The sequence below is a fragment of the Callospermophilus lateralis genome, chromosome 1 (genome assembly GCF_048772815.1).
Source record: "Callospermophilus lateralis isolate mCalLat2 chromosome 1, mCalLat2.hap1, whole genome shotgun sequence".
NCBI lineage: Eukaryota > Metazoa > Chordata > Mammalia > Rodentia > Sciuridae > Callospermophilus > Callospermophilus lateralis.
In genome coordinates, this window is record NC_135305.1 from 40,311,311 (window position 1) to 40,383,399 (window position 72,089).

Below are 72,089 nucleotides of genomic sequence, written 5' to 3' on the forward strand. Positions count from 1 at the left end.
TTTGTAAATAAATTATCACTCATCAATACATGTTAGAACTTCCAAAATTATATTGCTACAGTCTTTCTCCACTGTCTTTGTTGTTGTAACTATATTATTTTGTCCTTTTAATTTCATTTCATGAAATTTTAAGGAGAAAAATCAACAATTATTTTGACTCCATGATGTTTATCCAGTTAAAGAGAAAACTCTTAAAAGTTATTCAGGGTGAAGCACAGATTACCTTCTCAGAATCCAGAAAATGATCGAATGTCTTCAAAGTTCTGAGGAAAAACAACTACTCGTATCAAATGCAAAGCTCAGAAAAAAAAAATCACCAAAGAGACATTTTCAAATTTACAAAGACTAAAGAAATTTTTACTAAAAGATCCTCACTAAAAGGATGATACTTTGATGTACTTCCACTGGAAAAACAGGAAACCAAAAGAGATGGCATGAGATCCCAGAAACAAAAGCAGGCAACAAGCTGGATGTACTAACTGTTAATTTAGTGATTGATTTAACCACAACTGTATTTGTGTCAAGATGATTTTTAAATTCACAATAGTTAAATTGTGGAGCCAACATAGATGCCCTTCAGTAGACGAATGGATAAAAAAAAAAAAATGTGGCATATATACACCATGGAATTTTACTCAGCAATAAGAGACAATAAAATCATGGCATTTGCAAGTAAATGGATGGCATTGGAGAAGATAATGCTAAGTGAAGTTAGACAATCTCCAAAAGCCAAATGCCGAGTGTTTTCTCTGATATAAGGAGGCTGACTCCTAGTGGGGTGGGGAGGGAGAGCATGAGAGGAACAGATGAATTTTAGATAGGGAAGAGGGGTGGGAGGGAAAAGGAGGAGGCAGGGGATTAGCAAGGATGGTGGAATGTGATAGACATCATTATCCAAAGCACATGTATGAAGTTGGGTGTCAACATACTTTATATACAGAGATATGAAAAATTTGGGTATATATGTGTAATAAGAATTGTAATGCATTTTGTTGTCATTTAAAAAATCAATTTAAAAAATAAAAATAAACATATAATATAGAAAAATTAATAGACATGCTTTACAAATCTACCATTCCATCAGCCCTTTGAGAACTTGAGTGGCTCCCTTTGTGGAGAATTCTTTAATTGGGAAGAAGTAGAAAAAGCTCCTCCTCATACTCCTTCTCTTCCAGTTTCCAGGAAAAAAAAAAAAAAAAAAAAAATGGGTTGCCTTTAGAATCGAATCCACACCAAGCCAATCTCTGTCTCCTTGTAGTTTAGAACTAAGACCCAGGAAAATCTAAACTTCTAAAAACCAGTTAACTTTTGGGTGCGTGTAATCAGTATGTAAGTCCACTGTTGGATAATTCTATTTTATGTATCACATGTCTCAAAGAGTAAGTGGAGAGAGGAAATTCACTGACAAAAGCAGAAAAGTTAAATGGATGCAGAAAGTAGAAGAAAATAAAAATAAAAAATGTGAGGACATGAAAACCAGGAGAGGTTCCATTTCTGACAGCTTTTCATTTCCTGACTCCTGTTCCTTGTGATGCCTGTTTTTACTTCCAGCCTTGGAGTCCTTTATTTCCTATTATATGTTCCATATTTGGCTTAAACTACTTTCAGAAATTGTGTTTCTTTCCAGCCAAAGAGCTTTGAGTGACAGATACAGTTTGACTATTTTCAAATTGCCTTTGGCCTCAATAATAAAAATTGGTGATGCTTAACTTTATAAAATATCATAGGCTCTTACACCTCCATGATAGAACAGCTTTGTAGATACATAAAATTGAAGCCAGTGGTATTTTTGGAATATACAAAGAGAAGATTTAGAAAGAGCAGTTTTCAAAAATCATTTCTCTGTGCTGGTGGGGAAAAGGTTAGCTGAAGCCAGTAGAGGTGTGTTAGAGTCTGTAAACAAGTCTGGATGGCACCTGGCATTTTGCCAGAGGGAGTGGTTTGTGAAGTAATGCCATCAAGCCATTAAGTGTGGAGATTCCTTATTGGTTGACTGCTGTATCTATTTTATGTTAATTAAGATAAGCTGTGTGGAATGTATAAATACCTCTGTTGTCCTACAATAAAAGGCTCCCACTCCTGCTGTACCTGCTGTATCAATCTACACAAGTTGTTCGTCACCCCCCCCACACCCGTTATTTTGCTGCAGCCGGACTGCGGCAGAGGTATGGCTAAAGCTTTTATGGCAATTATGCTGGTCCTTTGCCAACCTATCAGCATGAACATATTCTGCAAGTCTCAATAATCAAAGTAGTTCTTTGAATGAGCTTTCAACACACCTATCCCTTAAGCATATGTGAAGGAAAAGATCCATTGTCATTCATAGCTTCCCACAGGATACCTACAGGAAGTAAAGCCCAAAGTTAAGGTTATTACAAAAGCCAAAACGGATGGAGTGACAGTGGTTCTGCCTTAAGATATGTTTGACTCTTACTAGATATCTGGATCATTTTTTTACATCTTCATTTATCTTGCTATTCTAATAGTGACGTCTTAGCTCATTATGGTTAAATCTCAATAATAGAATCTAGTTATTTCTCCACAAGGTTCCTCTTCCTGATGATGAGCAAAACATATAGACATAATACAACTTTTAGCAACAGAAACCACTGTAATTTGGTTAACACTCAGTGGCCTCCACAACTTTCACAAAAGTTTCCTCTTCTTATTCCTGACTATCCTGAATGAAGGAATTTATATACTCCTGAGTCCTCTCAATAGGCTAGAGTATCTGGTCATACCATATTAATTATCTGTCGTTAGTATGTAAATGACTTTTTTCTAATACATTTTGAGGAGCATATTCTTCAAAAAATATTCCTACTTTTTAAACACTGCTCTCTACATTATTCCTTCTGCAAAATATTGTTCTACTTTACCTGGACTGATCAGGAGTCAGTGGTTTAATTATATTCTGTAACCCTAAAGAAAATAATTCTGTCTGTAGATTATAAATGACATTTGAATTGGAAAACATGTTTGTTTGTTTGTTCATATGACACACAGCTCTTTATATCTACTAGCTAGATTGTTTTCTTGAATTTTTAGGGTGACATCAAAATTTGTCATTCAAACAATATTACTTTTGAATTTAAAGGGGTGCTATTAGTGACACTCATCATAATAAACACTATGCCAATAACATCAAGATGTATCCTCATCCTAGTTATCATATTTGTAAAAGTTAGTTATAATTTTGAAGGAGTTTATTTTTATTTCCTTGATTCCTAAAATTCTAATAATGAAAAGAAAGATGGATCCCCTCTGAAAAGTATCAAGGAAAGTGCTACCAGAACTGGAAGACATCATGCTAAGCAAAATAAGTCCTGAAAAGATAAGTACCACATGTTTTCTCTCATATATGGAAAATAAATAAGTAATATCCATAAGAAAAAGTTAAAAAAATGTAAAAATAGAAAAGAAAAAATTAGTAAAGTGCTTTCAAGATCAAACTGTCCTTCCTTTAGGCCATTTAAGTTCCTGAACGTTACCTGTTACTGAACTGGTCACAAGTTGTTGCAATTATTGGTTTGTGGTCTCAAAGGAATCTACCGTGTGTTTTGTTTTTTTTTTTTTTTTTTATTGAGATACTTTGAATAAAAAAGAATTGAAAGGAATAGAATATTTTAGAAAACTTCCATCTTTAGGAACATTGATAATGAGGATTATCTGTACATCGTGAGTCATCTGTGATATACCTATAGCATCACTTGCATGTTGATGTAGAATGTTGCACTTCATAAGAAAACTCCATGCACCTGGATTGAAGGAGCAACATGATGCAATGGTCAAGAAACTCAGAAGAAAGGCTGTTGGGGTCAGAATCTAGACTCTGCCAAGTACTTGTAGCTCCTTGACCTTGGAAAATTAATCTCTTTTTTTCATCTGTTTCCATCTACAAAATGAAAAATAATAATACTTCTCTCATGAAATTCTTTTTTAAAATTTTTAAATTTGTTCTAATTAATTATACATGACAGTCAAATTCATTTTGACACATTGTACACAAATGGAGCACAACTTCTCATTCCTCTGGCTATATGATGCAGAGTCTTTAAAATAAGTGTTATTTTATATAATGAGCCTAAACAGGATTCAGTTTAAATACTCAAGAACCAATGATTGAGAACTGTAGTTGTGGCTTAGTGGTAGTGTGTTTGCCTGGCACACAGAGGCACTGGGTCCAATCTTCAGCACCACATAAAAATAAATAAATAAAATAAAAGAATTGTGTCCACCATCTACAACTATAAAAAAGAAATAAAATGTTGTGAGGAGTTGACACTTGAAAAAAAAAAGCCAATGACTGTTTCACTGCACTGTTACTATTATTATCATTTTCATTAGTCATCATTATTAATATTAAAGATTGAGCTTCACATGCACAGATCAGTGAAGGCATATATGTAGTTGCTATACTCAAAGATTCAAACTATAGCCTCATGACACCTTGCTTATTCATGTAATAACAAAATAACTATTGCACTTTAATTAAACAATAATTGAGGGATGGCAACAGGACCAGGTAGCTCAAATAATTCACTTGGGAATTGGTCTAAATTATAATCTAAAGACCTAATCCAATATAGTAAAGATTATAAAGTAAATGAGAAAATTTATATTTCATCTTTACTTCCCACTTTCCAAATTTCAAAGAGTAGAAATGCATTTATAATATTTCCACTTATTCCTGAAGGCAGAAAACAATCTTTTTTTTTTTTTTTAAAAAAAGAGAGGTGAGAGAGAGACAGACAGAGAGAATTATTTTTTTAATATTTATTTTTTAGTTTTTGGCGGACACAACATCTTTGTTTTTGCATGTAGTGCTGAGGATCGAACCCGGGCTGCACGCATGCCAGGCCAGCGCGCTACCTCTTAAGCCACATCCCCAGCCCCTGAGAACAATCTTTTCTTGAATCTTGGTTCCCTACTGTAGGTATGACTCAGAATAATTTCACTTGGAAAGAGAAAAAAAAATTATATGCATCATGAAAAAAGACAATTGGATCTCCCAGAGATGGATTTATTAATTGGGAATTCACTTAATATGTAAAAACAAAAGAGGTCTTAAGATTGTATAAAATAATTTAATGGTTTGATGTTTTCATAAATGTTCCTTGCTAAAAAATTTTTTATAAACTCTAACATAAAAGCCTCCTACATCAAATTACTAAAAGTAGATTATGGGTTATTTAAGTGTTTACTGAGAATTTGTAGCATTTTATAATGACACTTAAGTACTATCTGCTGTTTGATATTATGGTTTATAGAGTGTGTCTTTAGGAAATTTTAAATTGTTTCCATTCAGAATCAAGTCAACCAACGCATGAAGTTAATGAATTCTACAATATAGCAGACATATATCTGGCTTTTGTTTAAGTCTTAAGAGACTAATTGTTGATGATCTTAAATTGTGATAAGACATGCTTCTACATTTACAGGCTATGTGCTGCTTTCCTTTAGACTCAGCCTCTAAAAGAGGCAGAGTTTTGTCTTATTTTATTTCTCTATATGAAAGGGAAAAGATCCTTGTCAAGGAATGAATAAATCACCACATATTACATATATCACTACACACAGTATTCGTAGGCTACTACATGACTGTAATTTATTGGGAATGATAATATTGTGTTTGTATTTTCTCAAACGTTAATCAGGCAAATTCTTTCTTTTTAAAAAACCCACTGTTTTTTTCCCCCTAGTTCTATTTGCTTACCCTAAATGTTGACATGCAGAACAGGTGTGAAACTGAGAGATCAGCCATTTGCAAAGGGCATGGGAGCATTTGAGAAGATTGAATTTCTTACACTTTATACCTTGTGATGTTTGTTGGTTTTTAAGCTACTGAGCTACTTCATCTGAAAACATGCCTTGCTCTTTTCATTTTCACCGTAGCCATTGAATTAAGATATGTATTATTTTTATTTCAATAGATAATAGATATATTATTTTCCAAAAAAAACACGAGAGTGAAGGGAATGTTTCTTGTACTAGGAAGAATTCATAAATATGGAAAGTCAATTTAATTATTAAGAGAAATAAAAAGGATTGTTTCTCTCCTTCCTACATCCCAAATCTAGTGTACCTCTGTCTTGCTTCTCCACATTCTCTTTGCCTTTTCAGCCTTGTCTTCAGAAGTTTCCTAAGCATCCCAGCTTTGATTTGATTAAATTCACTCATTTTTAAATGAGACCTCAGAGTACCCTGTTTACATTGCAGCAACAGGAAAGAAGGGAATTATCACTATAATTCAAGAATAAAAGAAAGGAGGTATGACTACACTTCAGTTTTATACACAAGTATTCACTGAGGATTGATACAAACTTCTCCTCAGAGAGTGGTCAGAAGAAAGAGAAGAACTGTGTTCTTGTCTGGAATAAGCAGATGGTTCAGTCAGGATGATTAGGTCTCAGGGCATGCAAGAAGAGGGTTAATGTCATAAGCCATATGGAAACACAGCCCAAAAACTGAAATAGGAAGATACTTAAAAAGAATGGACACTTGAACTGTACATAGAAAAGTGTGAAAAAATGATAGGAAAAGTGAAATAGAGACAACTGAAGGTGTTCTCTAGGCAAAGAGGTACATATTTAATGTCACAAAGAAACAGATAGGTATAGCATATTTTGTGAAACAATGTACTTTGCCAGACTAATAGAGTATTTGAGGCAGGGGACAGTGGGAAATAAGGTTGGATAGTTTGGGTTTACTGATAAGAAGAAAGATTTACCAATTTCAGACAAGGCTAGTAATTTAATCAGGCATTGTAATTTACTGCAAAATCAGATTTTGAAGGTATTACCCAAATAATGATATATCTGTAATTCACTATTGACTTACCACACTGCCACCTTATCTTCTTGAATACAAAGAATGGGATATAACAGGAAAAGACTTGGGGGATTTTTTTATTAAATTTCAAACAAAGTATTGCTTTATCTTTGAAAAATGAATATAATATGCATGAATTTAACAAATAGAGAAATGATACAAAGTAAAAATCCTGTACTTTTTAAAGAGTTGTTTGTTTAATAAGGTTTTAACACACTACAATTAAAGACATTTCTTACAAAACATGCACAAAGTCAGGTTGAAAAACCTTATGAAAATTTAATTTGCAGTTTAAAGTGGTTTGGATAAAGTGATAGAAACATTGGATTAATGACCAAATCTATTTTTAAGAAGGAAAAGACAATTATAGTGCCAAGATTTTTTATTGCAATTTTTCCCCAAAACATAAAAAAATAAAATGAGCTTAATCAAATAAATAAAAGAAATAGTTTCAACTGTTCTCTTCAGGTAGGTGCACAACTGTGGAAGTGTCTAGAGAATATGAGCTGTCATAGTTCTTTTATACCTTGTTGCAGAATCAAAGTCTATCCTATTGCTCAGTTTCATAGGAACTGGTTAAGATGGGATTCAACAAATAAAAGATCCTTATTGCGTACTTCAGTTTACATATTCACTCAGTGAAAATTTGAAAGCAAAGTCAGATATTATAACAAATCGGTAAAAGGTACTGCTTACATCTTTACTAGTTTTGTTATTTCATTTTTATAATTTTGTTTGCTTTTTGAGTTTATCAATATGCAAAAGGGTACCTAATAGAGAAGGCAACATAATATTTATGGCTTGGAAAATATTATGAGCAAAGTACCATGAATGCTATTCAGGGGGAAAATAAAACATTTATTTTCCCCAAATTTGGTCTGGATACTTTTAAGTTTACCTTGTAAACCAGAAACAAAAAAGTTCTGTTTCTTTTGAAAACAGTGATAAATATATAGATACACATATTCCTTGAAATAATTCACTATGAAATTTTTGGAGCTCATCAGGAAGGCAAGGCTAGGTTTAACCCAATGTTCTTTAATATTTTAGGGTAAATGTCATTTTGTTGATCCATTTTCTCTTAGTTGAGACATACATTGTGGTATTGATGGCTTATACAAATGTGCTTCTTTTTAAATAAGTGTTTGTTTGCTTGACATATCAATTAATTTTCAGAATTTTGTTTCTAAAAGTCTGAATCCCATCAGGATGAAAGGTGACAGTTTCTTATTGGATATATAAAGGAGACATACAAGGTTCCTCTGGGCTGACTCTTCTGCCACACCCTCATTTGGCTCTTTATCATTACTTTATGAGACATTGTGCCAGCAGCTATGCTTACAAGATGATGACCCTTCCCATGATGATTCACAGCCAAATATTTTTTAGCCAGGGTCTGCCAGTTATTCCTGAGACCCACCTTTCTTGTTCAACATAGTGCAATGACTAAAACAGCTTGCAAAATTCTACCTCTCCATCTAGCAATCAATAGTTTCCCAAGTTCTGATGACTATATTTCAAGTTCTTTGTTAGTAATGTTTGGAAAGTCAATTCAATCATCAATTATTTCTCTATGGCATGCAAAGAATTACACAACTATTTTTAATCCTTTGAAACTTCTTATTGTTTGATTACAAACATATGAGAAGATTTGGTAAGTAATGTTATGAAAAGTCAAATAAAAGAGGTTATGTTATTCTTTGAAGGGAATAATTTCAACTCAGGCACCTGTGTTCATAAAGTAATGTAGTATTCTTTGCATTAATGAGATGCCATATTGACTAAAACTCTTTAAAAAGTAGAATTCAAACACCAAGCCAGTAAGAACTGGAGAAATGCTAAACTTAACTCCATTGTAATTTGGACCTGTCAACATAATATCAGGACAGCAGTTTGGGAGATAATTTCCAGGTACATTTATAGTATTCCCCTTGTAGTAAGTGAAAATATGCTTTATCAAACAATCAAATATTTGCCCTAAGTTCTACTTCAGGATGTTTATATTTGCTCAACTTAAAGTCAAGCATTTATTTTCAATGGGACTTGAGAGTCGCATGCATTAGGAAATTGGGAAATAGTTGTGTACCTAATAAAAATTAAGAAAATCATTTACTACCAGGTAAAGTCAGTTTTAAGTGTTTCATTCTTGTCTTCTCAAAAATACATATATGATAATGGGCTGATATATGCAGATTTTAATCACTGAATTTACCATTACAAGTGAATAGACTATCTCTTTTCCTCTGAAGATCAACATTATGTGCTGTATCAACATGTTCCTATGAAAAAGGAATCATCTCCATAGGCTCCTTTTGTGTGACTTGCTTTCATCTCTGCAGCCAAGTTAAAAGGATCATACTACATAATTAAAACTAGGAGTAGCTATGGATAGTACTTAAGGAAAAGCTCCACCATAGAACAGAACACAGGGTTTTGTAGATTATAGTCCTTCAACAAATAGTTGTTGAAATAGATTGTATATAAATCCTTGCATTATCCCTAACTAAAATGACTAGTTCTCCTATTTACTTCTTTTGCCATAGGTAACTACAACAGACAAAGTCACTGCTATACTTGACTTTCATTTCTTCTTCAGTAGATTTCTACACTTAACTATTTACCTACTTAAAATTTTGAATTATCTTCTTAAAACTGCCTAATCACATCATGAATATCACCAGAGACTGTTCTCTAAATGCACCTTTGGGAATTATTCATTGTTTTACCATGAGAAAAGATAAAAGATTTTAAAAAATTGTTTGAAGGCAAAAGTAGTAACACATAGAATACATAGTTCATTTGGATATCTTTTTTATTATTATCATTTAATGCCTTATGTTTTATAGGTACAAAGTCATTCTGAAACAATGCTTGTGGAACTTTTAATTTAAATTTTCCACTCTGAATAATAGTTGACATTGAAATTGTTCATCTATGTTACAGTCTCTCTTTATAAGAGAAAAACATCACTTAAAGACATGCCATCCACAAAATTTTTCAGAATTGAGAAATAATTTTCCAATTGTTTCAGTCTTGGTCAAATTTGGCTTATGAACACCCTGACTTCATAGGCATAAAAAGGTATAAGGTGTGTGTATGAAGTCTAAATCACGTGAATATAATGTGTGTGCTTTTTCAATTTAAGTTTACATATTTCAATATGCATGGTTTTTTTCTTATAATTATGAAATGAAATTTGAAATATTTGATCTATCAATATGTACTGATAAATGATACAGCAGTAAATGCAAATTTCGTGGTCAAGTTTAAAGGACCAAAAGAAAAAAATCTTCTTTCATTGTTCATGTTTTATCTATTTTTAAAAGCCATAGGGGGAAAAGTGCTCTCAGGGAAAAAAAAAAAAAATGAAGCTTTACTGCAAAAGAAATGAATGCAAGAAATAGCACTTTAAGTAGTGAAGAGACGTGAAGCATTGCGACTTCATAGCCTGCTAAGGAGCAACAGCTGTACCTAATTTCAACTTGACGTGCTTCAGATCTCATATTCATATAGGTATTTAATGATCCAAACATAATGGTCCTATATAGAATAATTACTGATATGAAGGAGCAAACTTCATACGCATTCCTTTTTAAATGATCCTTCAAGAGAAAAACTGCACTGGCTCTTTGAACAATGAATAGTCTCTTTCACCAATTCAAATGTTTGGGGCTAAATAGCTTATCTTTTAAGAGAGAATAATAATAAGTGCCAAGGTTACTTCTTTTTGACAGACTCTTTTTGTCTTCCCTCTTCCCAGTACAGCCAGTACAATGATAAAAGGTAGAATGCCAAGCCTATCATTAAGTCATACTGATAGATGGTTACAAGAAATATCAGAAACAAAAGGAAATAAGATATTTTAGAGCTGGTGTATTTTGAGAGTAGAGACTCATTGCTTTGAGCTTGACTTTCCTGGACAGAGAGACTAGCAGAAGCAGAGCTATCAGATTCTTTGTTACTAGAAGAGCATAGCGACTGTCCAGAGTTTACTAATCCTTCATTTTCATGCCTTTCCTCTTCTGTGTTCTCCAGAGGCTCACTGATTAAAATCATTGGCCCCAGAGATTTTCCCATCCTGCATTCTCCTGGTTGAAAATTCTGGCCTATACATCTTTCTTTTCTACCATCTGATATTATTATTTCTGAACTTTTGGAAAATTCTTTGGCTTTAGGCACAGCACCATCCTGGGTTTCACTGGTTGGATTACAATTATATTCTGATTTGGTAGGAATAGAATGGGGAGTCATGGTCACCGTTGTACTCTCTACAGCAATTGCCTGTTCACAAGATGGCACTGACACTTTAGTTTGGTGGCTGGAAACATTCTGAGAAGCTCTGCTAGTGTCTGAGTTAAAAGCAGAATAAACCAGAGCATCTAAATTTGTTTTCTTTGATAATCCTTGGACCTGTCCAAGATCTCTATTTTCTGGGACTTTTTTTTTGTCTGTTGACAATATTCCAAACTGTAAATTCAGTTTTGACATTGCTTTTTGATTGCCTGTAATGGCCTGTGAAGATTCTTCAACCGATGTGTTATTTCCAGTGCCACATTTCTCCCTGTCGTGTGCCTTCCTGGGATTGTACATAGATGTGGTTTCCTCCTTCCCCATTTCATCTACACGTACGTTACAAATATCTAAACGTGACTCCTTTTCAAAGTCGTTGTCATCGATTACACCTGCTGTATCTGGTTGACAAAGGGTATAATGTGAATCATCATCTCTCCCTTCATGTGGATCAAACGCTGTTTCTTTTACCTCGATGGGCCTGTCACTTCGTGCTGTCTCTTGAGGTAGCTTAGCAATTATTGCTTTCTCTCTAGCAGACATGCTTTCTGGAGTACTTTCTGATGTTGTCTTAATTATATAAGCTGTTCCTGCTTCTGCTTTCTCAGTAATACCATGATCAGCTAGAGAAGACAGTTCGTAACGCTCTGTTTCTTGGCAGGTAAACAATTCTTCCCTAGGAGTAGCTTTCAAACTCCTAATGTTATCTCTTTTTCTGCACATGTCTTCACAATCTGCTTGTTCTTTGATCTGCTCAGCTATATTTGTCTCACTCTCTCTTGCTTTTTCCTGACTTTCCAGAACATTCCAATATTGTTTAGGCTGTTTATTCGTATTCTGATCTTCAGGATTAATCCAACCTGATTTTTCGTCTTCAATTTGGAAAAGATAATCATCCCTTAAACCATTTCCATTTCTTGGTGAGCAAGCTTGACTGGCTATCCCTTCTAAAGGAGTGCCTTCATCTCTTGCTAGACTTGTGAATATACCGTCTTCACAATTTGGATTTTTCCTTGATGAGGGAAAAGTGTCTGCTGTGATTGTCTGGGCCAGAACTGTAGTATCTTTGCCTAGCACAGGAACAAGGTCTCTGTTCCTAGCTTCCAACCCTTCTACACTTATTTCAGGGTGGCCCATCTTTCCTTCTTGGTCATGTAAGATTGACTGAAATTTTTTGCTTTGTTTTTCATGAACACCTAAGTGTATTTTTTGTTTCTTCTCATCCATACAGTTGCTATAACCTTCTTTGGAAGATACATTTTCTGTTGATTCTTCCAGATGTGTGGATGTATCTGAATAGAAATCTCTTCTTGAATATTCCCAATCTGTTATTTCAATTTTCTTAACTCCTCCTTCATGATTCTTATTAAGGTTTTCTGCCAATAGTTTATCTGAGGAGGGACAGAATATTTGTATTCTGCCACTCACATGGGCTGGATTGGCATTATCATCTAGAACTTCTTTGCTGCCAGTATGTAATTGCACTAATTCATCACTACTGATTTCTCCCAGTGATAACTTGATTTTTCCCAAATCTGAAGCAATTTCCTCTGAAGCTGGATGACTATCCTCATTTCCAAAGGAATATTTTATATTGTGGTAAAAATCTCCCTTTAAGGAACTTTCTGCTGATGAACTTGGAGACAAAGGCCTTTTGAACAAGTCAGTGCATATTTCACCATGAACTTGCTTCTTCTCTAACCCCTCAGCTTTATTTGGGAAATCAACTGGATCTGTTGAAAATGTGTTCTTTTCGTCGCTTGAAGTGGCACTTCCAGTTCTTAGTAAGCGTTGATTTATCTTATGGGATGAAAACAACAAAAATAATGACCGTCTGACTAAATACATTTTATTAATCTGGTTAGTAATTATCTGATAGATTTCCTAGATGCACCTCATTTGCAAAATTTATACCAACTCTGGAAGCCTGATGTTTTGGGGAGATCCTTGTAGGCTATGACTTGGGAATGAGATTAGTAAGAAAAGGGGACCAAATTAATCATTCTCCTTCCCAGCCTCCGAATATCACATTGTATTATTCACTATTCTTGCTTGTCATTGCATTTTCTCCTCACTTAGGATATACACATTGATAGCTCCATGCTAATCAATTAGAGAGCAGCTTCCTGGGTGCCCCTTGCTGCATTTACACTTGCTGTAGGTGCCCCCATTACAGTTTCTCTTATTAATATGTTTTCTGCAAAGCCTCTGCAAACTATTAATAGCAAAACGTCACTCAAAGAAAAGTGAGGGAGTTAATGTCTCTGAAAATTCTGTTTTAATGACCCTCTGCCAACTGGTACTCAAATGTATTTGAGCTCTTCAGTGATGCCAACTGTCAGGATTTAACAGTGAGATGCCTGTGTTTTTTTTTCCTCCTCATAACTGACATTTGCATGATCTCAATAATTATATGCAAATCTTACGTTTTCCCCTTCTTCTCACATAAGGCTCATGTTACTTGTCAACTGCACAGCTGTCTTGTAAGCCAATGCCTGTGGGTTCCACAGATTTGGTTGTATTTCCATCTATTATAGAGCTTCATTGTTTTATGCATTAACGTTAGCATGGAGCAAATTAGCATCTAAATTACTGCTCCCTGTTCATTTATTGGACGTACAATCTCAGTAACTTCTAAACAAACTTTTATATTTGAGTCTGCTCATTGTAATGAGGTGTATTGGTGAAGTATGTGATTTTTCAGGGTACTTTCATTATATTCTGTAGTTTGAAAAAAAATTGGTGATGTTAACTTTCAGCTGGTGAGAATTCTCAGAATGGGTGACAACTTTGTAGTTTCTTAAAGTTGGAGCAAAGTAAATTGCATACTTTAGTGATGCAGTTGCCATATCACTATAGAAAAGGTGGAATATGTGGGGGAAAAGATAAGCTCTATTTCTTTTCTGTTTCAGCACTGACACTCGAAGAGGCAAATGTCATTTTAATCTTAGATGATTATGAATCCATGTATCCCAATGATATGAGCTCCAACCAAATACAATAAGGGATAAATTGTATTATGTGACTCATTTACTTCTATTTCTTCCTTTATAATAAAAGTGCTATCTAAACCATCCCCCCAAAAAATCCCCAATAGATTGAATGCTCACCAAGTGTGAAATTTATAACAAATTTAATACAAAATTGTACAGCATTGAATTTGTTTCCTGTTTAAAAATTATGGCACAGGCTATTTTCTTCTCACTTGGTAATTTAATACTTTACAATGATATAGAACTTTGAGATTCTCACAAGGATGGAACTAAGTAAAATGTGAAATGAAATGCTGTTAAATGCAAGGATTATAGACTTGTAGAGTTGGACAGGACATTAACAATCATCTCGTCCAGCCTTCTCATTTTACAGATGAGTTTGTGCTAAGTGTACACGTTGTCACAAAGATTAGAAATGCACATCAGGATAGTGCTACCTCTCCTACAATTCCTGTAAACTATTACTCAGAGCCTCTGGTACAGAGATAAGAAATGAATGTCATTAATTTACCACTGCAGAGACCAGAAGCAACATACTGAAATCAAAGTGCCTTGTTGATCAAGCTAGAGATGTAAGGAAAGAATAGACAGTGCTTTCACGTTTGCAAATTATATTAGTCGAAGCTATTGAAAAGCAGGCATTGCAGCATCTTTGAAGCATAAATGGATTCATCTTCTCTAATACCGTGGCAACCAGAACACTTACCATCAACTCTAATTCTTTTTCATTATGTTCATCATGTTCCCTGTTTACGTCTTTTACATTCTGATTACTGGTTTCCAAGTCTTCCTTGTCCTCATGAGAACAAACGATTCTTGGAATATAAGTATCTGTAAAGTTGATACAATGGCACCTTTATAAGATTGTTTCAATTGTAGGCTTTCAAAAAAGAGAAAAATTCTGTTTAAAAAATAAATAAGAATATTACCTGTAATCTTTGAATTATCAAAGTTATTCTCTTCTGATGTTACTGATGATTCTTCTTTACTGTTAAAATTAAAACAAATTGTTATACATTTGTCCTGGGACTACATCTTCTAAATATTTTTATACAGGGTGAAATTCAAATTAAGAGCAAGCCAAATAAACATTACAAAGCATATTCACATTTTCTTTTATTACTTTGTATATTTTTAAATAAAATTGATATTTTAGAGTAATGCAATAGCAAATACTGACTTTGTAAAAATGTTTAATAATTCCCATAATGCCATGTTTCCAATCAAGATTACATTGCTCACATTAAAATTTATATAACCATAGTGAAAATGCATATAAATGTAAATTATTTTATCATTCATGAATTTAATAAGCACAAGTGAGAACATTTCTCTCTTGGTTTAAATAATGAAGTCTTATGCACTGGTAGTCCAGCTGTGGTCATGAAATTACTTTCTAAGATATCAACTATTGATTTTGTATTTTATATTATCTATTTTTTTCAACTGAATTGATATAACATTTACTCTCACTCCAGAAAAGAAGGAAAAAATTTAAAAACTAACTTAAAAACTGAAAGGCAGCTAAATTTATACTCCATTAAAAGTTTTCATATGTGTATTGCCACTGGCCATTTTATAACCAAGACTTGCAGATTGCTCAAATGCAAGCAGATATTTTCTTTCCTTAAAATGATTCAGATTACATTCCCTTTTTCTACTATATTTTGTATACTGATTCAACAGATTAGTACTTTTTTTAGATGTTCATTTGTTTATATTTGTGAGGTCATTAGGATTTGGTTTTTCTATAACATGCAGAAGAAAAAATATTGTTAGTGAAAAATGCCCATTTGCACTGTGAAGTCCTAAGTCAATGTATCAGCACTATTTGGCCAAATGTCCATATTTTCTGGTATAGTCTTAGCTGAAATTTCTTCTAGTGACTTTTCCTAATGACTTTTCTGCAACAAAAGAAAGCTGGAAAGTTAGTGATGGCTGATAAATTTGCCTAATAGAGTCTAGTCTTCATTGCATGGATAATTTTAAACCAAATCCCAGGACGACTGTTTTTTTTTTCCAACAAAAACATGAGAAAATTGCAAATTTTTCCACTCTATTATTAAGAAGATAATTCAAATTTGTATATATTTATTTTCTAATTGATTTTATTTTTTAAATACATGACAGCAGAATGCATTACAATTCTTACAACACATAGAGCACAATTTTTCATATCTCTGTATAAAAGTATGTTCATGCCAATCATGTCTTCATACATGTACTTTGGATAATGATGTCCATCATATTCTACCATCATTGCTAACTCCCTGCCCCCTCCCTTCCCCTCCTACCCCTCTGCCCTATCTAGAGTTCATCTATTCCTCCTATGCTCTCCCTCCAAACCCACTATGAATCAGTTACCTTATATCAGAGAAAACATTAGGCGAGAGCAATAGTAATAAAAACAACATGGTATTGGCACCAAAACAGACTGGTAAACCAATGGTACAGAATAGAGGACACAGAGCCAAACCCACAAAATTACAATTATTTTATATTAGACAAAGGTGCAAAGAACAAGCATTGGAGAAAAGACAGCCTCTTCAACAAATGATGCTGGGAAAACTGGAAATCCATATGCAACAAAATGAAATTAAACCCCTATCTCTCACCATGCACAAAACTAAATCAAAGGACATAGGAATTAAACCAGAGACTCTGTGTCTAATAGGAAAAAAAATAGGCCCTAATCTTCATCATGTGGGATTAGGTTTTATTAAGGAAGACTCCTATAGTGCAAGAATTACAACCAAGAATCAATAAATGGGATGAACTCAAACTAAAAAGTTTCTTTTCAGCAAAAGAAACAATCTGTGAGGTAAATAGAGAGCCTACATCTTGGGAGGAAATTTTTACCCCTCACACACCAGATAGAGCACAAATCTTTAGAGTATATAAAGAACTCAAAAAAACTAAGAACCAAAAAGATAAATAAATAAATAACCCAATCAATAAATGGGCCAAGGACCTGAACAGACAATTCTCAGAAGAGGACATACAATTAATCAGCAAATATCTGAACAAATGCTCATCATCTCTAGCAATTAGAGAAATGCAAAACAAAACTACTCTAAGATATCATCTAACTCCAGTCAGAATGGCAGCTATTATGAAGACAAATAACAATAAGTGTTGGTAAGGATGTGGGGAAAAAGGTATATTAATACACTGCTGGTGGGACTGCAAATTGGTGCAGCCAATATGGAAAGCAGTATGGAGATTCCTTTGAAAACTGGAAATGAAACCACCATTTGACCCAGCTGTCCCTCTCTTCAGCCTATACCCAAAAAAACAGCATAGTACAGGGACACATCCACATCAGTGTTTGTATCAGCACAATTCACAATAGCTAAACTGTGGAACCTACCTAGATGCCCTTCAGTAGATGAATGGATTTTTTAAAATGCAGCATATATACACAATAGAATATTACTCAGCAATAAAAGAGAATAAAATCATGGCATTTGCAGGTAAATGGATGGAGTTGGAGAAGATAATGCTAAGTGAAGTTAGCCAATCTCAAATTTGTATATATTTATAATGTTTATTTTTAGCTTTACTAAAAACATTTAATATCTTTTGTGGCAATGTAAATGAAAACGATGTTTATGTAAAAAATAATTTCATAAGAAAATACAGTTTTCATAATTGATACTGAATTGAACTATAAATTTATATTGCTTAATGAAGCATATAACTATGAAATGATTTCTTTTTATGGAATCCAACAACAAACTGACCTACCTTTCCTTCTCCAAGTACATAATGTATATGTGTTCAAAATATTTAGAGACCATGAAGTGGCATTTAATTGTTCCTGTTTCCTCTTTATTCCCATAACAATACAGAAAATCTCATTTGTAGAGGGAAAAATCATATCTAATGAATGATTTTGCTTTTATCTAGCCAAAATACTATCATTTATACATACACACACACACACACACACACACACACATATATATATGTTCAATTGTTTTAATATTTTCTTTTTTTTAGTTGTTGATAGACCTTTGTTTTATTTATTTATATGTAGCACTGAGAATTGAATCCAGTGCCTCACACATGCCAGGCAAGTGCACTACCACTGAGCCCCAACCCCAGTCCCCAGCCCCAGTCCCTAATTCATTCTTTAAAATAATTTTTTTAAAGTAATGGAGTCAAAAGGAAAGGATTCTGCCTTTTAAACCCATTTTGAGGACAAATGATTAGGGATCCAACTGTACTTTATTATGGTAGTGTCTTAGAAAAACATGCAAATACAGATATATAGGGAAAAGTTTGCATTCAGAGGTAAACATAAGGAAGAAAAGTAAAAACAAATGAAATTTATATATTATATGAAATACATGTAGGCAAAAAGTAATAGAAAGTGTACAAAATTCTCAAAGGGAAAAGAATAAAATTATATTAAGATATATTAAAGTAGATCTAGAAAAATTAAGTAACATACCATATTCATAGATAGGAAAATCATATTAGGAAAGTATTAGTTCTCTCCCATATTAATCTAAGAATTCAATCCTAATCACAATTTAAAAACTTTATAGCATAATTTGGAAGTATGAGTCCAAAGGGAAAAAAAGGACTAATGATAGCTGGAATATTTCTGAAAGATAGAAAAATAGGAGAAGGAACTTCCCTTAGCTGATTTCAGAGTTCCTACAAAGATTTAGCTACTGAGACAGTATGTACTGGTTAAGGGGAAGACAGACTGATCAACAAAACAGTACTGAGAGCTCAGTAACATAAAAGGACATTATCTAAAACCTTGGTATATGGCAAATGTAGCATGTCAAACAAAATTCTTTATATTTCTTTAAATTCTTTAAATAAAGAATTAGTCAGTTTAGGGAGACAGGGGAAATGACTTCCCTTATGGAAAAAGATGAAACTGGCACAATGCATCTTGAAAATTTAACTCCATATGGATTAAGACCATAAATGTCAAAAATCTTAAAATTCTTAGAAATATATGTGAATATCTTAGACCTCAGTGTAGGAAATATTTTCATACATAAGAAAAAAGAAAAAGTAGTCCACAAAAATCAGTTAGTGTAACTCTATGAAAATTTAAATATTGTGTCTTAAAAGCCTTTATAAAAACACAAATTCCAAACTAGGAGAAAATGTTTACATTACACAAAGTTAACACAAATACGAATTAAGAGTATACACAGAGAGAACTCCAAATCAATAAGAAAGCACAAACAATTCATTTGGAAGTGAGAGGGCAGACATTTCACAAAACAGAAAGGACATGATCAATCAACATAAAGAGATGATGGGCACTGCTAGAGAACAGAGAAATAAAAATCAAGATAAAAAGGTGATAGCTTTTTATATGCATTTAATTGTCAAAAATTTTTAAAAAATACCAAAAGTGGAAGATGATTTGGAGACACAGGCTTCTTGCACACTGCTGGTGGTAGAATAAATAGTGAAACCTACTTTGGAAAACATTTTGACAGGTGCCTTTCTCTAAAATTTAACATTTATATAATCCATAACTACTGCACTTACTCCTAGGCAACATGTGAGTGAAAATATTTTTCAAACTGGCTTTCTAGACTAAATTAGATGATGCCTATAAATAAAATTCTACTCTAAAATTCAAAATGTCAGTCATATGATCTAGCATATCAGAGTTTCATTCAAAACCTTAAGTAAATCTGATAAAGATGACAAACTTGATTATTGATGATAAAAGGGACCCAGAAATATATATGATTGTGATAAAAGTGAAATGCATTTTTTTATATTTCCCATCTCCCCTTTTTGTTCCCTGAGTCCTTTTTGAACAGGTGACTTCTTTACTTTTCTGTATTCTCAGTGGTTAACATAGTGCCTGGCACATAATAGTGGCACCATAAGTGCTATTGAATGAGTAAGCTTATCCTTTCTATCCCTCCCTTTTCCTTTTTTTTTTAATTTTTAATTGATTTTTTAAAAAAATGACAGGGGAATGCATTACAATTCTTATTACACAAATACAGCACAATTTTTCATATCTCTGGTTGTATATAAAGTATGTTGATACCTATCTATGTCTTCATACATGTACTATGTCTTCATAGATGTCCATTACATTCTACCATCATTGCTAACCCCCTGCACCCTCACTCCCCCCAACCCCTGTGCCCCATCTAGTGTTCCTCTATTTCTCGCATGTTTCCTCTCCCAAGCCAACTATGAATCAGCCTCCTTATATCAGAGAAAACATTCACCATTTGTTTTTTGGGGATTGGCTAACTTCACTTAGCATTATCTTCTCCAACACCACCCATTTACCAGCAAATGCCATGATTTTATTCTCTTTTATTGATTTTATTCTCTTTTATTCTCTTTTCCTTTTTACCTCTCACCAACATTACCATGACATTGGTCTTCTCCTCTCTCTCCATTAAAGTTGAATTTCAAAAAAGGATTTAGTATTTTGAAGCACATTTGTTTTTATATGTCTTCCAAGTCTTAAAATATCACCCTTTCTAAAGTTCAGGACAATTATTTTAATTCTGGATTTAAATGATTGCCCACAATACTTAAATTATTTGTAAATTTAGAAATTAAAAATTATGAAAATATATGTTATTTTGTGAAGCAAAATATTTATGGTTTAGTGTGCCATAAATCATAATACATATAGTTATTTTATTTTATCATATGAGGGTCATTCCATTTTCCAAAAGATATTTTGAATCCTGCTGTGCACCATGGATTGTAACAAGCCCTGGTAAATCAAAAATGGATACTCTATAGCCTCTTATCTCAGAGAATCTAAAATGTAATGACAGAAAGAGATCCATCAATAGACAATCATAATTACTGTAATAATTAATGTCTAGAATAACAAAAAAGACATGACAATGACTTTCTTAGAGCTAAGAGAGGCCAGAAATGAAGGCACTGTCAGAACAATCAAGAAATTTTTCACAAAGAAGTAACATTCTGAGTTAGTTTTTAGGAATCAGTGAGAGGCTCCCAATAAGAGAAGAATGATAAGGTCATTTTAGGCAGAGGAAAGAACAAGTGGTTAAACATGAGAGTAAGAAAGCACAACAGTAAAAGCCACCCAGATGCAAGATGTTCAGAGGGTTTGAACTGTGGAGGAAGAATCCATGGGACTCAACTAGAGTTAGTTTGAGCCAGACAGTAAATGGCTTAACCAGACAGACAAAATGGGGCTGAATTATTTAGGTATTTTTTAACCTATGGAGTGGAAGTAAAGAAGTTAAACTTGAGAGCTAGAGTAAGAGTAAGAGAGAGACAAAGAAGGAGGGAGGAAGAGATAGGTAAGGCACCTATCCCCGGAAATACTGTAAAGGAGAGCCATGTATGGGCCACAGTGAATCAGGAAGACTGTCACCAGGTTCCTGCAACAATGAAGGCAGGAATAATGAGAGCTAAGAATGAGGGTAATGCGGAGGGAGGAGAAGAATCAAATTTGAGTTACAAATTTTAATGCGGCATCAGTATGACTTGTTGATCAATTTCCTATGTATAATTTTTAAAATTCCTCTCTGTGCCTGACCTTGGTTACATTTATGAGAATTAGAAATCTGCAGTGTTGCTTCTGCCAAGACCTAAGACAGGGAAAGTTAAGTCTGGTGGTTAACTGAGGATTCCTGCATTACAAGTCAGCAACGTGTTGAGTTAGTCAGCAGGTTGCCTTCTGATGTCATAGGGGGTAAGTGACCTAAGCATAGGCACAGATGTAGACACCACACTCAGGCTTTTCCCCTCATCTCTGGCTCCAGCCCTTAGAGTGGATCAGCAACTTATGCCTAGGTTTCAGTTTTATTCTAGTCCTTCACAGGGGGAAATAAAATGCTTCCCGATCCACAATTTGTTAACCCAAGTCCATTAAATTCTAAATAGTCCTTGAAATTTTTGTTACTAGATTCGGGCATTCTACAATAATGGGTTTCCAAGAAATGAAACCAAGATCACATAGGAACTTTAAACCTCTCAATTGTTCAGGAGCCCTGCTACCTTCTCCCTACCTTCTCCCACAAATGCTATCACTCTCAAATGTTACAACAGCTCCCAGAATTGCTTTCAATCAGAACCCCTAACCCAATCCCTGTAACTTCTAAAATAATGTACCTGTTCACGAGGTGAGGAGATGGAATATAGTATCATGATGTTGAAAATCTCCTAAAATGATGAAGGCCAGATTTGCAACATAAGCAACAACGTACCTCAGAGCACCAAGTCCATTGAATTTAGTGATGCCTATTTTCCCTCCCTAATGACTGGCATTTTGGAAATTATTTCCTTTATTTAGATGGAACTTCTAGCCCCAAACCCATTTCCCATACTTATTACTAATTTAATAATAAAGAGTGTCTGCAACATATTTGCCACTATTTAGGATGAATGAAAAGATGAACAGAGGTTTCTAGTTTGAGAATTTAAAAGGGTGGAGCCACCATAACTTGAAATGGGGAGTTTAGGAAGACAAGCACAGGTAAAAGAAACAGGACAAGTATTATTGCAGAAAGTGTCTTTATCTTAAAAGATGTTTGATGACCACATTGGAAATGGATACTAGTGCTTGTTGAAAGAAAAATTCCCAATTTTGTCTTTTTTCCTTTACAACTCACAGTATCAGGTTTGCATCATCTTTACAATTGAAGGTGAATTTATTCCTATTTTTTAAAGTGGGATATAATAATGAAATTTTATGTAATTATCTGCAGTAAATATTAAATATGTTCTATTATAGGGAGAAGTGAACTATTTCCAGCCAATAGTTAGGCTTTTGAGGTATCACAGTAGTTTTAAATTCATAGCAATCCATTTTTATTTGTCCATTCAATTATCATTAAACAAATATTATATTGAATACCTACAAATTCTCTACTGTTGCATAAGATGACAATGAATAAGATGGAGTTCCTTCTCACAAGGGCTTACCCAATAGTGGGGAGAGTAAACAATTAAAGCAATAACACACAAGTATATAAGCATGTGCTCAGTGAGCAGTAGAGTGGGGGTAAAAATAGTTTCCAGTAGTATTTGACCTCTAAGTTGAAACCTAAATAAGAAGTAGCATTAGCAGCACTTTCACGTTTAAGTCATCATATGCATATACCTTATCAGGAAAAAGAATTATTCCAAACACCTCAATTCAAGCTACAATGTAGAAAAAAAGTGAACGATGAAAAACCAGGGCATCAATTGGTAGTCATCTCACTTAAAAGGCATAAATTTAAACCCAAACATTGCCTCCAAAAATATGATTCATAGGCTTCCTACTTGAAAATGATCTGGTCCTTGTTTCAAAGCTTCAGGAGTTTGAAACCAGATCTACTGAGTGTCTTTGACATGAGAACCCGCATCTTCAAATGAATCACTAGATCTGGTGAGATGCACTCCTGTTTGGAAACATTGGTGCAAGAGCATGTAGAAAGGACTACAATCAGAACTTCTGAGACATCATGAAGGAGCTGCAGAAAGTGCCTCCCTATGCCTCAGGCTTCCAGTAAGACATACTCAATTATGATAAGATAGACAATGAATTTAGCTCTACGAGTGAAATAAGTTAATTGTATACATAACTCACACATACCCAGAAAAGAGGCACATTGAAGAATGGGCCAATCTTAGGTACCAGCCCCCAGAATAAAATGACAAAACATTGACAGGGGAGGTTTTCAACCTACCTAACAGAAGAAAAAGCAAACAATAACTTGAATTTCTCAGTCAGCTGTTAATTATTCAAAATGTATCATAGATTCTTTATCTCTGAGTACCATGTTGTTTTTCAAAAACGTTAGCCAAATTCTTCTAATTTACATAGGATCTCAGATTTGTAAAGGACCACATACTTATATAGTCCCATCCCATCATTTTTCAGAAAAATAAATTAAAGCCTGGTTAAACAATGTGGCAGAAGTTATACAAGTTATCTAGCCAGCAAAACTATAGATGCAAGGGTCTTGGTCCTCAGGTCAGTTTTCTTTTCATGGAGGTTAAGAGACTTGAAAAAGCAGAAAAACTGGTGTGCAAATGTTTCTTTCCTAATAGTTAATACTTTCTAAATCAATTACTGACCATGTGATGTCAAACCACAGATTTCATCTGCTTATGCTTTATTTTTTTCCAAAATATTACTTACTCTCTAACACAGAATAGTTACTAAGTATAGTTTTCAATATGTGGAAGTAATTAATGAGTTTACTATTATTATTACTTATTATTAGCCAATTATAGTAAATACCACACTTATCATCAGCTTTATATTAAAGTAGAAACCCATAACCATCCTTCCACTTTTTTCTTTAAATTTTCTGTATTTTTAATTTTCATCATGTTTTCTCATATCTTTAATTCACAAGGTACTTTTAAGAGTAAAATGTATAGCCCATGGTAGCATACTTGCTTAGACTTTTTAAATATATGCTTAGAATCATAAGTCTGCACTCTAAAAATAAATGAGTAGATCTCCAGTAAAAATAACTTTTATTTAAAAGTATCCTCTCCAAATACAGTGAGCACTGGAATGCTAATTCACACCTCCTTTATAATTCAATTGATTTATTCAGTGTCAGGATTTGGGCACCATGTTAATATTACTGCAGTGTCTGGGTGTGTTGTATTTCTTCATTTGGAGTTATGGTTAATTTTAACACTGTCAAAATGTAGCAGTCTTTAGTATAATTAATATGTTTTTTCCTAAAGTTCTATAAAACCATCGTGCTAAAACTCCACATGTGTCTTAAAGTATGAGCGAAACCTCTTACAGACCTGTTTCATGAAATCTAAGTCTGATGTGATAGAATTACCCAACCAGTTAGAGCTGAGGGCAAGATTAGGTTGTGAGCAGCGAAATGTAATTCTGTTCCAAAGTGAATCAAAAAGCTGGCATAAATAGAGATCATTTCCCAAGTGAGAAATGTATGGTGCATTTGTGTCTCCTTAACACTGCCTGAAAATGTTCAGAACTGTTTAAAGAGAACCAAACTTGGAATTATTGGGCATCACCTCTCACTCCATGATAAACAACTAGACAGTAAATGTTAAACTACTCAAGAAATTCAGACCAGTGCGTTTTGTTCAAAGTTTATGGTCTCATTTGATTTCCTTTGCCCTCTTCTCCCCCAAGAAAGAAAGGAAAATAAATGATCATTTAAGTCAGAAATTATGAAACTCATTTAAGGTTTTTTTAACAGTCATTGAAGAACAGTATATAAGCATTTGGCCCTAACTGCATACATACAAATACACTGAAAAGCTTTCCTAGGGTATAAGAATTGCTTATTGCTTACTGTTTCTTTTCATACTGTTATGTTGATTTTTTCCTAAAAGCGGGCATTTTAGCATTCTGACATTTCCTAACTGCTTATGTATTGGAGGAAGAAGGAAAGTGGAGACATAATTAACGAGAGGTAAAATTCAGAATATATTTGCCAGTTACTCCAGCTACCAAGGTTTTTCCTTTGGTGCTATCGTAGCAGTGTTCTCTTGATCAGGAATAAAACAGAAGAGAAATATCTGATCAAAAGAGAGATAATTGAGATAACTGTCTAATTGTGAACACAAGTGTCTAAGGGAAAAACTTTAAAGGCATTATGCAGAAGGAATTTAGGATGAAAAGATGCATTAAGTTCAGTTCCTTGATGATAATGCCAGAAAAGAAAACAAAATGAATATAATTCTGCATTATTAACAGCCATTGAAAGAAGTAGGAAATAATCTCCAGGGGGAAACATCAGAATTTTTAATGGATTTATTATTCCCTTTATATGCTGATTCTGTGGACTAATATCTGACATGGTAAGGGGCATTGGTTTTTGTGGGCTTCACATTCCTTATCTTTAAAGTGAAAGCTCGGGATTAGATTAGGGATCACAAATACAACTCTGCTCATGCTGACCTCCCTCTCCAGAACCCATGGCAGACACTGATAACAGATAAAGGGGCTTCCTTTGCTAAGCCCAGATTGAACTCATGACTTTAACACAGCTAGGCAGCCACTACCCATCACCCTGTATTGTTCAAAATGGAATCAAATTTTCTTCTCAGTTTTGACATGAAATAACACACTTTTCTGCTTGAGAGCTCGAATAGGAGTATAATTTAGAATATGTTAATTTAAAAATACCTTAACTTTAAGACACAGTTGCTGGCTGAATCAATGGAAATAACTGCTAATTTAAAACTGCAATGTAGCCAAAGATAAATTCTCAATTAAATCCTAGTCAGTGTTATCAATTCAAATTTAATTCCACAGAAATCTCACCTGTACTACTTGTGACGTAGTCTTATTATTTCTGCTGTGTGTTATAGAATGATGTATTCCATATCATTTTATTTATAGCTAAGTAAAACTTTTCAAATATTGGAGAATTATCAATCTCTGCAATTAATTAAATAAATAAAATGTATTGTATAAGATCTTTGAGTTAATTTATTACATTAAAATGTAATCACAAACCATGAGAGACCACAAATTCTTTGTGGAGACCATACTGAACTGCTCAAACATTCAAGTAACTAAGAACATACTACTACCTCAGTGTCTATGTGAGTCATCTGCCTATTTTGCATAATGTTGAATTATTACTTTTCTAAAACTCATCTCTTTCAATTTATAAATTAGAACACTATATTGCCTTATGCTTGCACTAGAAAATGATGGTACTTTGCTTTCTTGATGCAGGAAATTTCAATAGCAGAGAAAGAAATTGAAGGACATCATCTTGTTGGAAAAAAATCTTTGGTAATACTCCTTTCCAAAGTGTCTTCATTTTCTAACTTTTCATTTTCTACCAAGAATTACAGGGCTAAAGCCTCTACAACATTAGTGGAAGGTGCTATTTTTTGTAATGCACCCCAAAGAATCAGGGAGAAAGATACTTCTGGTACTTTATTCTGTCATTGAGTGGAGCACCATGTACAATTCTGGGAGATGTGTGCTTTCTAATGAGGCACTAGGTTGTGAAGAGCCAGTGCATGATTAAATGGAATCATGAAAGTAAAAATGTGGATTCCCCACCAAAAAAAAAAAAAATTGCAGGTTGCTTTGAACTGAGATGCAAATAAAAGCAGAATTCATGAATTTTAAGTGGAGAAAGAACTATGGAAAAATCTGGCATGAAGGACTCCTCAGCCACAACCTGCCAATACTATGGACAGAAACATAAATGTTTTTTAAGTGATGAATACTAGAAAACAACTCTTCAGTATTGCTTTTATGGTAGATCACAGATTTTGTGTTTGTATTTTAAAAAATGTCATTTCTTCAATATAATGATTAGGACTTTTTAACAAAAATTAAAATAAAGCAAAGCAAGTTGGAAATGTTAAGATATTCAGTGCCTTGTTGTGGTTATTTTGATTTAAACGTTAGGAAATCATTTCTTAGTTTGTGAGACAGTTCTGGGTTGCCATGCAATCAAATAAATGAATATATAGTATTTCCTGTAATACTTTTAATTTTTTATACAATTAGTTACTGCTTTTAGTTTTAATAAGTGTTTAGTAGTCTCTATGATATGAAGTCTGTTGGTATTCAATTCCATTTTCAATTAACTCCATTTCAAAAACAGGTTTTTAAACTAGCTCTACTTATGCTAATCATATTATAAATTAATACATCAAGGAAAACAGAAATAGGGCAAATTGCGCTAGACGGTTTGTATTAAGATCCAAATAAGAGACCCATTATCACACTAGATTTGTTTTTAACAGCATTTGAAAAGTTTTTTAGGCAGGCTCAGTAAGTCTTAAATCATTATTTCTAAATTTAATGCTTTTGTGAACTTACGTCACAGTTAAAATTACCCTAATGCACCTTTTTGTCAATTCTTCACAATAGTATTACAAAAGGAAGGGAGAAGAGGACACATTTAAAAAGCAAATGAAAAAGAGCTCAATGGAAGTCTATTAGGCTACCTGTTGATGAGCATATAAGAGAGTCATTAATATGCGGATCATTGACATGATAGGCCATAATGACTCCTCCAGGGACATATCAGTCTATTGTGTCAGAGACTAGTTAGAGATTCATTAATGTGAAGACTTGTGACTTCTTAATATACAAATTATTAATGCAAAGCACTGAGGCATACCTCACAAATGTCCACATTTTGTGTTACACATTTTCTTTGCCAACCCCTCACCCACACCTTTTGTGAACTATTGTCTTTCTTCCATCTTCTGTCACAGACACTTCACAAAGGATTCTACAACTCGTGTGTAGAAGCCTACCACAGCACTTTCAAAGACCTCCTGCCTTCAGCCCGTTTCTTTGATTTAAGGCAGATTTGTACACATGAACCATTGGAAGCCTTTTGACTAAATCAGTCAAAATTTAGGATAAAATATGATTTTACATATTTATTCAGTGTCAAATTGACTTTTGGCTTATGACAGAACAAAATGAAGAAAGCACTGTTTTTAAAAAAATGGAATTCTGAAACATGAGTAATACAACCAGCAGCCGAATAACTTGGGCTGAAGTAGGAGAGGAAAGGGCAATGGAATAGGAAAAAAAAAATGAAGAAAACAGAGAGAAGCTTAAGAGAGAATATAAGGAAAAAAAGAGCAATTAAGCCAGGGAAAAGTAAATATCTATACCCATGTCACACATTAAATGAGAAAATGGACTTAAATCACTTTTTGCCCAGAACACAGCAGTGTCTATAAGTATCAGCTCTTATTATTGTGATGGGACTTTGCATTTATGCAAAAATAATGAAATTAATGTTCACAGTTGCTATTCATACTATATGAAAAATAATATCACTGAAAGATGTTCAGCCTTAGAAAAAATACTCTATAAAAAAGGGGGATCAAACTTTTATTCCTGCAAAAATGACCTACAGAATCTATGGAAAGGTATTAAATTGTCTTTTGAAGCTTATCCACATACCATATAATGAAAAATATGTTACAGCATAACTTTCCATCTGAGACTTTATGTACTGCCTGTATTCACTTTCTTGCCACTTTATTATTTGAATCTAATCTAAAATACAATAATTTTATTGCTATTTCTCTACTAAATTTCAGAAGAAACAGTTCCTTGTAAACTACATATGGCCTAAACTCTTGCAATTTGTTTACAGAAGTTTATATTTATTTAATATCCATTCCCCATAAAAATCATTAATATAACTTTTAAATTAACTTCACTACTTTGAAGAGATACTACCTAGTTTTTATTTAACATTCTTTAAATAGGAGGCAATATTATTTTTAACATAAAAAACATTTGATATACTTGTCACAAGCAACTAATTATAGTTTGTATTCTGGCTAATATTAATTTCATAACTAAAGGCCAGAAAACACCCAACAGTTATTGGTCCTACCCAGGTTCAGAGGTGATGAATGAATATGTAAATTAAAAGAAAGAAGTCCAACTGATTCAGGAAGATCACAGTACCATCTCGTTTTCTTTAGATCCTATCACTGGATATGATAGAGGTAGTAAGAAGGAGTTCAAAAATGCAAGATGGCTCACCAAGAGGGCATTTTGGGTCTCCTGATAAAATAGAGCAAAGTTCATACACACACACAAAAAAAAATCCTAAGACAATGAAGTGGGGAAGGCTAACAGGGACTGTGGTTAGAAATTAGCACCAAAAAAAAAAAAAAAAAAAAAGTATGCTGTTTAAGGAAAGAGAAACCACATACAAATGGGAACAATAAGGATCAGGTTACTGAGGAAGTTGGGCCATGTACTGAAACTGCTAAAAGTGTTGGGTACAGGAGCCAAGTTCTGCTGAGATGCAGTTATGTTAACAAAAGGAAGATCTTGGCCACACTTTCAGCAAGACAGCAGGACTTTATAATCAACACTGTGCAGAACACTGCTCTCAAATGCTTTTAAAAGACTCAGTACACCAACTGAATACCATGCTAAATCCGAATAATGTTGGAACCAATTCAACACGAATTCACTCAACAAATATTTAAAATGTGTTAGATATTAGGCTAGAAGTTAAACACCACTAGCTCAGGTTAAAGTTGAATGAATTGTGCCTTTATGAAGCTTATAATTTAATAAAAGATAAAAACAAACCAGTATTTGAAAATCACGACTGCATATCTCATAACTGGTATGTTTCCCTCTAGAGGAAAATAATAAGAGCACTAACCCAAATTTAGGGAAGAGAGGTGATCATGGAATGTTTCCAGGAGGAGAAAATATTTCATCTGAGACATGAAACCTCAATGATTACTCAGAAGATGCAGGAGCAGGAGGATATTCCAGGCAATCAGAGTACCATTAGGCATTTAATGGGAGACATTCTGTCTACCCGCTTCTCCACAGATTTAAAACTTAAGCAAATACTAATATAGTTTCTATCAGCTCAAGGGCACATCCCTAGGATAAACCTAGTTTGCCTGAGAAAGATCAAGACTGCCAAAAGAATTTATTCTTTGTTCTAGCCAAAAGTCTGAAGATGAGCCTCTGTTCACAATTTATTAGAGCATTTACTACAAAGGATTCACAAATTTGAATCCTCCCTTCTCCCTTTTGAAATGTGTGTGCATCCCCTCTGATTGAAGAGTGCATTTGCTCATTCCTTTACAATGTAAGCATCCAAAAGGATAGGGCCTCTCCCAGTCTCTGTGGAAGGTCAGAATCCTAACTCAGACAATTGCCAACAAACAGACACAGCTAACCTAATCAGCATTTATATAGACCAACTCTTCCAAGCTCCTGTTTGCCTCCCTCTCTGCTCATTCATTTTCTGTTAAAAATGTCCAGTCAACTCTGCACAAATTTGAGTTCAGTTCAGTTCACACTTTCTTCTCTATTGCAATAGTCTATTAGTGATTAAAAGCTGTCCTTACCATTTTATGACTCCAAACAGAAAAAAATAAATACTGATGTTTGCTTCATTTAAATGGATGCTTCTATTTTAAATGGAAATTAACCCTACCATGCTGTATAGTGTTGTTTACCTCAAAGAAATGTGTTCTTTTCTCCAACTTACCACACAGGTGAACTTTAATAAATATTTTATTAAGCATATCTATGGTATCTCAACATCTCACTGTTCTTAATGTTGCTATTCATTTCTATGATTTTTTTGCCACATTATCAAATGTATGATTTCATTCAGATTTACTAAATTCCCTTGACATAAATAGCATTATTCTTTTGGTGGATATTGCAACTAATTAACAAATTATCAGTATTTTAAAATTATACCTCAGAACACCATTTATGTTGTTTACTCCATCCATTCCTAGCCTGGCACTCCTCAGAAACATGCAGAGAGCCTTTAAAACATACCTGTGCCAGGGATTTGCCCCAGACCAAGTAAATTTAAGTCTTTGTGGTCAGGCCTGAGGACGGGTGGTTTATTTTTCCCTTTTCTCTACACAGCTGAGTTTGAAAAACACTGGTTTATACTACTATGCCACAACTGGTTTTCAGTACATGAAGGTATGGTTATGATGAAATTAAGTTCCTTGCTAAAAATATTCTGGGATAGGGTTAGGGAGGAGATGGGTATACATAATCAAAAGCACAGGCTTTCATATCAATTGTACACCAATTGTATTTCTGCTACTGTTGGAGCTGTAAAACAATTTTCATTCATTGTGACTTAAATATTCACAGTAAATTTAAACTTGCTTAAAAAAACTATAAAGAAACCTAGATATTCTGGGGGGAGAGGATAAAAGATATTCATCATTTCTATGTTAACAATTATTACTTATTATAAAATAGGCCAAGTTTATGAAGATTTGTACTTGGACTAGCAAAATGTTTTCCAGTTGGTATGCTAAGTGGCAAATTGCCCAAACAATTATGGTAAATGCAAACGCCCTAAAGTGTATGGTCATGTGCACAAGTAGGTTGGCTCTCATAAAAGAAACAATCAGTCTTGGGTGAAAATAATAGAGATGAGATGATAGTTGCTAAAAAAAAACAAACAAACAAACAAACAAAAAAAACAGAAGGCAGAACAAGAATATATTGTTTAAATTCAAGTCCACAGATATACTAAGAGTGTAATATGCTTGGATTTGATCATGTGCAGATAATATTTCATACAAAATGCCATAACCACACATATTCTTGTCTTTTCATGACATGGTACATAAGTGAAACCACTTGCAAGATTATAGTTGCTGTCTTTCAGAATCACTTTCAATGGTTAGCTTGATTTTTATGTACATAGTGCTGATTTTAAGAAAAATTTTTTATAAATACCAATTTACATAAACTTATTCAATCTGTCTAGTACTTAAAGTCTATTTTCAAGATAATGAGAATATTTTGAAAATAAAACAATAATAGCTACAATGATTTAGTGCTTTTTAAAGATAACCTTAGTGTGGGATTTCTTCTTTGAGTAGGTTGTTACACAATTCCACCTTCACTCTAACAATTATTAACCAGGTTCTTCATCCAAAAAGATGGACTTATAAGACACATTTTAAGGATCTGAACTCCCAGAAGGCCAGAGGAAAGAAGAAAAAGGGCTCAGAAGAGTTTAGTGTCAAAGACAAACTACCCCCAATTGTATGTGTTCATTTGTGCCTTTCCTGTACTCTTTTTACCCTCAGATATCCTTTGGGTAGAAGTCACCCTCATGGAAAATAACTCTTGTGGAGTTCACAGGAGACCAGAGAAAATTAGAAGACAAAGGTTCATCACTTGAACATGGTGGAACCAAAGATGAACAACTCCCCCATTCTAAAATACAATCCCCAACTCTATACACTGGCCTCAGTGTGTGATTTATTGATGAGTAAACAGATCAGGTTGTAATCCAACACTTAGGAACTGTATAATTCCTATACAGCAGCCAGCATCAGACTTTTTAAAATAAAAGCAATATCCTGTCACTGGTAAGCTGAAAATTCTTCAATGACCCCCTTCATTTACATTCAGAATAACAGTTAAAGACTATAGTGAGTGAAAATGCTGTCCACATGCTCCAGACAGTCTCTCTGACTTCATCTCCTACTCACCTTCACCCACTCTGCTTCAGTCACACTGGCCCCCTGGCTACTTTTTAAACACTCTTGCTCATGTTCTCCTCAGAGAATTTGCACCAGCTAGTCCCTTAAGCACAGAGCACTCTTTTCCCATATAACTTCATGGCTGACTCTTTTCAAGCTTCTGATCAATCATCACCTTTTTAATGAAGCACATCCTTTAGTTAAGGAAGAAGATATTCCATATTCTATTTACTCTTCTCTGCATTTTATTTTCTCAATTGCACTTATCATCTTCTAACATAACTTGCTTCTTATTTAGTCTATTATTAGTTTTCCTGTCTAAAATATAAGCTACGTGAGGACAAAGGATGTCATTTTTTTTCATGGATACATCCACAGAGTTTAGGATCATTCATGGAATGTAATATGCATTTGATACATATTTGTTGAATGAATGTTTTTTTCACTATCATTTTGCAAGCTGAAGAGCATACAGCTCTACTGATATTCTGATAATTCTTTTCTTTCATGTCACTGTTATTAAAGAAGAAAACATATTTAAATAATTTCCATGTATCCATCCAAGAAGATAAAGACCAAACTTCTTGGACTAGTCTTTTATATTAAGTTCAAATATTAACCTTAGATTTTAAAGAAAGAATTTGGATCAAAATTAATGACAACAGGAAATAGCCCTTACTACAGGACTATTGTTGCAAGATGAAATATCTAAAACTCAAGCAGGTATGGTGGTGCATATCTACAATCTCAGCAGCTAAGAGAGGCTGAGGAAAGAGGATCACAAATTCTGTAAGTTCGAGGCAAGTCTTGGCAATTTAGCAAGACATTGAACAATTCAGCAAGACCCAAACAATAGAAAATTCTTCCCAGAAAGTCTTTAATCCAATCTTACAAATAATATTTTCAATGGAAACCTATTCAGATTTATATATTAAAAGTTTATGGGAAAAATACAAAATGTCTGTAATTTAATTTTTAGCTAATTTACTTGAAACAGTTATTCTGAAATGGTGAAAAAAAATTTTATCAAGGTCATGCATCAGCTACTCAATAATACATTTATACTTTGGATAGGGACTTCAAGTTTTATACACAGAGTTATGTAAGGTATTGGGAACTACAGTAAAATTCTTAATGAACTCTGAGAAGTTAAGTGTGGTGATATAAGAGTTAATTGATATATCATTAAAAATGAAGCATGTTATTATTTTGGCAATAAAATTTTACGATTATTCAGACCTTATGCTAATGTCCTAAAATACATGTTTGCTTCTTATTATTATCATAAAAGCAAAACATAATTTTAAAAGTTTTTCAAGTATTATGTCTAATGATTGTAGTACCAATAGAATTCCCCTTGAGTTTGTTTAGATATATGCACGTGAGTGTAGTCCTGAGGATTACCCAGGGGCACTCTGATACTGAACTACACTTCCACTCAAGTTCTTCTTCTTCTTCTTCTTCTTTTTTTTTCTTTAATTTTATTTTGAGACAGAGTCTTGCTAAATTGTTGAGGCTGGACTGGAACTTGTAATTCTCCTGTCTTAGCCTTCCATGTAGGTAGGATTACAGGTATGTGCCACTATGTCCAGAAAGCTCATTAATATTTTTTCAGAATACTTTAAACATATTCTATATTCAGCAAAATCAGCAATTGGCTACAAACTAAAAAGTAACCACTGCTTGAAGTTTTTAAAAGTAAAAAAAAAAAAAAAGTTGCCTATAAGAATCAAAGCAACTGAATTCCTCTGCTATATAGTTTTAAAATATTAATATGCACAAATGTGAGAATTATTTATATTCTTCTGAATTTTTATATAAATATAAATTATATCAAAATAAAATTAAATAGTATTCATTAAAGTGTGGCAGACACATATCACTACCTCATTGTAGGACTTAAGTTAAAAAAAAGTTATATACATTACATTTCTGACCTCATAAACCTGGCATTTAGTTGGGAAAAAGAGGACAATTATAACTTTGGGGTTTTTTTTTAAGTGAAGAAAAGGGCAATATTTGACTAAACACCAGATGAATGATGGAGGCATTAAATGCCATTCTTAAGGAAGGGAAGAATCTGAATAATTTGGAGACACCAAGAAAGCTTCAGGAGGAAAAATAAAAATTTGAACTTGTCCTTGATAGAAAGTAGGAATAGGATAGTCAGAGACAAGAAAAGTCAGCTTTCAAGTAGGCTAGTGGCATGGATTGAAACAGTAAAAACAAGTGGAAGAGCTAGAGTTTACATATTGAAAACTTTAAAAATACACGTTTGGCTCTGTTCATCTTTACATATAATTTGTTATAATTTAACCAAGTAAGTCCAAATGTTTCTTTTCAACACCCTGCCTATGTTATGACCAACAAAATATAGCTACAGAATTGTATTTTTTTGGTTCATGATTTAAGTGTAGTAATACATGATCTTATTTGAAAATTGCCTAAGCATTTATGGAAATGCTTTAGAGTAAAATAATTTTAGGATTTTTTCACAAAAATTTTTGCTTTCATCAAAACTACATATTTAAATACAAAATTCAAAAGTGATAAAAATAAAATGTAATAGACCTTTAAAAATAGTAAATAAAATGTAATAGACCTAAAAAAATAGTCATGTATGGGGAGTACCTAGAAATGCCACCATTGTAAACATTCTGACTAAACTGATATAGAGGGCAGTACATCAAAGGTCTTCTTCCTTCCAGACATACAATTATAATATTCAACAGTAAATCTCTTGCTAAATATTATTTTCTTTATCTATAAATAAGTTTCATCAGATGTAATAATGGCAAACACAAACCTATTCATCTAAGGATAGCTTTTTAAATTTGTATTCTGTAGGCTGCCACTCTATAGGGAAATCCTGCCAGAAATATTGTTAATTTAAAAGAAGCATAACAAAGTAATGCAAGTCCCATAATGTGGATAGATCTACAATAGGCCTTGGGCTCAGGTTGAACTAAATAAGTTTTATGAGATTTGTAAACAAGTAACTCAAATGTCTGCATAACTGCCATTGTCAACAAAGATGACTTGATTTGATAGCTTTGAATGAGATGTTACTAATATAGAAAATGTACACTATTTGAAGAATGTTTTATATGCACTATACACACATGTGCACATACACACAAAACTGAATGAAGAGCTTACATGTATATATGTGTGTATGAGTGTATTTTCCACAGAAAAAGCAGTGGAATTTCCTAGATAAATTATCAACTAGATTGGCTGCTCTAGTTCTCTACATATATTCACTGATTAGAACAAAGAGCTGTTACTTAAAATTGTATACAAACATACAGACACATCATACACATGCAATCATGAAATTCACATATATTCAAATGATTTGTGCTTGTAAATAAAATATTAACCTTTTCTACAAAAGAATAGACTTAAGCTTATTTAAATTTCACTTGTTCTGCATTACATTTGATTTTTCAAATTTACTCAAATTCTTTTTAAATATCTTTATGTTCTTAAATGAAATTTTGTTTAATAACTAGATGTCTAGAAATAGCATAACTATAATTCTAAGTTATTCTCGGTTTATCTAAGAGGTTTTCAGGAATTCTACTATAGCTATATTTTTAGGTAGCACTGAAGAAAAAACAATAACATTCTGAAGTATTTTTAAATTTCTAATTTTATAAAATGGTCTCCTTCCATTCTCTGGCTTCCAAAGAAATAGCATAATAATAATATCTTCAATACTCAGAACTGAAAGCTAAGTGTGCTGGATTAGGAAAGCTCCTTAGCCAGCCAGCTGTTAACCCATTGGCTGCCCCTGATGCAGCAGAGCCAAAAAATGTAAGACCCTGTAATAAGGATTTTATTCACCCCTAGAAGAATTCAGCTAGCGATGGGTTTTTACTTTTCTGACTTTTGCATTAAAATGTTACAAACTAGTTTACTAGTTTATTAGCTTAAGCCTCTGGGGGGAAATCTAAAGTTATTGAGGTTATTTGACAGGGAAAGTAGAAATCAATGAGAGAAACCATATAATTCTGCTTAACTTTGAGTATAAAGTATAGGAATTCCAACATTTAATTCAACTGGAAGAGAATGAATGACTGAAGACAGAATAATATGAAAGACTATAGTAGAGACATAGAACTTCCTTACAGAATACATTACTAAAGAATACAATTGTCCAGGAGATAATTAAAAAGAGACACACAATCATTTGACTCCAGTGGTTTTCAGAATAATTCTGCCTGAAAGCAAAGGACAGAATTAGATAGTTTCTTCTACAATATGAATCAAGGAAAATTGTTTGGAAATCAATGCCCTGGGCTGGAGATGTAGCTCAGTGGTAGAGTTTGCCTGGCATGCACAAGGTCCTGGGTTTGATCCTAAGTACTGAAAAAAAAGAAAGAGAGAGAGAGAGAGAGAGAGAGAGAGAGAGAGAGAGAGAGAGAGAGAGAGAGAAAAGAAAGAAAGAGAAAAGGATGAAAGAAAGAAAGAAAGAGAAAAGAATGAAAGGAGAAATTCAGTGCTGTATTAAGATCAGAAACATTGATAATTATTATTTTATGCACCTCCTTAAGATTATATATGAGGAAGGCAATCTCTTTTTCTGTTACATCTGAAAAAGATTTTTTCTACTGTTGAGTGCTTAAATAAACTAAATTGTATCAATATGTTATGAAATAACAAATTTTAATCTCCAAAAGGAGTTGTAGGTAAAATAAAATTTTCCAGCTTCATTCCATACACAGTTTGTGAAGCTGAAATTTACCTGAACAAAAATTCTGTGGCTTGCAGTTGGGTTAAGACATCTGCAGTAATTATTTTAACAATGAAAATTAGCTTGAGGTTTTTCTTTTAGAATTAGAGTCAACAGGTTAGGGTTGTACCTTGGCTTAATTTTGTAAAACAAATCAGAATACCACTAGTAGTTAGGGTTAGGAATCCTGATACTATCATGGGCTGGGAAGTGTTTTCACATGGTTAGGAAAAGCACTGTCACTATCCAGCATGATTAACAAGTATCTCTTTGGAGGAAGGGAAGTAGTTTGACCATTTGCTACTTCAGACTTCAAAAGGGGCAAAATTCAAGTGCACAGCTGCGCAAAGAGAGCCACTGTCTTACAATATTACAATTATAATTGTGAATTGAATAGCACTAATGGAAAACACAGATCATTTTCAGAGTAACTGGGGGGTGGGTGGATATTAAATTTTCCTAAGACATGTTTGTTTAATGTACAACCAGTCTACATCATCAAACAATACAGTGAAACAGTCCAGTTCAGTAATTTATTTCTATTCTTCATAAAAAAAAATTTAAACAGCAGGATGGCATTGTATTAAGCTTTCAAAATCAATTGTTATTTATCTAATGGATAATGATACCACCATGCTACTTACCCTTGGAAAGTTATCAGAGCAACAGAACAGAAAGCTGAAAAGATTTGAGAGATGTGTCCTGAGAAGCTTTTCCTGTTCATTTAGTGGTAGAATACAAAGAATGCTTTAAAATAGAGGAATTTAATAGAGGAATAACCAAAATGCAGTGATAGAGCTTATATTTTCTTAGAGGAAAAGAACTATATAAGCTTCATCTTCTAGTCATAGGTATAATGTTATGGTAGGTTGAATTGTATGAAGCCAATGTTTTGGTCCAAAAGAATCATCTTTAAAAGAACCATCTTAAGAAAAACCATGTGGTAGTTCCTTTAAAAATAGACCTAGTCTCTAACTTATGAACAGGTAATTTTCCAAAGTTTTTGTAACCTAGAAATTGCTGGAATTTAAAAATCATTTGTCCCCACAGAAGCATAAACATTAGTTTCCCTGGTTAGTGCCCAAGAGCTTATTGAACATGACTAATTTTGAAACTATTTATATTAGCCTGGGTTCTGGCAGCTGAAATGATAATGAGGGAAGAAAATATTTCTCCATTAATCTTAGACACAGAACCAGCTGCATACAAGAGTTTATCACATTGTGATTCAAACATTGGGATAGATGCACATATATGGTAGCTAATGTAGTTCTCATTGCAGCACTGCCAAGTAGAAATTATCATACCTGTTTTGCACCCTAATAAAATGGATAAAAAATGTAATATCTAAGTTCAAATATCAAATGTAATATCTAAGTTGGCAATTAGAGTTAAAGCCCAAATCTGCCTTACTATAAAGCTTCTGTTATTCCCATTATGGCTTCACTAGTTTTGGAATCCACAAGCACCAATACACAGACATACTCCAGACCCCAGAGCCTTTGGATCCCTTACCAGTTATATACTCAAACTTGCCTTGTACCCTATGGTACTCTCTGCTCTAAAATTATCCATTTCCATTGTTTCAAAATGCACTCAGAACCCTTCTGTGAAACCAGTTTCAAGGGATGTAAGATAGAGATAGTCCCTGTCATTCTAAAGATGTCTGCACTTAAGGGAGGGGTGAGGTGTGTGCACACATCCAAATATATAAACACACACACACGTAAATTCATGCAAGATTACAAAGTGAGGTATCAGAGTATAGATTATCTCTTAAATCTGACATGACACTGGGCAATCAGGCCCACCAGGAATCTATCCTGAGGTTACTTCCCATACATTATTCCTGTAGGGGTTTGGGGCAAGAACCTGGAATAGGTACAAAAATCACAGCTAACAGAATTAGAGGAAACTGAAAAACTACACTGGCTTATTTCACAATGGTGCCATCATTTCTTTGCCTAGAGCATTTTTGGCTCAGAGTTCTTGGACCCTGTTCCTTTTTTTTTTTTTTTTTTTTTTTTTTTTTTTTTGCAGGCTGCAGATGGGCTTCTGGTGAGTAAGTTAGGCTTACAGGAAGGAGCATCCACTCCAACCACAGCATCCATAGCACTTTCTTTCAGCAAGAGGTTGAGAGAATTCTGAATGATGAGAATCCCTCATTCCTCTTCTCTCCAAAAAGTTTCATACTAATCCCACAATAGTCTAGGCTAATGGGGGTACAGATTTCCACAAAACCAGGAAGCTGTGAAGCCCTGGTAGACCTCCAAGGAAATTCTAGGCTAGTTGGCTTCTTGCTGTCAACCAGCTGGCAGCTTCCAACACCCTCTTGATGGGCCTGTGCAGCTGTGTTTTATGTTTCCATAAGTCCTTGCCAAAGCCCCCCACCCCTTAAACAGACCCAGCTTCCACAATTAGCAGGGACTCAAAATGAGTTAGTTATGGAATACCTTAGGTCCCAGAGGCCTCATGGAGATATTTACACCTCTTTGGACTATTTCCAGGACCCCAGATTATGCTATACTGGTAAATGAAGGAAGTCTCACAATCCAATGGCTCTATCTGGAACTTGTAACATGGCCATATCTTGTGCCCCATTTTCCAATGCTTTTCTTAGCCTCATTTTAACAATTTTACCATCCTGGAAGATAAACTCTCCACATTCTTAAAATATGCTTTAGAAAAAAAAAATTTGTCCCTTTCCTGAATGTGCCTGGTTCTATTACTCTAGTATATAAAAAAAAAAAGAAATATTGAGTACTAATCATTTTTTCCCTTGGCATTAAAGTCATCTAGGGTTATATTTGCATTAACCTGGCCAAGTTATAAAAACCATCCAACACCTATATCATGCTGTTTCTTTGCTTAAAATAATAAATTGGTTTCACTTAATAAAATACAAAACCAGATGAAGTCAACCTGTGTACCCAACAGTTGAGAACATACATTAAGCTGGTAGAGAAAAAAACAAGGTGCTGAGGAGGCCACTCTCCTAGCCATCACCCAAGGTCAGTTATAGATCACACATTTGAGAAAAGCTAAAATATAAGTATTTCTTATATTTTGAAATATGTGGCTTCTATTGTATACCCAGAAAACCTGAGCTTGGGTTTGTTGTTTTCCTCTGTCTTGGGGACTTTCCTTGTCCTCATAGGCCCATGTCTCTAGGCACAATTCTCAATTGGACACTGCTGCCTAAACATAGGACCTGGCACACAGGTCCTTAAGAAACATGTGTTCAATTTGTTTTGGAACTTGAACAAGGAAACCTACAGTGTCTGGAGAAACAGTGCAAGTCCAAGAATCAGGAAATGAGTTAGCTGAACAAGGTTTGGTAATGATAATGACCATGATGATAGTTAGCTTTTGATGATTATATGCACCCAACACTCTATCTGAGAAACTTTAAAAATATAATCTCATTTACCTTAATCATCACAACACAGACTTTAGAACCCTATTTGACTAGTAACGTAACTGAGGCTTTGAGAAATAAATAGATCCGTAACCACATAGTTATTAAGCATATGTTTTGCTGGTATTAATGTGCACAAACTTTTCATGCCAAAAGTAATGCCTTTTTTTTACACTTTCTAGTCTGTTACTTCATTTTTCATGTGTAAAATTTTAATGGTTGCTAAGTTCTCTTTCAGTTTTAAGGTGCTCCAGATATAAGGTCACACATATCTCAGGAAAATTTACAGTTCAGTTTGCTTGTTGATTCCAAAGCTGCAAGAGGGTTGGGAGTGTAGCTCAGTGATATATATATAGTGCTTGTTTCACATGCACAAGGTCCTGGGTTCAATTCCCAGTGCTGGAAAAAAAAATTTGCAAAAGACAAAGGAATGACTTTTCAAACCTGAAAATTCAGGAAACCTGAAAAGAAATTGGAAATGGACTTAGAGGGAGCTTAAGACTCAACAGAGTTTTTCAAATATTCCTAAAGCTTGAGTTAGCATTGCCTTTTTATGGCAGCCAATATTCATTGATAACTCCCTCTGTTTGAGACACTACATCAAAAGTTTATGTGTATTACCTCATGGAAATCTCAAACCCTTATGGGGCACAGCCACTTTTATTCCCAAGTAATAGACAAGGAAACCAAACTTAGCTTGCCCAAGTTCACATATAGTAAAGTTAGAAATCAAACACAAAAATACTTATGAATTCTATAATTTTTCATTTTGAGAGTATACCATTTCTGCGTGCTATTTTATGCTTATCTATCTATGTTCACTTAATGTGATTTATATCTATGTCTTTCTTGTCATACATTTTCAAACAAACCCCATGGAATGTAGATCCATTTAGTAGCTTAGTTTGTTTGCTAGCACATAGTTCAGTGTTGGATATGTGGTGATACTTAACAAGTATCTCATGATGCATGCCTTTCAGTGCAATTAAATACCTTTGGGTCATTCTCAGTCACATGCCTCTCAGTTACAGACTCTGCTTTCCTCTCCCTATATATATTTCTTTCTGTCCAAAGTGGTTAAATTAGCAAGCATCAAAAGAAAATAGAAAGTCCACACCAATGTGAAGATTTGCCAAACTTGACCTGAGAAAAATCTCCATAGAGAAAACACAAGGCTTGGATGAATGATTGACATAACAGAAATCCTACCGCATAGTGTTCCCACAGTTCATCCCATACTTATTACAAGGGATTATTGACACTTTCAGAAGATACAATCTCAGGATCCTGATAGCAAATTAACTTTGGCATTAAGAGTAATTGAAGTTAGATGTTGCTCTGTGCACCAGGACAGACAATTTTCATTTTAACTCAGACTTCTTGGTTGCACAATATTATTAATCTACTTGCATGTATGAAGCAAAAATTCACATACATTTCTCTTCTGTTTTTATACTTTGAAAGAAATGACCTCCAATTACATAAGAAATGTACAAACACTCAATAAAAGACACTTTTAGATATTGTAACTATGTGGAAGGAGGAAGACATTGTAGAATCTATAATTTTTATCAAATGTGTTAGCTCACTTTAATTTTAGCCAAGTACACATTTTGTGAAATAACACTAATAAGGTGTGCTCTTTTTCTCTATTCTCAAATTCTTCACAATGAAATCCAACTGCTATATTCATTTAGAAATTTGATAATGCTCTCTTGTGTGAGTTTTAGGAATATTTGAAACCCCATTGCATATAAATTATATCATGGAAAAGCTGTATAAATATTCTATTATGGCACATGCTGTTCTAAGGATCTGTCAGGATTTCCTTTATACACTCCATTTTGAGTGGTATATAAATCAGATGTAAAAATTCATGTTGGACTGAAACTCAGCACAAAAAGCCTCCTCCAGAGGCAAATGCTTTTTTCAAAGTGTGGTTTGAATTATGTTGGTCATTTTTAAGTTATAGAAGTGCAGAAAATATATTTGTGGTTTTGAAGGAGAGAGATTTTTTCCATTTTTATAACTCATTAGGAAACTTTACAGGCCTTTAGACCATTTTGTGGTTTAGTTCTTCTCAGGTTTTTCCCCAAAGCAATATTAAAACTTGAATGGTGTCCGCTATGAATCCATTGATGACTGTTCTGAATATAAATGTCTGTGCAGGTATAGAGAGTTGTACATATCTTCAACCAGGAGAAGTTCCAATAATATCATGACTGAGATAGAATATTAGGCCTCTATTCTGCTTTTGGTATCCAAATTTAATATATCAAAGGAATCCCCTACCTAAACTGTAGTTCAGTGTGGATTCTTTTTCATTATAAAGCGGCATCTTTAAATTGCAGGAAAATCCACTGAGTTAAATGCTGCTTCTTTTATGAACCCTTTGACAATAAGGCTATACCTTTCTTAAATTCTGTTTGCTCTCACTTACAGAGCAACCTGCAGCATGTTTAACAGATATTCACTGATGATTATCTCATGCATAAAGTATTTAATACATGCAAGTGTATGTAGAGAAATTAGTGTGCTAAATACCATTATTTTGTTTCTACAATGAGTATGCTGTTGAGTAAGTTTATAAACATTTAAACTATTGTTTTCACATATATACAATTATGATTCTATTAACTCTCTTAACAGCATCAGTTAAAAATCTGAAAAAGTTGGATTTGGACTAAGAGAGTTGACACAATTCACAAAGTTGATTAAGTTACTCTTTCAAATGACTTTAAAAGAAAATGAAAGTAAAAATACTTCATATGCTGGAATTGCTTCAACCTACACTACATTTAGTTCATTAATGCATTAAAACAACACATTTAGTAGTTACTATTTATTGTCCTATACATTAAAACAAAATGAGGTTGAAAAGTTCCAATGTCATAGCTTATAGGTTTTTTTCACTAAATTCTACATAGAGAACTAAAATCGGTGTGTTTTCATTCCTACTACCATTCCCTTTTCATCGTATTACATTATTTCTGATACAGTTACTAAACTCTTCATGTTTAGGGACAGTTAGAATAGATCACTCAGAGGATAATCAAATATTTGCCTGTGGCGAGAGGAGCAGTGTGGACTTGTCCTTCGGGACACTGTGCAGAGCAGAAAGAGACTAACTCCTCCTGAATACTTTATCTACTAACCCAGTGTCATGGAACTTGGCCAACACTGCACTATCGAGAGAGCTGAATGCCAGGGATTTTTTTTTTTTTTCACATTAATAGGAGAGCAGGGTTACTAATGAGGGGTCACATCCCAAATCTCTAATCTATATAGCTGAATATCCTTATTTCTATTTGGGTCATATTTTATTCTGCTCCATTTACTTTTAGTAAATTATACTAATTTGGGTCCCCTAATCTTACATTTGGTTATAATTATAAATTATATGTAATTTATATATCATTCACATACTTAACATCATTCTGCTAGTTTATAATTTAAATATTATCTCTTATGATTTAACTTAACATGTATCACTCCAAAATTCCCTATATGCCTCAATTAGTCATTAAAATATTTTGTTTTCATTTTTGGGAAAGGTCTAAAAGTTTCTGAGAACTATGTATATACTGAATATATAGTTTTATGTTAATCAGAAATGTTTCAAAGTAGAGCACAGACACTTTAAAAGTACTAAAAATAAATATACTTTAAATGTCAAAATAAATAGCTTATGAAGAGTCTGAATTTCATGGTTTAAAATTAATTTATAACTTATTAAGCAAGTAATACACATATTACAGTTCCCCCACCATCTATTACTTTATACCCATTTTTTTCACATTTATAGAAGAAATAACAGAACTATTTGACTAGCATTGACCTTGTTAAGCCTGACACCACTGTTTTACATAGCAGGCAGTATATCTTTTTTAAAGTAACTATTTTCTACAGCATGTGATATAAAGGACAGCATTAAAACCTTTCAAGATGATGAATAACAAATAACTGCAAGATATATCCTCACCTTGATTTTACCTTTAAGCAGCCTTTTATTTGTCTATTAGAAACTTCTTCCCGTGGTTTCGCAGGCTCTGGCTCTTGTTCTTTCTTTTGACAAACCAGTGCATAATTTGTGCCATTATTATTTGACCAAAATGTACCAACAGAAGTTTCATAACGTATACAAAACTCAACTTTACTGCCATCTTTTTGATAAGGAGGAACTAATGAAATCTTAAAGGAGAACTGATCAGTTTCACCATCACATGAATTAGGAACATATTCTGCTAAAATGTCATAATGTGTCTGCCAGTCATCTAAGGACATTCTCACATACACTAACTTCTCAAAAGAAATATTCAAAACTCGAATAATGCCTTTCATACTTGTAGACCCAGGAAGATATTCAGTTGACTCTAATATCGCTTTCTGTACTTGAAGTTGTTGCATGAGATCTTCTTTTGAAGAAGGCAAATCGAAGAGTGGAGATAGTACATACTCTTCAGTATGGAAAACATCCTTCTTTAAGTCAAAATTGGTTGAAACACTCGGTAATTCCCAGCAATCAAATTCTTTAATGGACACAAGATTGAATCCAAAGTTGTCAGCAAATGAAACTCTTCTGGTACCTGAAGTTGGGGTGTCCAGGTACATGTCTTCAGAAGATTCAGAACCTCGTCTACTGGGTTGAGGAGAGAAGCCAGGCTTGAAGGTATCTCCAACGTCTTCATCTTCACAAACAGAATCAGATAAATTAGGAACTTCTAAAAAATTATCTTTGCTAATCTGACTGGGTACTTCAGAAGGCTCCATTGGGCTCTCTGATATCAAATAAGAGAGAACTATACAACTAGTAGGGGCTGATATTTGAGATACTGAGGCTTAAAATAAGTGTAATGTTACAGTTGACATTGCAAAAAGGAGTCAGCTCTATAAATAGGCTCAATGGCGTGTAAACTATGCTAGCCTGCCTCCAAAGGCCTTTAATATGATAGTATCCACGCTTGCTCTCACCAGTGTGTCAGATTTAACTCTCACTATTGAAAGTTGCATTTGTTTATGAACTGAATTCCAAAGAGGCACTTATAGAACACTGTTCACTGTTAGAAATTCTGAAAATTTAGGATGAAAATTTTTTTTAATATTTATTTTTTAGTTTTTTTCGGCAGACACACATCTTTATTTGTATGTGGTGCTGAGGATCGAACCCAGGCCGCACGCATGCCAGGTGAGCGCGCTACCGCTTGAGCCACATTCCCAGCCCGGATGAAAATATTTTAATTGGTTAATCTTAAAAACAAAAACTTAGAACATTTTAAAAAGAAATAAAACTAGTAAAATAATACTGAACTTATAGTTTAATTTAAATCAATCCATGGAGCTGGGAAAGGGAGACAGGGGAGTATAAGAACATTTATAGATTTGAGGAGATTTGAAGTCTGTTAATAATGATAGCAACAGTGATTGGAGACTTAAAATGTAAAATGTTTACTAGAAAAGGGTTAAATAGAAGTGTACAAATTTCTGAGGAAGGAAACATTATTTAGATAAAGGAGAGAAGATTTGAAACAAACCATAAAGAATAGGTGGAATTTAGACATGCAAGACTGAAGTGGATTTTTCCAGGTAGAAGAAATAGTCTGAGAAGAAGCCAGAACAAAGAATTAACCAAATCTGTTATTTAAACATTAGTTTCTTTTCATTAAGTCATGGAAAAATACACGTAAGTCATGTTATTGACTTGAAACTATAAGTGGACAAAGGTTAGCCTAGCTCAAGAATAAAGTATTAATGTAAAATAAAATATTCATCTTTGGCAAACTGCCATTTTATGCCCGCAATATAGAAGTTGATACCATATCATCCTGGAGTTCATTGTAAATTTTAAAGTGTGAACAGCCTATTTGGACCCTCATGTTATTTGTGCCAATGTAGAAACCCACTTTAGGGATGGCAATTTGAGAAAAACATGTAAAAAAATGAATGTATATATGTTTTAACTCTTAAATGCTCCAGCAAGAAATCTGTCCTATCAGTATGGGAAGTATGCAAAAATAAATGTAGATATATATTCATAGCAGAATTGTTTAAGTTTCTAGAATCTATCTAAATATAAATTAATGGGAACTGAATAAATCATGTTACTCCATTACAATGGAATGTTTAACAGTCATTAGAAGACTAAAATATTGCTTTATGTACTGATATGAAGAGATAACCAAGATAATTAGCTACATGAAAAAAAATGTACACAGATACATGCATAGAAAATTCCTGGACACACACACACACACACACACAAACACACACACACAATTGTTAGCCCTGCTCACCTCTAACCATAGAGGTTGAAGATTACAAGGTAAACATGGCTCTGTCTATTCCTTGCTCTCCATAGTAGTCTGTGTATTTGAAATGTTAGTCGTGAGAATGATTTTCTTTCAAGTATTTACAAATTAAATTAAATTGAAAAAATATGAAGTGTGAGAGGTGATGAATGTTTTTTCAATGAAAGAGCCCAATGGCATAATTTCTTTCAAAAGACAACTTCATAACTATGTTATAACTAATTGAATAATTTGCATAGCATATAGTAGTTGATGAAGAAATTATTTTTTCAAAGTGAAAAATGGATGATACCTAGGAAGAGAAGAAAATGAAATTATTTAGCCTTTACCTTATCCTCGTAGCTAGAATGATGATGAACACATGATTTGTTCAAGATTGGCAAGTGGCTACTCTTGCCTGCAAGTTTGATAACCAGAAACAGAACTATTCTAAGATACCTAAACATATTGCATGTAGTCAAGTTAATTAGCTACCAAATACTTCATAGAATTTGTAAAAGAGACGATATAGGCATATAAATAATAGAATGATGAAAATTCACTATGTAATAAAGTACTATCAGTTATTCAATGAGATGAAAACCCCAGGGTTCATATCATAAGTTCTGCTGCTTACTACTTGGACAACCTATAGAACGTTGCTCCATTTTTCTAAACCTCAGTTTTCTTGATTGCTCCAAGACAATGTTTACAGTAAATTAAGAAGCTTCTTAAATGTCTAGCACAAAATCTACAGTAATCATTACAGGTAGTAATCATTATTCTTACTCCTATGTTTGTGAAAGGCAAATTTACAAGATGTATCAATAGATTTTGATAGGCAGAGATGAAGGCAGGTGGAAAGATAGATGTGCTATAGGGAATCTACATACATAATATAAAGAAATTATTTGTAACTTGTTTCATTTTGGTCTTTTTCAAATATTAAAGAATGTAGTATTTAGCTTTACAAATTATAAACTGTCTCTGCATTAGGAGAGAGTCCTGTTACTTAATCTAAACTTCTCTCTTTAATCCGTCTCTACACAGAGCAATGCTCCCTTGCCCTGTCGTAATCTCAGCCTCTCTTTTGGAGTTTACAGCCTTTACCTGATTATAGACAGTTGTCATGTCCACCTTCCTCACCACTTAGCTAAAGCACAGGGATAGCGTCTTTTTCATCTCTTGTCACGTGTCAGCACTCCATTGCTTTTTATCATTTTGCTTCTCCCCTAGGAATGCCTTCCAGCTTTCCTTTATTTTTCTATTAATGGGCTGCCGCCAGATGAACGTAATATTGCAGATCAAGTGTCTCTGGAGCATGCTAAGAAACACTACTAGCCTCAGCCTTGTGACTTGATGTTTGTATTTAGTTAAAATTCAAAACTCCTTGTTTATTTCCATATCAGATCAGATAGACATCTCATTTTCTTATATCCACTACCATCTCAATTTCAGTATAGCTTGAACTACACTCTTTCTCAGATGCTTAGGTGTTTTTAGCAGAGAACGAGATTTTTTTTTTTTTTTTTTTTTTTTTTTTTTTACAAAGTTTGGGATCTTCATCCATCCCAACCTGATATTTGTTAAAAAAAAAAAAAAAAAAAGGAAGGTTGGCTCTCAAATGCAGCTTTAACAAAACAGACAGATAAGTCAGGATCCCAGTGAATAAGACATAGATGGCCTAGATAATTCCAGGGGGGTTTATTTTCAAGGGTGTAAAGACAGAAAAGCCACAAGGGGTAGTGTGACAAACCTAGGCCAGTTGTACCAAAGCTATTGCCATCCCTCAAGGGATAAGGAAAGGAGCAATTATTAGAATTCAAAAGCAAAAATGTGCCATAAAGAGTTTATTGGGAAAAGAACACGTAAAGGGACAAAGTCACTGAAGATGACCTTGCCAAAAGTGATCCAAAAGCAAAATACATCAAATTCATTCTTCTTTTCTATGATGTCTTAACAAGGATACCCATTGACCAGAGGGCACAGGGTCTTTTATAGGTCATTCATGTCAGCTTCCTAGGGCAGATGCTCTCTAAAAAGGGTAAAAAGGGTAGTGAGTAGATTTTGAGAAGATATATGAGATCAAATTTATATATAATGATAAAAAATTATACATTATATATGTAAACATTCAGAACTTAAAATATGTGTGTTCCTCTTTACGCATATTCTATCTCAGTGCAAACTGTTTTTATTACCTGCTACTTTTATCATCACACATTTATGCAAAAACAGTGAAAATTTTTAAGATCTATAAGTTCTGATCCAGTGAAAGTCACAAGAAAAACTGAATTGATCTGCAAACATCTCTGAAAGAAGTGGTCTTTTGATATTAATTATAACTTTGTATTTGTTTCCCTTATTAGCATAGGTTTTGTCTGCAATCTCAACTCAAGAAATGTTTCAAGAGAGAATGTGCAACAATGGTTCTTAACTAGAGATGCATAGCAATGCTCACACTACAGAGCTCAGATACACTATTGGATCTACAGAGTAACATTTCCAGGATGATGATGCTCTCTCACTGGTGATTCTGATGCAAGACTTAGTTAAAGTACTGATGACTTGTCTGATAACCTTAAACTCAGGAACTTCCATTCACCATATAAAGACAACTTTAGCTCTCTAGTATTATGTGCTCTTTTTATATGTAAGCTATAAAATACTTTTACCAGAAATTGGCATAAAATATATTAAAATTTTATATGCGTAGAACTTTATAGGCAGTGAACAAAGATTTAGCTATTCTTTTTACATAAGAAAACTGAAATCCAGAAAAATGAAGGAGCCTATCCAAGTGACAGAGGTGAGACTTGAACTCAATTCTCTCATGAAAATATTCAAGATTCACATAATATCATATATATGTCAAACTCTTGTTTTGAAATTCATAATGAACAAATTAATCATTCTTTGAAAGTAGTTATTAAAATTCATTTGTTCTAGATTTGGTTTATTTTTTTAATAATTAACTTTTGTGAACTTTCTTCTTCCATTTGATGGAAGATCTCCAGGGGTGTCCAGATAATTTTTCTTTGTGACAGGGTCTCTCAACCTTTTCAATCTATACCTCCTTTGATGATTATAATACTTCAAACTATCCTATCTCTCCCTCAGGGACTCTGTTATATTTCTATTTGGAGATGGCTTATCTAAGATATAAAAATGACTTGTTCAACCTCTTTAGAACTAATAATGATATGTGATATTTTTAAAGTTTGTTATAAAAGGATACTACTCCAAACATAGTTTGGGACACAGATTTGTTAATCATTGAAAAAAATCTTTGAAAATATTCATATCTGCCACTTGAACATGCATAGGTAAATCAACAGAATAATGAAAATGTTACCAGATAAAAGTAAATTTTTAAAGATCTGTGTCATTTATTCCCTAGAGACTTAAACAATTCAGTATAAGTAAGTGAGTATGTTATAGAAAAAGAATTTTGCCACCAAGAATAGCATCCCAATTCTTTAACTTAATTTTCAAGGAAAAAAAAACTAGTATAATATTCAGTACCAGTTGTTTATTTCATTTGAATTTATAATGTGTTTTGAACTCTTTTGGCCAAAATTAAGACATATAAATGCAGAGTTACAAAAATGTAGAACTCTAAGGATACTTAGCAAGCAAGCATCAGATCTAACCCTTTCCTTTCACACTCGAGGAAACTGAAATTAAATGACCAACAGGATTCTTACCTTATGTGGTAGGTGATTCCAGCATTAGCGCTGAAAGAAAAATATAAACTTCTTAGCGATAGATATTGTTAATTGACAAAATGTGTGCTCGTAGTACCTGCATTTTATAATGAAAAGTATAGCTAATCAGTATATTAGGAGTAAACAAGCCTAAATTCTAGAGTCATGTATATCCTTAATGAACTGTCTGATTTTAGAAATCATGTAAGTGCTTTGTACTGAACATGTATTATTTTAAAAACCTCAAGACTGGGAAATCTGCAAGCCTGTGAGGTTTTTATTATGAAATTTATCATTTATTTGTGAAGCAAATGTAATTTACTGCTTCCTTGATATCAGGGACCTAAGTTTATAAAGTTGAATATAAAATACAGATTCTGTTCTTAATAGCCTAATACATGGTAGAGAGAGGGGCAATAATGGCTATTGCCTTAATAGCCTTAGTCATTGATTGGGAAGTCTTGGGAATAATCTTTGCAAGCTTGGCTTTAGGGCTTCTGCCCACATTATTTCCTTCATCCTGTTAGAATGAGACTCTTGCTTCAGACAGATATCTTAAATCTTTTATTGGCAGCCAGTGACATCCTCATTTCAGAGAAGGCTGAGTTACTTTCCCTGCAAAATATTGACTCTCGTGGCTGCCATTTACTTTGTTAATTATTAAATATTCATCTGCTAGTATTCTAATGTTGGCATACTAACCAAAGATGCCTGCTGATTCCCTCTGCTTATACACACTTTTATTCAAGATGAGAGCACCAGGTGAGAAAGACTTAGGCAGCCATCCAAGAGTGCAACCTCCTTTGATATGGTGTAGATAGTCCAGAGTCATTGGTTTGCCAATTATTGAAAAGATAAAATTCAAGGTTATTTTGTGTTTATATTAATGTAAATCATCAAAAGTTTATTTAAATATTAACTTAATAGTTGATATCATGTATTTTTTATTTGTTTTAATTAGTTACACATGACAGTACAATGACCTTGACATATCATACATTTGAATCAGATGGGATATAATTTCTCATTTTTCTGAGTATACAGGTTGCAGAATCATATTGGTTATGCAGTCACATGTATACACACAGTAATAATAATGTCTGTTTCATTCTACTATCCTTCCTATCCCCCCATTCCCTCCCCTCCCCTCCCATCACTTTTCTCTACCTAATTCAGTAGTAAAATTTTACATAATCCTTAATTGGGTTCATTTTTGTTGGATACATTTATTACATTTTGGACACAAATATTTATTTTAATAAGTATATTTTACTGGAGGAAGTTGGATAAAGTGGTCAAGAATATGGGTTTTAGAATAAAACAGACCTGGTTCAAATGTCTTCTCTTTTTTTCTGAGTGGTTTGATCTCAGCCAGGATATCTAACTATTCCATAGCTCACTTTTCATTCTAGGAAGAAATGCTTAATTGTTTGATTATTGAGAGGCTTGAACTAGAACATATCTATAAACAGTTATCAGTACTGACCAGTCTATCATAAGCAGTAAAAATTATGTTTATTAATTTTTTGTGGATACCATTGGACTATTGCTAATTGAATTAACATACTTCCATTCTTAAGAGAAAATACAGCTGTGGGATCTGAAAATGCAGTGCTTAGATGTACTGCCTAAGCTCAGATTCTTCAATTTATTAAGAAAATGAAATTAGGTAATTATGTATTCTGTGCTTTTATTTATTCATCTATAAAACAGAAATATTAATAGTTCCTTTCTCAAAGATTTGTTACAAGTATCAAATAAATTAATACATGGAAAATTTTTGAAATAATAAAAATGTAAATATCAGTTAAAATTATGGTGGTTAGAAATGGATTAGTATTTGTCTCTGTCTTCTATTCTATACTGTTGATCTATGTGTCTGTTTGGTGCCAATAACATACCATTTTCATTACTATAGCTCTGTACTACGATTTAAGGTCTGGTATTGTGGTGCCTCCTGCTTCATCTTTCTTGCTAAGGATTTTTTTTTTTTTTTTTTTGCTATTCCAGATCTCTTATTTTTCCAAATGAAACTGCTTTTTCTATTTCTATGAAGAATGTCATTAGAATTTTAATAGGAATTGTATTAAATGTATAAAGCACTTTGGGTAGTATGGCCATTTTGAAAATATTAATTCTGCATATCCAAGATCATGGGAGATCTTTCCATCTTCTACAGTCTTCAATTTCTTTCTTTTATGTTCTGTAGTTTTCATTGTAGAGGTCTTTCTCCTCTTTTATTACACTGATTTACAAGTTTTTTTGAGACTGTTAAGAATGGGTGAGTTTTCCTAATTTCTCTTTCAGTAGATTCATCACTGCTGTATAGAAACACAACTGATTTATGGGTGTTAACTTTATATCCTTCTCCTTTGCTGAATTCATTTATGAGTTCCAGAAGTTTTTTGGTGGACTTTTTTAGGTCTTATCAATATAGAAACATATCATTAGCAAATAGGAATACTGTGAGTTCTTCTTTTTCCTATTCATATCCCTTTAATTTCTTTCTTCTGTATAATTGCTGTGGCTAAAGTTTCAAGGATGCTTGTGAATAGAAGTGCTGAAAGAGGTCATCCATGTTTTATTCCAGTTTTAGAGGAAATGCTTCCAATTTTTCTCCATTTAGAATGAAAGTGACATCATTGCTTTTACAATGTTGAGGTATGTTCCTGCTATCCCTAATTGTTCTAGTGTTTTAAACATGAAGGTGTGTTGAGACAGACACACATAAATACAGTTATCTCATATTAGACAAAAGTGCCAGAAACATGCATTGCAGAAAAGATAGCTTCTTTAACAAATGGTGCTGGGAAAACTGGAAATCCATATGTAGCAAAATGAAATTAAGTCCATATGTCTCACCTTGCACAAAACTCAACTCAAAGTAGATCAAGGACTTAGGCAATAGAAGAGACTCTATCACTACTAGAAGAAAAGTACCCCCAAGTTTATATCATGTCAGCTTAGGAACTGACTTCCTTAACAAGATTCCCAAAGCACAAGAAATAAAATCAACAAGTGGGATGGGATCAAAATAAAAAGCTTCTTCACTGCAAAGGAAACAATCAAGAATGTGAAGAGACAGCCTACAGAATGGGAGGAAATTTTTGCCACCAGGACCTCAGATAGAGCATATCTCCAAGATATATAAAGAAGTGAAAAACTTAACACTAAAGAAAACCAAATAACCCATCAATAAGTGGGCAAAGGAACTGAACAGGCACTTCACAAAAGAAGAAATACTATCAACCAAATATATAAAAAAATGTTCAGTATCTCTAGCAGTTAGGGAAACACAAATTAAAACTACACTGAGATTTCTTCTCACTCCAGTCAGAGTGGCAATTATCCAGTTTTCCTAGCATCCTTTGTTAAAGTGGATATCTTTTCTCCAGTGTATATTCTTGGTCAAGAATGAGAAGACTGTACCTGTGGGTGTCTGTCTATTTGTCTTCTATTCTTAATACATTATTAAAAGTAATTATTTTCTATGTAAGTTCCAGAAATAGGAATTAACTTGGTGAAGTAAATCTTAGAAAACAGATAATCCCCATAATGGAAATCATGGATGTTGGATGGATGCATACTCCAGTTATTCTTATTTCTACCTTCACTTCTTCCCATGCAGAAGAAGCACCGATTAAGTTGATTTTGTTAGTTTTTTTTCTGTGACCAAAATACCTGGCAAGAACAGCATAAAGGAGGAAAGATTTATTATGGTTCATGGTTTCAGAGATTTCAGTTTATGTCAGTGTGCTCCATTGCTTTTGGCCTGACGACCAGAAAGAACATTATAGTGAAAGAGTGTGATAGAGGAAAGCTGCTTCATTCATGGCAGATGGAAAGCAAAGAGGGGGGGGGGGGAGGGAGGGAGGGAGAGAACACACACACTAGGGGCAAGAAAAAGTCACCATAAGTATTCCCTCAGCATTTACCTCCTCCACTTATTCCCTACCTGCCTATAGTTTCCACTACTTCCCTGTCGTCTATTTGGCTATCAATGTATTAATTCACTGATGAAGTCAGAGCCCTTATGATCTAGTCATTTCCCCAAAGACATACCTCTGGACATTATTGCATTAGGGCCAAGTCTTCAACACATGAGGTTTTGAGAGTCATCTAAGAAATATATCAAAATACAGATGTCCTCTAAATTGTCCTCAATGTACTCCAATGAAATGTGAGTTATCATACTACTAAGTGACATAAGAATAATAGTTTTGAATTTAAAGATGGTTGTCCTAAAGAGATTTTATCATTATACCATTCAAAAATGTTGCTTTGCAAAAAAATTGAGAAGTAGCGCTAAATACAGGAGACTCCAGAAACTATTTGAAATTTTTCTTTTTCATGACCAATAAGAGTTTCAATAAGCTTCCTTTTGAATATTTAGATGTGTATCATCAGTCATAATAGACATCAATTACTTGTGTATCCTGAGTTTGAAAAGCACAAGACAAATTTTCTATGAATTTACTGATTGAAACTTGTAAACAATGCTGAACACTAGGAATCTGTATTATTAGTATATCATTCCTTTTTCATACTGCTATTAAGTCAATGTACTAAATAATTAGAATAGAACTGCTGATATTGAAAGAAAACTAAAGACAGTACTATATAGAAAGTATCAAGATGAACAGTCCAATACATTTACCTTCCATATTTTTATAATCTTGGAAAGAATAGTTTGGAATTCTCCATTTAAATCTCAGGAAACTCCAAAAGGATTACAGTAAGACAACCTCATGAAAGGATTAGATACTTCACTGACATGCAGTACCATTGAATACCATTGCTCCCCCTTTTGCATTCTACACCTAGAAAAACAATAGATATTTATTTTCCATACATAAGAAAAGCCATTATGGTGGCAGCGCATCATGGCGGGAACATTCAGTGAAGCAAATCCTCTCACCTCATGAATATGAAGCAAAAGAAAGAAAGAGGGAACAACTAGGGTCTCACAATCACCTTCAAAACATTCACCCAGTGACCTAAAAACCTTCCAGGAGGCCCATTTCCTAGTGGTCCACCATCTCTCAGGAGTGCTTCCCAGAGGACCAAACCTCCAAAACATGGGGCTTTGGGGGCACATTTAAAATTCAAACTGTAGCAATCATAGAAACCACCAATGATATTTCCTAGTACATAACAGCAGTTCCATAAAAGGTTTTACAAGTGAAATAAAGATGATGAGAACTATGATCCTACTAAAAATCACTTTATTAAATTCCACCATGCTTTCTTTATTACTACCATGTTAGAAACGAATGAGATTCTCATTCGTTTCTAACATGGTAGTAACTAAACTGTGTTTAGCACACAGTTAAGAATCAGTAGATATAAGATTTTAACTCTAACTCTGAAGTTAGAGTTAACTTTCTACCTTACTATCCTATCTTTGTAGAAGTATAAAATCTACCCATTTTATGCAGTGATTTCTTAATATTAAAATAAAGAAAATAAATACATATAGAAGAAATATGAATGGTGATTCTATTTTTGCACCAAATCTTCTATTTGTTCTATTCTTATCATACCTCCCACTATTTTCTATTTTAGACATTTTATTACATTCCATTTATATTTCCACAATAACCCCTTAATTATTCTCCTCTCTCTCTAGGTTCCATTTCACACATATGCAATATTCCTAACATATCTTTTATTATGTCACTCTTCTGCTCAAAAGTGTTTCAAGGTTTCTAATTATCTACATGACAAAATTTAGTTTATACCTTTAACCTACATGGTCTTACTATCCTTTCTCAAATACCCATGCTGAACATTTACATCTTTAGGTTTTATTCTTCATTTTTCCCTATATGTCCTCTGTTTTCTTTGCTCACTCCACCTCCTGTAACCCTCTTTTACCTTCATTTATAGACATGCTTTTCAACTTGAAGATGACTGCTGATTTCCATAAATATAGCTCATTTACTTCCTGAAAGTGATCTCTTCTTTGGTTCCATAGCCCTTTGTAGCTATACAATGACTGAAGTTCTGAGGGTATTAGATTGTATAAGAGTGTATGTCAGTATGCTAGTAACAATAAATGCAAGTAACAATAAATGCTGGTGAGGATGTGGGGGAAAATGTATACTCATACATTGCTGGTGGCAATGCAAATTAGTACAACCACTCTGGAAATCAGCATGGAGATTCCTCATAAAACTTGGAATGGAACCAGCATTTGACCCAGTTATCCCATTCCTCAGTTTATACCTAAAGGACTTGAAATTCAGCATACTGACAGATGCAGACATATCAATAGCAGCTCAATTCACAATAGCCAAACTTTGAAACTAACCTAGATGCCCATCACCAGATGAACAGATAAAGGAAGTACATTGTGTATATGTACCACATTGTGTATATGTGTTACATATACACAATGCAATATTACTCAGCCTTTGAGAAGAGTGAAGTTATGGCATTTGCAGGTAAATGGATGAAGCTGGGAAATATCATGCTAAGTGAAATAAGCCTATCCCCAAAGACCAAAGGCCAAATGTTTTCTCTGATATTCAGATGATAATTCACAATAGAGGGTGGCAGGGGAAAATAGAGGTAATTTGGATTAGGCAGAGGGGAGTGAAGAGAAGGCAGGGTGTATGGGGGTAGGAAGGTCAGTTGAATTAATGGGACATTATTACCCTGTGTACTTATATGATTACATGACTGGTGTAATTCTACACCACATACAACCAGAAAAATAAGAAGTTATACTCCATTTATGTATAAAATGTTAAAATACATTCTACTATCAAGGATAACTAATAAGGACAAATAAAATATATAAAAAGTCTATAAGGATAAAAATAATTTAAAATCCCATCACCTATTATAGTCATTGTGCATTTTGTTACATTTTTCCTTGTGAGAGTCCCACGACTCTCTCATACATTTTTGTGCACCATTATATCTCCATGCATCTCATAGTATGTAAATGGATGGAGCAATGAATAGATTGATGGATGAACAAACTGATTAATGAATGGATGGGTCGTAGGCAGAATGAATGAATTTAATATAAGCTCTCATCTTCCTAGTGTCCTATTAATATTTTTATTGCTATTTCTGTTCTTCTACAACTAGTAAAATTTGATACTCGCAATATGAAATCTTAAAGTAGCTTCTAAATTATTATAAAATGATTATACCTGTGTGGCAATGTGGAAATTTTCCATCTTCCAAAATACTTTGTTAAACAAAAACCTCTACTCTTTGTTCAGACCAGATTTTTCCACAGTAAAAAGTAAATATCAATGCATGCTTTTGATAACCTGTTATGTATACATCTAAATAACATCAGAGGAAGAACTGCAGTCAATGTTTTAGAGTCATTTCACATTTGCTGCATTCTAGGGGCAAATATTTCTTTGGGATGTTACCATTAGTTCAGATCACTAGAAGATTTTTTTTGCCTTCTTCACTTTATTCTGCTCCTTCCTTGTTGTCAATAAGTTCAAATCATGGTTTAAGATCAGATGAAACAACATATGGTATGGATAGAAATAAAATTTTATTTTGGAAAATTAAGAGTTCCTAGGATTTTACTGTCAGATTCTATACAGATAAGTATGAAAAAAAATTAACATTTTGCCCTATCTGTTGTAGGTTAGTAAGATATGTGAATCACTTTTTTAAGGATCTTGTGTAATTTGGGTTACTTAATATATGCTAAAATTCAGCAATAACTATGGATTTTTCCAAAAGTTTCAAAGATTATGCAAGCAGTACTTGGCACAGTGTTGGGTGATAATGAATACTTGATGTCTATTGCCACAATTTAATGAATTGACTGATTAACCATGTAGGATAGGATGCTTAATGATGTTTAATATTGTAACAAAGCCAGTAACATTATCAGTGTTGCTTAGTTGTCTCATCTGTGTGCTATATTAATTTATCAGGGTAGGTGCTCATAGTTTGCAACTGTAATTTGTAGTCTGCAGTGTTTATTGATAAAAAACAAAGGGTCTAAAATCAAATGTTAAATTTATGCATATCTACATTTGTAGAGTATATAAAGTTTCATTTTGGGTCATGAGCCAAAAATTTAAAAACCTGAAATCTGATTATTATTTTTGATATCGGCAAATATTTACTTGATAATCAAAAGTATTTTTTGATTCTTTGCATTAAAAGAAAAAAATCCATCTACTTTTACACCCTTTAAGTTATTGTTCAGTCCAAACTTAATCTGTATGTTTTACAAAATATCCCTTTGCTATGTGACGTGAAAAAATGTGTACATGAATATAATGAATACACATACAGATTATGCATCTCTAGTTTGAATATTTAAGTTAGAAATAAATAGAACTTTCTTAATTTTTCATAAAACACTTCGTTGTACATTGAATAGATACATCTAACATCATTCTAACTTTTCTCTTGGAGTATCAACTTTTACCAATACAGCCATCGATTTAGGATTACTTTGGATTTTTCTTAAGAACAGCATATCTTTTTATATAGTCATCACTTGCTTGGTCCTATGGCTTGGTCACCTTTATTTTTTTAAATTATAGAACAAAAAAATTGTCAAAAATAGAGGCAAGTAAGAAATACATGTTCCTTCTACTGGAATCAGATTCGAGGTTAAGATGATTTACTCACTGTAAATGAACTGTTGAATAGTGTTTGGCAAATCATGGAAAATTTTATTTAATTAAGAGGTTTTCTCCCTATACTGGCATGTCACTTTTGTAGTAAAACATGTGACCATATGTTGGGGGATCTACTTTCGTATTTCACAATTCACACTAATATCATATTTTTTGTTCTAATATTATTTTTTCTTATTGTAGCTGTATAATAAATCTTCAAACCCTATAAAGTAAGCACAAAATTCATTCTTCAAAATTTGCCTGACCCTTTGCAATTCCATTGAAATTTTAGAATCAATCTATTAATTTCTACAAAAAGTGCTGCAAATTATTCATAGTATATTGAGTATATAGAATATTTACAGAGAGTTTAAAAAGAATTGACCGCATTACAAAATTGACATTTTTGTTTATTGTGCTTTCAATCCATAAAGATTGCATAGCCCTCCATATTTTAGCTTTATTAACTTCTCTCAATAGTAGTTTTTAGTTTGCAAGGAAAGTGCATCTAGTAATAGACTTATTTCTTAACATTCATTTTATTATTATAGTGTAGACAAGGTCAGTTTAAACATATAATTTTCTGTTTCTCCCTTTGTTGTTTATAGAAATGCAAGTAATTTTGGCATGTTAACCTTGAAACTACATTTTAAACATAAACTATGTTTTAGACAGATAGGTAGGCATGAATTTTCACAAGCTTCAATAGACAGTAATTGCTTAGACACACACCAAAACCACAAACAAAAGAAGAAGATAAATTTACTTTCACCAAAATTTAACATTTTAATGCTATAAAACCATATGAAGAAAACAAAAGAGAATCAGATTGTGAGAAAAAAATTGAAAATTATACAAAAGATTCATACCTATACTCTCTACAGAGCCCTTCTAACTCAGGATTTAAAAGTCAACCAAGTCAAATCAAAAATCAGTACAAGATTTAGATAGATATTTATTCATGGTAAATTTATGAATGATAAATAAACACAGGAAAACATGGCTTAACTTCATTCACAATTAAGGGAATGTGAATCACAACCACAATTAAATGCCACTTCACTCCTACTAAATTGCTGTAACAACAGATTTGCCAAACAAGACTCTCATGTATTCTTGGTTGAAATTATAAAAAATGGCAAGGTACTTTGGGAAATAGTTTAAGAATTCCTCATATAGTTAAACATGAGTTATATGAGCCACCATTTTCATGCCTAAGTATATGCCTATGAAAAATAATATATTCACACAAAACTAACAGGATGTTTGTAACAACATATTCACAATAATTAAAAGATGTTAATAATTCAACTGTTTATCAGTGAAAAAACAAAATGAAATATTATCTATAGAATGAAATGCAATTCATCCATAGTAAGTAGTGAAGTACTGATACATGCTTCGATATGGTTGAATCTTGAAAACATTATGCTTATGCTTATCAGAAGATGGCAGACAGAAAAGGCCATATCTTATATTATTCCATTTATATGAAATGTCAAAAATGAACAAACTTACTGAGAAAGAAACTCTTAGTGGATGTCCAGGGCGGAAGAAAGGGGAAAAGGGGAAGTGACTGATAATGGTCACTGGGATTCATTTTGGAGTGGTAGAAATATAATGGAATTAGTGATGATACTGCACATATCTGTGAATACTCAAAATCCACTGAATTGTACACTTTAAGGAGGTGATTCTCATGGTGTCTAAATTATGTATTAATGTTTAAGACTCCAATTTTTCTGGTAAGTCTTCATCTTGCACTATTTTCTTGAACTTGCTGATCACAGTGATCTTAAAGTCCATGTTTGAGATTCATTTTTCTATTTTTTTCTAATTCTTCTTTGCAGGTTTATTAGCCTGCCACAGCTCTGGCACTATATAAGAATAGGGAAATTAAGTTCTCTGTTTTTTGAAGTGTGCCAGTTCTCCCTCAATTTGTATTTATATAATTAATGTGATGAACATAAATGTAAGATGTTATTATTCTTGTTATGTTCTTTCATGTGTTTCAGCACCTAGATTTCACGTTAGTCATAGCACAAAGCACTGTTGCAATAAGTGTAAATGAACAGGATATATTTTTAAATCTAAACTATTTACTGACCCTTAGGTACAATATTTTCAAATTTCCTCGCTGTTTGTACTTGTGTAAACTGTCCAGAGATTATGAAATAATAACCTCTGAGACTGAGCACCAAAGACAATTGCTTTAGAGGAAAGCAGTGATTATAAAGACACATTCCAATACCAAGAAAATAATTAAAATCTATTATCTTTTAGATAGTTGCAAAGTAAGAAAAACTTTGGAAAAAATTAAATATATTTCTAGGGCAATAAGAAACTTCAGCTAAAAACTCCTTTTTTTTTTTAACAGATGTACATATTAAAAAGCAGAGCGATAAAATACCTTGACCCTGTCACAGCTAGTTAGTAAAAGGATAGCATTAGTCCCAGAGCTAGTACCCTTCATCTACTCACCCCTGTACAATAAATTCAATTCAACTAAAACTCACCAGGGAGAGAGAAGCCTATTATGAAAAGAGCATTCAAGTCAAGAAAATTCTATTCAAGCTGTAGTTCATACATTACCAACCTTGTGACCTAGAGCAAGTATTTGACTTTTCTAAAGGATACTCATTTTCTTTACATATATATAAAACAAAGGTGATAATAGTACTGTTATGAATAATAAATTACACATTTTAAAAGGCCAAGACTCATAGAATGTGTGTTAATATTACATTCACCAAAATTAAAGATTATTTGTTTAATACCTTAAATTTGTACAAAATATTACATTTCTCAGAGTATAATATCCACTCAACATTATTGCATTTACAGAAAATGTTTTCCTCAAATTTCTGTTTGTGTAACTTTCTTTAAAGACATGGTTTATAATATTCAATTTGTACTTGAACAAATTAAGAAAATTTTAACAATCTTTATAAATTATTGTGTCTTATTCCAGTGAACACCACCAATTTCCACCCTCAAATTGCATCAGCTCAACCAGAAAAGCATTCAACTACACTCTAAAAATACGCAAAAATTGCCCCATGAAGCACAAGGTGTTCCTAAAGTTCTAAAATGTAAAAGATATGGGGGTGGAAAGATTCGGCACTATCCTTTCTATACTTCAAGAATTTAAACTTAATTTAATAATTCCCTCAGAAAGGTTAAACATAAACTCTGTCTTATCCCCCACTTAACACAGAATGAGGATGTGATCTTCAGTTATGTTCTTTCATCGTAACGAAATTTCATTATTATAAAACAGAAGATCTCTAAGGTCCTTTTTAATTTTATAATTATGACCACATACCCCACAAAGTTTATTATACTATGAGTGACCCTGTACATTGAATTATACCTATTTGTTCACTGTGTTCACACATAGGCACGCATGTATTTTGACATAGGAACTATTGTTTCTTCCCCAAAATTCTATTTCAGGAGATTTGAATTAGTAAACTTACTGATACTCTTAACCTTGTATCAGGTCCTTCCTGTGCATGAAAAGATGACTACAGGGCTGGGGATGTGGCTCAAGTGGTAGTGCGCTCACCTGGCATGCACGGGGCACTGGGTTCGATCCTCAGCACCACATAAAAATAAAATAAAGATGTTGAGTCCACCGAAAACTAAAAAATAAATATTAAAAAAATTCTCTCTCTCTCTCTCTCTCTCTCTCTCTCTCTCTCTAAAATAAAAATGATTACAAAGCTTCTCTACCCTAAGGGGGACTACAATTTGTCACAGAAAAAATAAATTATACCATTTCTACAGCAATGATAGCTCTGTTTTACCTTCTAAAAAGTTCACCCCATCTGTGACTTCCTATTACTTTTTTTAGTTATAGATTTCAGCTCATGATTTAAACCATTTTCCTACATCAAAAATGGATCAGATTGAGCTACAACAGATTTCCCTGGTGATGTGATTTGGATCTCAAATGTTCCCCAAAGGCTCATGTGCTAAAGGCTTGGTCCCCAAGGCAGCAATGCTCAGAGGTGGAGCCTTTGCGAGGTGATTGGATCATAAAGGCACTGACTTTGTGAAAGGAATTAATGCATTTATGGATTAATGGGCCATTGGGAAGTGTTAGAAACTTTGGATAATGGAGCCTTTTTGGAGGAAGTCAATCACTGAGAATGTGCCCTTGAAGGATGTATTTTTTCCCCTGTGCCTCTTCCACTCTGTTTCTGTTTCCGGGATGTCATGAGGTAAGCATTTCCTCTAAAACACTTCCTCCATGATAATATCCCTTGCCACAGGCCAAAAGGCAACAGGGTGAAGTTACCCTGGACTGAAATCTCTAAAGCCAGAAACCAAAATAAGTATCTCCTCCTTCTAATTTATTTATCTCAAATATTTTATTACACACACACACACAAAAAAAAAAAAAAAAATTGGTGCCAAGAGTAAGGTCAGTGTTGTGACATGCCTGATGGTGTGGCACAGAAGTTTCTGGAATTGGTCCATGGGAGGAGTTTGGATAGTTTGGGGATGAAGATTAGAGAAACTCTAGAATGCTGTCACTGAAGCTTACTAGGAAATTCTAGTAAGGACTCAGGAGACCAGAATGCTGATAAGAATACAGAAAGTATAATCTTCTCTAACGCCATCCATTTACCTGCAAATGCCATGATGTTGTTCTCTTTTATGGCTGAGTAATATTCCATTGTGTATAAATGCAACATTTTTTTTTATCCACGTAACCACTGAAGGACATCTAGTTTATTGCCACAGTTTAGCTATTGTGAATTGTGGTGCTATAAACATTAATGTGGCTGAGTCCCTGTAGTATGCTGTTTTTAGGTCCTTTGGGTATAGTCCGAGAAGAGGAATAGAGTTAGCCAATTCCAAAAAAACAAATGCCAGATGTTTTCTCTGATATAAGGGGGGTGACTCAAAGCGGGGTAGGGAAAGAGAGCATGGGAGGAATATTATTTCTAGATAGGGGAGAGGGATGAGAGGGAAAGGGAAGGGGAAGGGGATTGGCAAGGAAGGGGGAATGTGATGGTCATCATTATACAAAATATATCTATGAAGATTTGAATTTGGTGTCAACATACTTTGTGTACAAACAGAGATATGAAAAACTGTGGTATACATGTGTATTAAGAATTATAATGCAAAAAAAGAGTACATGTATAATGGCATCATTTTGGCATGAACATACTTTTATACAGAGTTAAAAAAATTGTGCTGTAAATGGGTAATAATGAGATTAAGGCATTCCACTATTGTCATGAAAGAAAGAAAGAAAGAAAGAAAGAAAGAAAGAAAGAAAGAAAGAAAGAAAGAAAGAAAGAAAGAGAGAGAGAGAGAGAGAGAAGGAAGGAAGGAAGGAAGGAAGGAAGGAAGGAAGGAAGGAAGGAAGGAAGGAAGGAGGGAGGGAGGGAGGGAAGGAAGGAAGGAAGTGAGTAAAAGGTTGTACTGATGAGGTTTCTTGGGGAACAAAGACTCTACTGAACCAGAGGTCATTAGTATATTCTGGCACAGAACATGGCTTCATTTTGTCCATGCCCTGAAACTTTGTGTGAGACTGAGCTTAAAGGTTTAAAGGTGATAGACTAATTAATCTGGTGGAGGAAACTTGAAAGCAGCACAGCATTCAGGCTATAGCATGGATATTGCTAGCTTCTTTTCAACAGTTTTACAGTAAGAATTAGAAGCAAAAAGCAGAGCAGGGAAAACTCTTATTATGCATTCACCATGCTAAAGAAATAGGCAATGAAAGTGGTATCATAGGTATCATCAGGTTCAGGATGAGACAGCATTATGGGGCCCTCCAATTGTTTTCATAATATTGTGGAATTGGCTTATAAAATTTCAGGTTAATTCTCTGTATTATTATCAGAGATGATGAATAGAGACTTGGTTATCAACAGGCTGGATAAGTCATATGGAACGTAACTCACCCAGCCTTATCAGCCAATGTTGTCAACTAGAACATATTTAAAGGGAGGGATTGTAAAGAGCAGTTATATATCCTCTATGCCACCTTATCCTAAAAAGAAGGCCTTTAGGGAAGAAGAGAGGTTTTTTCCTCCTTTTGTTAGTATACCAGTGGCTCACAACTCACTGTTCTTTTCCCTTGAATTCTTTAAGTAGGTTCTTGTTGAATAACTAAAAGAACACCTTAAAATGTGTCCCTATGCCTCTCCCTATGCTAAAATACATGTTAGCAGCTGACCCATCTTTTCTACACACTTTTTTTGCACCCACACTTAAAACTTGGAAGGTCATGAAATCCAACTCCTGGAATCAAGCAAGTCTCCTGACAGGAAGTGGTATCTTCCTCATAATCCCAGAAAAACACACAGGGACCAACAATAAATTCCATAACAATGAGAATATTTAAAAAATATTCCTCAGTTGATAAGGGATTCCTACCACACTGCTTACTCATCTCTGGTGATTTCCACTTGAAGATGATTTCTCTTCTGCATATTCTAAAATCTAAAAGATCTATTCTCTTTTTAAAATCTTTTCAACAAATCCCTTTATAACTAAACAGGTTTTTAACATACTAAGAAGCCCCCATGCAAGGTCTCATATATATGAATCTTATGTACTCATTAATGCAAGAAGCCCTATGGGATAAGTTTGTATTATGTTTTATATAGACTTTTCCAAAACAAGAAAGAAAGGAAGGAAGGAAGGAAGGAAGGAAGGAAGGAAGGAAGAAAACAGTTATGTTTAATGAAAGAAAGAAAACAGTTATATTTAATGAACCAGTAGATAAGCATTACATAATTGTTCAAATATAGTTTTATGTAAAATATGGGAATATGAGAGAAAGGATACATAAAAACTGATAGCAGAGAATTAGAAACATCAGATAGATAAATTATGATAAATAAATATGATTAGTACTTGCCTTTGGTTATAAGGATTTTAAATTTAGAAATGGCCTCTTTCTTTTTTACCCAGGAGGCTAAAAGAATTTAAATCAGGATTAGGAGAAAGTTGCCTCACCAGTTTGCTGTTCCAAGACTTCACCAGACATGGAGGAAGGGTGTAAAAATTATGTCCTCGCTTACCTGGAATAAAATATTTCTTTCTACCTTTTAAACACTGGATATTATAATAACTGCATTAAAGAATGAGGACCAACTGTCTTATATTATAAAATTATACACTAAGAATTCTGAGCATATGAAATTAAAGTAGAATATAAGTTCTTTGCCCCATCTAAAATTCAGAAAGATGGGCTGGGGATGTGGCTCAAGCGGTAGCGCGCTCGCCTGCCATGCATGCATGCGGCCCGGGTTGGATCCTCAGCACCACATACAAACAAGGATGTTGTGTCTGCCAAAAACTGAAAAATAAATATTAAAAAAAATTCTCTCTTCCTCTCTCTCTCTCTCTCTCTTTAAAAAAAAAACTAAAATAAAAATAAAATAAAATTCAGAAAGAGCATTATAAATCTATTTCCAAGATTCAAACTATTATAATCACTACCACATGTTTGATCTGTTGTCCACCACTGCAAACTCCAAAAAAGAAGCCAGAATACACAGTCATTTTTTTAAGTTATTTTTTGTTTTGTTTCATCTGTTTAGGTGTCACTCATTCACCCTCTACTGAAACTTGAGGAGTTTAGAAGCCAGGTAGTTGAATTTACTTTACACAGCGTCCCCATGAGCTTTTGTCTAAATTATCTGGCTATACAAAAGATCAGCTTGAAACTTATTGCTCACCTCTTATCTATTCAATGGTTTGATGGAACAGCAAGGAATATCGTTAAAGACAATGAGGCATCAACTCCTTTAATTATTCTCTTAAGAATCTGCCATTTCAGACCATCTATTTCAGATTTGGAATCCTGACATTTTAACCTCTTCTTGATTAAAGGTTTCTATCTCCATCTCAAAGAATGCTTACTTACATGTGGTTTCTCACAAATGCCTTAACCTTTCTGCATCTCAGTTTCATCCCTTATAAAATAGAGATAATTATAGTGAGTTCTATTTGCCCAGCATGGGGCAGACATGCTCCATGCGTGGATTTCCTGTAAAGTCTTGTATGAAGTTCTAAGAACAAAGACAAAACTGAAAATAGAATGGAGGCTAAAAGCAAGGCAGGGCTCCAGGTAGAGCAAAATTAAGTTTTGGCAGTATAGAGTCCTTTAGTATCATCCTGCCTTTTACACATTTAATTCATGTACCAAAAAAAAAAAAAAAAAAAAAAAAAAAAAAAAAAAACAGCTAGAAGAATCATATGCAACATGTAAAACTTCATAACTAGTATGATTTGAAACTTGTAAGTTTCATCACACGTGTAATGCAATATTTTTCTTTTATGATTTTTTTCTAGTTATAGAAACATGAAGTTAAAAACTAATGTGAGTTTACCATTTTAAATGATTTTCCCGTGGATGAGGAACACTGATGCTATAAGAAGTGAATCATTACCTTAAAATAGCCTGTCCTGGCAAAAGATTTTATACTAATTTTTCAGTAATTTAAACTTTGAATGTCATTTATGCTTCAGTTTTTTTTTAATTATGCAACTTTTATTTTGTTTGTAAAAGTACTTGTGTTTAATTTTCTCCATCAGTCATTAGTGATTAAAGATATCAGTCCATATGATAAAAATATTTTGGAAATGTTTCTCATATAGTATAGATTATAAATAGTCAGTAAATTCCAATAACTTTGAACACATCCTTGAAGCAATATTTTTTCTGGGATAGAACTATACAAAGCTATTACTAGGAATCTGCTATTAAAATGTGTTCCATAATCAAATATTAAGCCATTACTATTGATAAACACTTAGAAACTATTCTATAACTTCAGATTTTTTTATTACTTAGCAAAATGTTAGGAAACTTAGGGCTTCCCTTTCATAACTTATCTTAAGTTCAATATAAAGGCTTATAAATTTAAAAATATGCATAAACAAATTAAAATATCTTCACATGATAATGTCTCCTTGCTTTACATAAAACAGCAGAACCAAGGTATGGCAGGAAATACTGATTATATGGCCACAGAGTGTGACATTGTTTTGCTTCCATAAATGAATGATTTCTTTCCTCTTCAAGTTCCTTCACACAAAATAAATGAGAATGTTTCATTGATTAAATAATTATTTATTTGTCTATCATTTTTATTAAGTTTATAAAATCAGATTCTTATAAATTTTTTGACAAGAAGAAACTATTTGAACTAAATAAGTCCGATAATGCGAAGTAATATTATTCTAAAGTTTAATAGACAGAATTCTAACATCTTAAATTTCCTTCTAAATTAATCATATGTGATGTGAGATATTTAAATTACTATATTGTTATATATTTTTACTGTATCTTCTAAGACAATGGATAAAACCATCTATACTAAATTTTATGATTTAGTCTGGAATATTCCTCAAAGGCTCACAGATGTATTAACCCATTGAGGGACTCATGGCTGATGGCATTATTGGGAAGTGGTACAAACTGTAGGCAGTGGAAACTAGTTGTAGGAAGTGGGTTCTGTATCTTGTCCCTCGTCCCTCCCTCTCTCCTTCCTGGCTGCCTGAGCAGCTTTCCTCTGCAGTGCTCTTCTGCCGAGATATTTTTCCTCATGAAGGCACCACAATGATAGAGCCAGATAACTATGGACTGAAACCTTAGAAACGATGAACCAAAATAAATCTTTCCTTCTTTAAGTTGTTCTTCTCATGTATTTTGTCACTAGAATGAAAAGCTGACTAAAATAACTGGTCTAGGTAGAGGAAAAAACACTATTTTCAGATTTTATTAAGAGCATGTATTTATTCTGGTTTCATTATTCTTTCTTGGCTTGTCAACCTTTATCCTCATTTCTTTCCTACATTAATACTAATAGCAATACAGAAATATCATTAGGATCCACATGTATAAAGGCATCACATAATGAGGAAAGTAGCTGATCATCCCTATATATTTCTTCACCAAAGTATAAAGGGATATCAGAATCCCTAGTTGACTCTCACACTAGAATAACCAAATAAATGGGAGCAATGAGTCTGTTACAAGGATATCCCCCAAGTATATCCTTGGGTGTGGCCAATGTGTTCATGGCCAAGCACACTAGTCACTACTTTTTTCCTGAGGTGGACAAAAGAGAAACAGATTTACATGCACATAAAATTAAATAGCAATACTAATATAGTGTAGCTTTAAAAAGAGATTATTTACTTGAAGCTAAGATCTAGAACTACTCTTGAAAATATTAGTATCAAATACTTTTAGAATTATTTAAGCTAAGTGAAGAATAATATAGCAGCTAATGATCTACCTTCTCCAATAGGAATGGTGGGCCAACATCTTGGAATTAATTTACAATGTATAGACTAAAAACCATCAAAAACAAGTCTACCTTTATATTTATCAAAACAATCGATTTAACATAACATACCTCAAAATACTTAGCAATATTTACCCTTACACATTTATTTATTTACAATGACTTATGAAAATTGGCTGTGTTTCTGACATTAAAATAGTGATTCTGATCTGTGATCAATACAATTGTCCCTCAGTATCCTAGGGAGTCAGTTTCAGGATCCTTATGGACACCAAATTCATGGATGCTCAAGTCTCTTAATAAAATGGTATAATAGTTTAATGTAACATATGCCTAGCCTTTTTTATACTACAAATCATCTCTAAATTACTTATAATATCTAATACTATGTAAATGTCATATAAATAATTGTTAAATTATACTTTTAGGGGAAAACAGCAAGAAAAAAGTTTGTACATTAAATATGGGTTCCATTTTTTCCCAAATATTTTTCGTCAGTGGTTGATTGAATCTGAGGATGCAGAAAGAAGGTCCAACTGTACATGAGCTGTTTTAGGTTCAAATGGTATCTTTGGCCTGATTTGAAAACACCTCATGTCATTTACCCTTAATATCAAGAACTTAGATGAATGATTAAAATTCAAGGTCGAATCTCTAGGTGGAATTGTAAGAGCCAGAATGGCAAAGAAGTTTCATTCTTATATCAAGTAAAACTGACAGATAGAGGGTCCCTGGAGCACTGTTGAGAAAAATTATAAGTTGGAGTCCATCTCAGTAGGAAAAAATGTTATAATGGAATCCTGCATAAGAGCAAGAGGCAAGGATTGAGATCTACATAGATGATAGTTACAGTGGATTTAACTAGTATTCATCTAGCACCCACTCTATGCACTCAGTACATAAACCAGCAAGGGATACACAGTTAAGACAACTCATGACTCCAAAGAAGGCAGCAGGTGAGGAAGAGAGCAGAAGCAAACAAATCATATGTATTACATGATAAAAGTGACATATGAAGCATATAGCAAAATGCTAATTGGAGGTTAGAGAAAAAGATTATCATTTTTAAAGAATTTTTTTAATTCATCAAGGAGCAGTTTTACAAATACTGTTTTGAGGTGAAGAGTAAATCCTATATCATTGCCTGAACACCTGAAAAACTGGAAAGTTTACCAAACTAATTCAAATTTTATAGCCTAAATTTTGACAGTGAATATAGCTCAGTGTGATTAAAGCTTGCTCTAATTTCTGTTTACCTATTCAATAACATTCTACATTTGAATATTATTTTTTGCTTTCTTTTCGTTTTTAATTCTCCAACCAGAATGCAGCATGTTCTCTCTTATACCACTTTCAAAATGCTAAACTTTCAGCAGAAGACTAAGGGTTAAAATTTAATTGATATTTTGTGGGGCTGGGGTCGTGGCTTAGAGGTGGAGTGCTCGCCTGCCATGTGTGTGGCACTGGGTTCAATCCTCAGCACCACATAAAAATAAAATAAAGATATTGTGTCCCCCTATAACTAAAAGTAAATATTTTTAGAAATTTTTAATTGATATTTTGAATTTATCGTGCAACTACTCACTCAAAATCTTGGGCCTCTTGGGCCTATTTCAAGAGTAACTTGTCCCATATAAGCCATAATACAGTTTGTAAATTGCCCAACTTTGCTCTTCAACTCCTTAGTCCAAAATAAAAAAAAATATGTAAGTGGGTCAGTTCTAAAATTAATTTAGCCTAACTTTGCCTGAATTCACTAAAAATATTACTATCACGAGGGTTAAAATTTTGCCCCCAAGCACACAGTAGCGATCCCTTGAGAACAGCTGCCCAAGATGCTAAGATCCTGCTTATCCTGCTGTGTTGGCTTTGGCTGATGTGCAAATGAAAGCAGGCTCATAAAATCAGGGACAGTTAAATAACAATCACAAGTCACTTGAGCACTAATAATTTACCAAATATTCTCTTAATCTTTT

At 33.5% G+C, this 72,089-nt stretch overlaps 1 protein-coding gene across 1 annotated transcript; it reads right to left on the reverse strand.

The window, feature by feature from the left end:
• Window positions 1–6,892: 6,892 nt before the first annotated feature.
• Ppp1r3a (protein phosphatase 1 regulatory subunit 3A) lies at window positions 6,893–46,008 on the reverse strand. The gene is made up of 4 exons (XM_076834081.2): window positions 45,198–46,008; window positions 15,044–15,102; window positions 14,821–14,945; window positions 6,893–12,921 (listed from the first exon to the last, which is right to left on the reverse strand). Exons 1-4 carry the CDS (start codon window positions 45,983–45,985, stop codon window positions 10,549–10,551), a joined length of 3,345 nt encoding a protein of 1,114 aa, XP_076690196.2. The 5' UTR covers window positions 45,986–46,008; the 3' UTR covers window positions 6,893–10,548.
• Window positions 46,009–72,089: the final 26,081 nt, after the last annotated feature.

Bases quoted from the DNA above. Each gene is read 5' to 3' on its own strand.
- Ppp1r3a (XM_076834081.2), bottom strand. From the start codon at position 45,985: ATGGAGCCTTCTGAAGTACCCAGTCAGATTAGCAAAGATAATTTTTTA. The intron at 15,103-45,197 runs GTGAGGATATAT...TAATTTTAACAG, and splicing joins TGCTTAAAGGTAAAATCAAG to TAAAGAAGAATCATCAGTAA. The intron at 12,922-14,820 runs GTAAGTGTTCTG...TCATCCCATAAG, and splicing joins AAAAAGAATTAGAGTTGATG to ATAAATCAACGCTTACTAAG.